Source organism: Thamnophis elegans, chromosome 2 (assembly GCF_009769535.1).
Source record: "Thamnophis elegans isolate rThaEle1 chromosome 2, rThaEle1.pri, whole genome shotgun sequence".
Lineage (NCBI taxonomy): Eukaryota > Metazoa > Chordata > Lepidosauria > Squamata > Colubridae > Thamnophis > Thamnophis elegans.
The window spans coordinates 112355648-112419618 of record NC_045542.1 but is presented as its reverse complement, the minus strand read 5'-3'; the positions used below and the strand labels follow the sequence as shown (position 1 = coordinate 112419618).

The following is a 63971-nucleotide window of genomic DNA, read 5'->3' as shown; positions in this document are numbered from 1 at the left end:
AAGTGCCCGCCAGAAACGCTTGGAGAGATCTCTGCAGGGGGGAAGAGAGTCCCTCCGCGCTCGCGCCGTCAGCATTGAAGCCCTGGCCACGAGACCTCGCGCCACTCATCCACCCACCCACCCTCCGGAAGCGAGGCCGCGCTCCACGGCCCGCTTTCCCGCCAGGCAGGCGCCGCCCATGCCAGAGCCTAACCGCGCTCTTTGGCCCCTCCCTCCGCCTTTTGGCAGGACTTTGGCTGAGCTGCTCCGCCTTCCCTCCGCCAGTCGCCGAGCCTCTCTCTCCAGCTGCCGTCTGTAAGCCGAGCTCGCTGCCCGCCGCGTTCCTGTTTCGCCATGGAGGATTACCATAAGCCCGATCAGCAGACGCTGCTGGCTCTGAAGGACACGGCTAATCGCCTTCGCATCAACTCCATCAAGGCCACCTCGGCGGCCGGCTCCGGGTGAGCCAGAGGGGGCTTGGGAGGGAGATGCAAGGCTGCAAAGCGCAGGGAGTGGGGCTAGGCGCACGGCGTCCCTTCAAGGAGGCCTGGCATCGCAGATGCTGGGAAGGGAGGAGAAGAATCTGGTACATCGGGGAAGCCATGCAGACGTCGGTTGCACTCCCGTATCGATCTTTCCTTCTCTTCCCACGTGCTGCGGAGGGGAGACTTGCCCAGCTCTTGCACAAGGGCGTGAAGAGTTGGGAGCACCGTTCAAATTACAGGAAGAGGCGGGCGGGAGAAAAGGTGGCAGTGAAGAAAGTCTATTTTACCTTTCGACCATGCTCCAGGTCCTCACCGGGGTACCACTCTGCCTAGCGATCATCCTGCTGTCAAACAGATGTTCAGAGCAGAGTGGCTCTATTTCCCCCTTCCTTCTTTCCTTTCCACCATTCCTATTCCTAGCACATCAAACAAATCCAGTTTCTGAAACCAGTAACACTAAGGTTTTGCTTCTGACAAAAGTGCCAGTGTGCACAATTGTCTTAAAACTTCTACAAAACCTTCCCTCCCCCCTCCCTTTACATCTAGATTACTGAGTGTTAAGGCCTGTTACCATGGGTTGAACTTTATAGAGTTAACCCAGAAATTGTTAAATCTTAATGTAAAAAACCCTACTCTATCAGTTCAGCTGTGCTTTTGACCTTAAAATGAATATCTCTGGATTGTAATATGAGAATACTGTCCTGGTTTTTTTTTAGTGGGATATTTCTCCCAATAAATTAATTACCTTGCAGCGGGGCCAAGTTACAGTGACCAGTTGTTACATATGTCATTACTTCTACTTTAAAAGCAAGTGAACAAAAGAAGATGATAATTTAGGAGATCTTGGATTGCACAAAAGCTTCAAGGCTGCCTGTGGGGTAAAATATATTTTGAAATATAGTGTTGAAATAGACTTTTAAGCGTTGCTTATGTTTCATAATAGCTGCAATGAAGAAATGTTGTTTGAGAACCTTATGCTGTCCGTTTCAACTGCCACTTGCTGCTGTAGATGATTTATTTGATAGTAAAAGCATATGAGGAAGTTAGGTATAAACCAAAGTTGCAGATAAAACTTCTCATTTATTATTTTGTTTGTGTTTGCTTTTGTAATAGAATGTCAGAAATGCAGAACCCACCCACCCCCCCAAAAAAAGAAAAAGGCATCTCACGCCTGGAAAAGTAGAAAGCATGAGAAAGAAGCTCACCCCCCCACACACACCCACTTTATCTTAATTAGGTATAAGTTGAAACAAACTGCTTGACACTTTGCGGATTCTGTTACGATGTCTTAAGCATTTTCATAAACTCCTGGTAACTCCTAACAGTGGTTAGCAAGTTCTGTATAAATATTACTGTTTTAAAATGAAAATCTTATTCAGCTTTAGAGTTTTTGTGTTTTGTTGTGTGATTATTTTCTATGTGGAAAAATGGGAAGTATATCTTACAAATAAGAATAAATAAGCAATTTAAGTTTTAATAAACTTGATAAAGAAATAGCTGCAAAGAGATGGATTGTTACCTCTTCATTCTTTCTGTCAGAAATATGCACGTTGTATTAAATAGTGTTGGATACTGGCCCGTTTCTTTTGTAGAACGGTATTACCTAACTTGTGAGAAGTAAGTTCAGTTAAAGTGGGAAAATGAAGAAATTGCTTCCTCGTGATGAAGCAAAACTATGGTACTCTTTTTGGGGAAGTTGTACTGCACTTCATACTGTTGATGTGTTGTTGCAGTAGCTGTATCAAAATAGTATCCATTTTATTTTCTACAGCTAGACTTCCACAATTGTTAATGGGCTATGACAGGCTTGCAGTTTTTGTGTGATACAGCTGGACTGAAGAGAAGAAGGCTTTTGAAAAAGTTAAAATTCCCTAGCTACACAGATATAGGAGTATCAGGAAATTCTGTGTGGCTAGCAGCGCCTACTTTAACTGGAAAAACAGTCATGGATAAGGCATTAGCAGAGCATCATAGGCAGTCTCAATTGTTGCTTCCTTTGTAGGTGTCTGAAATGATGCCCACTTGTTGCTTATCGTAGGTGTGCATCTTTAATCCAAGTTTGGGATGCATATTTATATAGTAAATACAAACTCAAAAGTTCCGGCTACCTGCTGTATGCTTTCAGTTTATTTTTCATTTCCTTTGGCTATTTTTGTCTTGGCATAATTTCTCCTGCCTCTGGTGGATTTTTGCTTAGTCTGCTGTCCTGTTAAACAGGAATTTTAGTATGCAGCTCTGTTTGATTTGGGTTTGTTGAAAGTGCTATTGTGTTAATGCAAACAGTTTGGGTGTCCTAGAGCTAACAGAATTTGATCCTTGAATGACTTGTTGTTTCGGAGAGTAAAAAGAACAATTAATTGATGGAGTATCTTAAAGGAATTTTTTTATAAGATAATTTTAAAAAAAACCTATCTTTCTAACATTTATGTTACATATATAAATTGAGCATACATAAATCAGTTTTCATAAGAACCTGTGATTTATTATATTTAAAAACTTAGATCATACTTTATAAACTAAATTCCAACGATAGGTGAAGTGTGAAACAAAATCCATTTATTCTGAGATTTTAAATACTTCAATTCATTTGGAAAATCTTATACAAAATGATAAAAATTGCAAGTCTTTTTTTTGTAACATCAGTTTTTTTGCAGTCAAATTATAAATTGATATTTCAATACATTGCACTTAATGAGATTTGCATTTCTAGTGATTAGAACTGTAAATGCAAACATTTACTAATGAGTAAATTAATTAGTTTTCAATATTTTTATTAATCCAGTTTTATGGTGCTATCATTTAAAGTGTTAACAATATTATAGGTCTTCTACAATGTAAATTAAAAATGTATTGATCGAAATATAAATGACCAGAGATATATTAGTTAAAACAGTGCAAACGTTAGCTCTACTATACAAAAGCCTGTGCCAGAATAAATATATTAATTTTAAGAGTTGATTCTGGTCTTGGGTAGTGTCTGTCACTGATTTTTTTTCCTGTAAATTGTTTTAATCTGTTTCTTTCCTTCTACTTGTTCACCAATAGGTTTGTTAAAATCTTTCCCCCAAAGCAGCAGTTCTTTAGAGAGATGGTTAAGTATAACATTTATAAGATTTAAGAAATGGGCATTAAGCAAGCATGTTAGGATTATTTATTAACTGCCATGTATAAATACACATACTAATTTGTGATGATTTCTGTCTTAAATTGAATTTCTATTGTGCAAATACTTACTAAGAGATGGACACTAACCTTTGTTTCTTTCATGTGTTTTAAAAGTGTGTTTGCATGTGTTTCAAAAATTAGTAGCATGTGTGATGTTAATAAGTGGATTAGTCTTAAGGTATAATATATAATTGATACAATGATCACAAACATATTTTTCAGAGTTTTATTAATATGTAACTTATATAAGATGAGTTACATTTTTATAATGTTAAAATGCTAACAAGTAAAACAAATTAAAATATATAATATAGTTATTCTATAAATAGGATATTTTACCAAGGTAGTACAGAGTAATAGTTTAAGTCCACCAAGCTTATCTGCAGTTACACTGAATCATTACAGAAATGTATTGGCTTATTATATATGGAAACAAATAAATCTGCAACCTGCAGCATATCTTTCCAGGCAAAATGTTTGGAGAGGTAGATTTTTACCTGGAGCAGAGAATTCTGAAGGTAATGGGATCCAAGCCATAAAAGACTTCATATTAAAAAAAAAAAATCTAGTTCGTGAATTGAACTTTGAAGCCAACTGGCAACTAATGCATCTTCTGCAAAATTGGTGTTCCGCTGTATTTATTCTGTTTCATCCCAGTCAGCATGTGGGCCACTGCATTTTTGTGCCAGCTGCAGTTTCCAAAATACCTTCAGGGGCTGCCCTGTGTAAATTGAATTGACATATTCCAAGTGAAAGATGATAAGGAAAGGCATTACTGTTAGCCAGTTCATGCAACAACTGGAGACATTTGTGGGGTTCACCTAAAACTATAAATGTAGAGCAATAAATAGGCAAATGGTAATATTGTTTAAAATGAAGATAGTGTGTAGTAAGTGAGAGAACATTTTCTTACTGGATGTATTTTTTGCAAGCTTATTTCTGCATGTTTTTCATGTAAAGAAACTTGAAAATTAAAAATTAAATAATACACACACACATTTTATATAGACCAGTAGTTAGGAATTGTTATGTTCTTGGTAAGAGAAGAGGATTACCCCAGTTTAAAAAATTAAGAAAACAGGATTTATTTATTTATTTATTTGATTTTTATCCTATTACTTCATAAGAAACACAATGCAGTGAACAGAAAATATACTCTTTCCTCCTTCTATTTTCCCACCAGAACAACTCTGTTTAACTAAAGTAGGTTCAACTATTTATTAGGTAGACTTCATTAACACAGTAATTGCTGATTTTGATAGTACTAAAAAAAGAATGGTCCTACTGTATCTCTTGTTAGTAAGAGTAATAATTAAATATCCATTTTAGATAAAATAAAACAAGAATCTGCATTTACTTAAGATAGCACCATTACATATATGATATGACATATTTTCCAGTAGAAGATTAGAAAAGGGGCATGCTGGTGTTTCAAGTATGGAATGTTACTTGACAAGAAACTGCCGTTGTAAAATTTCATGTGTTTTGACTTCCAGCCACCCCACATCATGTTGCAGTGCTGCCGAAATTATGTCTGTGCTGTTTTTTCACACTATGAGGTATAAAGCACAGGACCCCAGGCATCCCAGCAATGATCGATTTATTCTTTCCAAGGTAAGAGCTAGAACGTTTTAGACACTATTTCCCCATTTTTCTAAATTAATGAATTTAGAATGAAGGTTCCACTTCTTAACATTAGTGCGGGAGAATAAATTCTACTGCAGAATTGTTATATAATGGTATCAGGTAAAAGCAAAGGGAGCTCACTCCGTTACACAGCACTAGGGATTCGAACTGCCAAACTTTCTGATTGACAAGCTCAGTGTCTTAGTCACTGAGCCACCTCTTCCCCATGTATAATGGTATAAAAATGTGGCAGGGGGAATTCTGTACTGACTTGTAGATTTTTGGCAGCAAATTGTTATTGATCTGTTAGGTCGTTCATTTAAATCAAGAAAAATTAGCCATCATTTAATTCAGATGGGGTAAACTGAGTGATCTTTACATTTCTGTGGCAATTCACTGTGGCTGAATAAATTAGGAATAGTCTTAATCCTGTTGCAGAGAAATGAATAAACAAACCAGAAAGTTTTGTGGATTTTATATTAAGAGTTTTTAAAGATTTTGTATATAGATAAAACAAATTACTGTTATAACTGTTGTCTTCTCTTTAGCTTCTTTGGAGTCGGCCATCTTTGCAGTTTATTAAATTTAAAAGTTAATTTCTTTTGTTGCTCATTAACTCTAGGGGTTTTTTGTATATTGTTTTGCAGATTATTATAATCATTAATGTTGTTTCATGGTTGTGTGTTCTTCCTAAGATGTTTTGCAAATCCTAGACTTTTGTTTTTGCTTGTAGGGTCATGCAGCACCAATCTTGTACGCTGTTTGGGCGGAAGCAGGCTTCATTCAGGAACCAGAGTTGCTGAAACTGAGAAAAATTGATTCCATTTTAGAAGGACATCCTGTCCCCGTAAGTGTTTTAGGAACCATACTCACCTTTTAATCTGACGTTTCAGTGACTCTTACAGAATCTTCTATGCAACACATGTGGTGATTTTAGCTAATAAAAATTAACTCACAAATGCAAAAGTGGATTGGACAAATAAGGAAAATTAAGGAATTTTCAATGAATTAAAACAAGCAAAAAAGTTCTACTGCAAAACCTTGCTGTAATTGATTAATTAAGGAAAGAGAGTGCTTGTTATATACAAGCACATGTTAAAGTATATAAGTGGAAAGTTACATAATTGATGACATCATGAAACAAATGACATCATTTGCATCAATTTCATAGTAATGTCAATAGGCAAATGATGGACTTGCTACAATGCCAAATTTAGTCATTGTCAATCTCGATTACGTTTTGACCACTGAATTGTTTTGCAGTCCAGGTATGGATGTCCTATTGCATTATTCTTGATGCTTTTTATTGGGACAGGAATTTCTAAATGATCCAGTTGTAATATGAAACCACATCACTTAGCAATGGCAATCACAACAGTCCCAGTTGCCATTGACAATTGAATCGCATAGTCATTTAGGTGAGGCAACTTCTTGCCACCTTACCACAACCAAAGTCAGCAGAAAAGCTGGCACGATGTTGAAAGTGCCAAACTTGTGGGCAGGTAAATGGTTGTGTGGGGGAGATGTGGCAAGACTAAGGAGGTTGCCAAGAGGTGTGAATGAGGTATTGTGAGAGTTAGGAAGATTGTGTTGAGTGGCCAGTGTGGTTGGAGTGCAAAGGGGACAGGTGTGCAGATGGAGGAGACTTATTTCAGTGATTTGCAACCTTCCCTACCAGTATTGTGGCCCGACAGCAGAGCTGGCAGCAGATTTGGACAGTGAGGAGGTTGGGGAGGAACATGGGCCAGTCCTGGAGTCTGGAGAAGGCTCTAATGAGGGCTCTCTCTCAGAGGCAGGAATGAAGCTGTCTGACAGTTATCAGCTGCCTCCAGAGGCAGACATCAGTGAGGCAGACAAACAGCTGGAGCCTGTTCCCAGTTTGTGCATGCACAGAATTGCCAGACAAAGGGAACAGCTAAGGAACAAGGGCCAACCCAAGTAAGGCCACAAATGGGCAATAAATGGCCCCTCCCTTAGGGAATAAAAGAGGAGCAAAAGGGGAGTGGAGTTTGCAGGAGACAATTAGTTCAATTAATTGGTTTGTGACTCTCAGAGGTTCCTTGCCAAGTTTTGAAGATATCTACCTGGCAGCTCTCCAGATGAGGTTTGTGATTGTAAATTCACCCTTGAAAGATTTTGCTGGATGTGAATGAGAGGAATTCACAGTAACTTAATAAAAAAGATTTTTTTGTCAGGACAAGAAGTCTGCTTTGTGGTTTGGAGAAGGCGAGGTCAAAACAACCAGCTTCCCCTTTGACTTTCTGGAGAAGCTGGCAAAGATGGTTGCAAAAATGATCACATGATCACAGTGCACTGTGACCAATCATAGGTGCAAACAAAATGCCTAACACTCAGATCACAATCACAAGATCAAACTGCTGGTAGGACCATTGGACCTCCATGGACCTGCTGTTTCCTCTATTTGTTCAGTGTTATCATATCTTTGAAAAATCACTAAACAAATGGTTGCAAGTTGAGGATTTTCCTATATTCCTGCATCAATATAGAAGAACAAACACAAGGAGATATGCCCCAACTTTGTTCTGTTTTACCCAGCATCGTCTGCAAAATAGCATTGCGAAATTGCAGTACAACCTCTGTCCCTTATGAGTATGCATCCAAAACTGCAATACATACAGAAAAGAGTTAAAGCTTGTGTTGCTATTCCAACATTTCTATTTTCATCGGTCTTAACTCCTCTGATTACTCCTATTCCTCACCCAACTGTTGTAAAAGGGGGTGGGGGGGGGGAAGTTGCTTGACAAAATCATTACTACGATGTCCCAGGAATGCCTAATGATAATAAAATATTTCCTTCCTCTAATTCTTATTCTTGGTACAATCTTAATTCATGACAATATAGTAGTATGACCAGTGCAACTATCTTGTTTTGGTTATTTCTTAATAAATATATTATACTAATGTTGGCAGTTCCTAGAACTATACATATTCTTTGGGTGTTTATGACAAAGGATCAGAGTCTTAATATTTGTAAATTGGAGGTTCTGTTTGTTGGATTGTTGCCTTGTTTGTTCTAGAAACAAGCTTTCACTGATGTGGCTACTGGATCCCTTGGCCAAGGATTGGGTGCTGCCTGCGGTATGGCTTACACTGGGAAATACTTTGACAAAGCCAGGTAATTTTATTTCCAACTTGTCTAAATTGTATAAAATTGAATGAATGAAGTTCTACTTATGGTTGATAATGATGTTTCCATTCAAAGTCTACTTCCTCTTTTAGATTTATTTCTAAGATTGCAGATAATGGTAACAGTCTATGTAATAGAATGAGCCTTTTAGTTCTGCATGCAGCTGCTTTTCAGTTGAATGAACAAACATGAAAGTCTTCTATTAACACTTGTTATTTGAATTTGCAAACTATGATTAATATATACCAGTTCTTAACTAATATCTTGGAATAACTTTGCTCTTAATTTGATTATAGAACACAGAAATGCTAAAGTCAGCATATTGTCTTCCAGTTGAACGATAGTTTTTCCTGTCTCCATCCAGATATGTTTTATTTAGACAAAAGCAGTTCGTAATCTTTAGTTTGCATGATGGGACTTTCATTCAAAAGATGTTAAGGAAACATGACAATGTAGAACAAAAGTGGGTGTAAAGAAATAACAGAGTTATTGTATTATGCAATCCTTGAATTGCTCAAGGGAAGGAATGTTTGGCAATAAATCATTACTGGCATGAGGTTCTTCACATCTTATTTAAAAATGAATATCTAAAGTCATGTCTGCACTGGAAAATTAATACATCTTACAGAGGAAAAGATGTAATTTCAATCTGTACATTTAACTAGTTTGAAAGCATTTCTTTGAACAGAGATTGACTGCTCTTATATAATCCTGCTGGTGATATTTTTATGCTTTTCTGCTTAACCTTGTTTGTTTGCTATTTCTAAACAGTGCTGAAAATAGCTAGCATTTGATAAGACTTTAACTTAACTGAGTTTAGCTTGCAAATATTTTTTTTAATTTCTGTTGCCATTTTAGTACATTCATGTTACACAGACACACAGACCTGTATATAATTTGTACAGTATTTATGATGTTTGGGAAAAATGACAAATCTTGGCAAAAGCAACCAACCTTCTAAAAGTAATTGAAAAAATATGCATACACCCAAACATAATTTGTTTTAATTCATGAAATGCTAACACGTGAGAAGCTCATTTGAGGTTTCCAGCTATTTTACTTTCTATGTCTCCTGAATCTTTAACAGCTGTCTGGTAGATTAAAATTGATGGTGCCTTTCCCACAAGAGTGACAGGAGTTTTGGATTTCAACTAGTTTAGTATAGAAGTTTTGCCAGAAAAAGTTCAGTGTTCTTGAAATAGCAATATCCACATTAAGTAAAGCTGAATTAATATAACCTGTCTAACCTTTGCTGTACCTACCAGTAGTTGACACAATAAGTAGGAATGTACAGATTATCAGAGGATACTTGCTTTGCCACCTTATTGTGCAAATAATTCCCTTTTAAGTTATTTATAAAGCAGTATGATCTCCTTACTTCTAAAAGTGAAATAAAGCAATCATATGGAGGCTGTGGAGTAACGCTTTTCCACGCTATTAGTTAAAGTGCTCTTGAGCTGAGATGCTTCAGCATTGCTGTGGGAGTTTTTGTAGGGTCCACCAAAGCCACCAGCCTGATAGTGGCTTCCGTGGTCTTTCAGACTGGGCAGTTTGGCACATGATGACCAAAGCTATTCAGTCTGAAAATACTTTGGCTAGCCTAAAATCTGCCTTCTTCCAAAGGGCTGACCCACGTGGTTTGAGGATAATGAATTGCCTTGTCAAGTTGAATCTTCTAACAGCTTTGATCAAGAGAATCCTGTTACGTCCACAGCACAAAGTTCTTCATGAAAGTGAAGTTCAGTCACTACAAACAGGCCTAATAATCTTTATTATTTTGTGATAAAGATGGAGAGAAAATAATGTATGCTTCCTTTGAACACCATCTCCAGATGATTCATGCTAAGTAAACAAAACCCACTGCTATGTCAAAAGACAAACCTGGAGGGAGATATTTCTTCCCAACCCAAAATATTACAGGCTATTACCTTCAAAGCTTTTGAAAAACATGCCCTTTTTTCCTTTGAAGTTAGCCTGATAATTGCTTTATTGTACATGAATAATATTTATTAATACCACAAATGAATTAAACACTGCAGCTGGACAACATTTTGCACACGTTGTTGGACTTTAGAGTCATTCTATGCAGTACTTGTTTATGTTAGCCAACAGAATAATCAATACATTATATTAAAATAAAATATGTACTATTATAATAGCATAATAATATATTGTAGTCAATTGTATGGTTTCTAGTCTCCAGATTCTAGGCAGATTGCAATTATAAAAAAATGTTCTACCACTGCTAGGCACCTAAGTGGAATGTTCCATCCAATAATCCGTCAAAAAAAACAATGGCTCTTACAAACATCCTAATTTTTAATATGGTGGAAGCCATCCTGAACTGGAAGAGGCAAGCTGTTCCAAAGTAAGAGGAATGCTACTTAGATGTTTCTCTAAGGCTCCTACAGTGCTACCTCCTTTCTGCTATATATTGGCTGGGTGGATTGGTTCTGGAGAAGATAATTTCAACAAATAGGTTTAATAAAAGCTAATTAGACTTGAAAGTCTACTTGCAGCTAATAATGTATCCAAAGTATAGGTCAGTGATGGCGAACCTATGACACGCGTGTCAGTGCTGACACGCGTAGCCATTTGGGGTGACACGCACAGGATTTCATGCGATTCATCCTCGGCTCCTGCACGGCCGCCGAGGATGAAAGAATCTGTGCTGGAGGAATGTGGGGCGGGACGTGTGATCTCCCCCGCCCACACTCACTTACTGTATCGCCGCTGCCCCTTTCTGAGCGCAGGGGCTGCTGGTAAGGCGTGCGTGCCGTGTGCACACACGTCATCAGCGGGGCGAGGGAGGACCCGCAGGAGAGGAGCGCGGGAACAGTGCGCGCCTCTCTCCAGTCAGGCCGGCACAGAGAGTCTACTCCTGGGACTGTCGGTTACGACCGCACCACACTTATCTCAGTTCACGGCAGGGCTGTGGAGTCTGCTGCTTCCAGCTCCACGTCCTCATCAACATGCCGCTCCGGCCCGCCCCCGCTATGAATATTCATATTCTTCGCCCTCGCGTCACTAGGAATATTCATAGCAGGGGCGGGCTGGAGCGGCATGTTGATGAGGACGTGGAGCTGGAAGCAGCCGACTCCACAGCCCTGGTTCACGGCACCCCAAACAAGTTCAATAATATCAAGGGCAACATACGAAATCAACTGATGAACAAAGAAGTTACTAAGCAGGTATGTTAAATAATTTGTTTTTGGTTTATTAAATACAATTATATATTGCAATTATACATTTTTGTAGTTTAAACTATAAATTGCGCAAAATTATGTTTTTGTCGAAGTGACACACAACGCGAGTTATGCTCGATTTTTTGCCGATTTTTGACACACCACGCCAAAAAGGTTGCCCATCACTGGTATAGGTGTTACTCTAATAAACTGATTAGTTAGCGGTGGTCAGCAGGTAGGCCAACAACAGCATTTTGTGCCAAGCTCTAGTTCCCAGGTCACCTTTAAGGACAGATTTTTGGCAGCCCAAATTGCAGAGGTCTAATTCCTCCAGATGACAAGCACATGAATCACTTTTGTGACTATTTCCTGGTCCAGTAAAAGGCAACTGGCAAGTCAACCGAGGTGGCTGAAGATTTTCCTGATCATGGCCTCCACCTGCTGCCTTAGCAGGAGCTGAGTAAAAACTCCAGATAGTGCATCTGCTTATTCAGGAAATGTATATAACCCCAATCACAACAACAGATGGAATCCAGGTTTCTCTGCAAAGATAATTCTAACTTCAATCTAAAGCTTTCACTGATTCTGCATCTAGAACTTGGGCTGTGTCTGGGAAGCCAGAAAAGAGGATTGAAACCAAATTTCCTATAACTTTTACATTGTGATGGCCACCTGACTTCTAATATTTCCTGTGACTGTCACTACTGTAATCCTTCTCCTGCTCTCTAGCCCCCTCAATCCTTCTAGCTTCTCTCAACTTTCATCCCTGACATAGTTTCTAACTAGCATTCCCCAAGTGGTCACTCTGATGTCTAGGAAGAAGCTATGTGGACATCCTCTCACTATCTGTGCTCTCTACCTCCTCTTGCTTCTTCTGATTGCTGGACTTCCTGCCCTGGATTCTCTCTAGGGCAGGGATGTCTAACTTGCGGTTTCACCTTGTTGCCAGGTGATGTGTTGCGACTATTTTCTACTTCGCTAAAAGGGGGGTGGGCTTGGCCAGTGTGTGATGCATCCAGTGTGTTTTACATCCCACCTCTGGGGAGGGCCCACTATCTTCCCTGCCTCTGACCCAAGTTGTGATCTTCCTTCATTCTGATTTTTGGAATTGTACCCAAGCTGCCATAACTATTTACCATTAATGAGCTATTGAGTGGAATCTTGTGATTTCTTTTTGCTTTGCTTTTTATAGACAAGAGCTGTCTCAGAAGAGAGCAGTTTTAGCTGATAACCAAGAAGGGTAGTGCTTCTTCCCATAAAGGAGAGGGATTTTCATTTGAATGATAGTAAGAAGGAGGAAAAGATTAAACTATTCTTTGAATGGAAAGAATGCTCATGGGAAGCTGCTACTTGTTTAAATAAACTACAAGCAATTAGCATTGTATTTGTTTTGGAGGGAGTGAAATTAAAGGTGTCATTTCCTTGTTATATGTGGAAATGTACAAATGCAGTTTGCCATATTGAAATGAGGAAGTAAACTGTACTTGTTCTGCATGGAAGAGCTGCAGTTTCTCAATAGTTTTGCTGAGTCACAGTGATAGTGTTTTAAAAGACAGCCGAGCTTTAGAATCATTGTTAGAACCTCTGGTTTCCTAAGATTTTCTTCACTATTTGACCTTAACATATCATAACATTTCTTTAAATATCCATGGGTGTTTTTTTAAGATGGGGGGTTGTAACTGATTCATATTTCTGATTATTTCTTGATGTTATTAACTTGATTTTTTTCCGCAAATGCTCAGGATTGTTTAACTGCGGCACTGCAAGGGGATAAATAAAAGAAAGAAAATATTAATGTTAGATACTCTAGCAGGGCTTGAATTTAGTTCTCAATAATCTCTGGGCAGAATTGAATTCAAATAAATGACCTCATAGGGCAACTTTTTGAATCTTTCCTCATTAGGGATCCTTAATCTAACTGAGCATTTGCTATATAAATGCAATGTACTGTTTGCTTCCTTTGTTTGATTTATATCCTGCCTTTCATATTGCGATTCATGAAGAAAAGATCCTCCCATTTTCTCCTGCAACAACAACCCTGCAAAGTAGATTGAGCTGAAAGGAACTGGCCCAGTCCCCAGTGCGCATCTGCAGCTCAAAGTAGACTATTGTTCTCCCCTTTCCTAGTTCAACACCTATGTGCTGTCATAACTCCCACTACTGTGGATTTATTACATATTTATCCCACTTGTTTTATTTTCATAAATAACTCAGGGCAGTGAATATACATAATACTCCTCCTTCCTCCTATTTTCCCCTCAACAACAATCCTGTGAGGTAGATTGGGCTGAGAAGAGTGACCAGCTCAAATGCACTCAGTTCAGGGGTAGGTTCTTGCCGGCATTACTACCAGTTTGGCATCCGAAAAATTGTGTGCACAGAACAGAAAATCAAGATAGTGCCGCCGAGGATAAACCCAAATTGGGTACATGTCTGGCTGAGTTATTACCTACTCAGCCGAACTGGTAGGAACCCATCTCTGACTCAGCTGGTTTTTATGCCTATCAGGCAAATACTATAATTCACAGTCTCCTTGTTTCTAGACCAGCACTTTTAACAACTATATCAAACTAGCTCTATGCCTTGTATGTGCCTATATGCATTTGCATGAGAACAGCTTCTATTTAATGGCATTTCCTGGCTCTTTCCCTCTATGATACAGGCACTTTCCAAAACTGTCTTCTTATGACTGACCGAATCCTATAATTGTTAGTTTTACATATTTAGACAAACTATATGCAAGAATGTTTAAGTAGATTTCTGCTCAAAGGAGTTTGCTCAAGGCTGACTTTGTCACAAGAGCAGATTCCCCCAAAGCAGAGCTATGAGTTCCTGCCTGTCAAACTCCAGATGGCCACCAGATTACAGGAAGAATAATGTAGATTTTGCTTCCATCTAATGATTTCAGTCCAGATTTAGTAGCCCTGCCAAAATAAGACAGGAAAAGTGGAATAAAGTTTACATAGTTTGCCTCAGATAGATTAAGCACAATTTTTTTCCTATGCTATAAACTATGGATTTATGTTACAGATTTAAAACTAATTGTAAACTGGGTTAGTTCCATGATGCCCTTGCTTGATAAGATCAGAGATCCAGACTACTTTTTAAGTAATTAAACAAGTTTATTAAAAGTTTACATGCAATCAAAGCAAGTGTTCTTTAAGACAAACACAACTTTGTGATTTAACCAAACCACTGCATTTACTCCCTTTTTTTACTCCTGCATTTCTTTTTTGGTAAACTGGTATTTATCAGACTTCTAAGAAAGAATAGGTATTCAAGCTTCAGAATAGGACCTTGCATTATAGAAGTAACTCTTATGCAAACCAAGGTTGAGGTGGGATATCATCTGAGTCATTGCTGGATGACAGGCAGCAAGAACTAAGCAGGTCTTACCCCACAGCAGGAGAGGAATAACAGTGACAATATAACAAAGCTGGAAGGAACCTTGAAGGTCTTCTAGTCCAAGATCCTGCTCAAGCAGATGATCCTGGACCATTCCAGACAAGTGGCTGGCCAAATCTCTTCATAAAAACCCACAACTTCTAGAGGCAAGCTGTTGTACTGACCAAATTTTTTTTACTGTCGGGAAATTTCTCCTTGGTTCTAGATTAAGACTTCTAGCCTTCTACCCTGTTTCCATTTCCACTTTCAGTAATTTAGCAAGCTAAATATCATCACTCTGCCTTTTCTTTTATATACAGCTATCGAGTATATTGTATGCTTGGAGATGGAGAGTTATCTGAAGGCTCAGTTTGGGAAGCAATGGCCTTTGCTGGATTCTACAAACTGGATAATTTGACTGCTATTCTTGATATTAACCGGTTGGGACAAAGTGATCCTGCTCCATTGCAGCATAATGTAGAGACCTATCAGAAACGTTGTGAATCCTTTGGGTACGTGGCCTTATAATACTTTAATACCTTGTGATTGTATTAAATCTTTATTTGGGCTGATAATTAAATACAGATTAATAAATAATAGAGAATGATCTTGGAAATAAGATGAAATAAATGCTGATAAAATTCTTAAATATTTCATGGGTTATTGGCCTTTTGTTTGTTTGTTGTGGAATCTGAAAGATATGGTAAGGATGGTATTTTACTTGACTGTCTCAACTGTTGATAGTCATGTCTTCCAGTTGCGTTTTGCAAAATTGGCCCATTTAGAAAACAAAATTTATTTTGGTTAGCTGCGTCATGGTCACCATATAAGCTCCTCTGCTCCTGCTTTGTTTTTTTATCCTCTGGATATTTTATAAGTGAAGGAATTGGGGGGGAAATTGGCTTTTTCTTCTCTCATGTACAATGACTTTGTTAGCTTTGTTTGTTGATTGTTATGAAACAAGACAAGACAACACATTTTCATCCATGAATGCCAAGGTAGTCTAAGGCCTTTGATATGTCTCAAATGATTCTTTGGAATTTGTTTATTTTGAACATCTCACAACAATCCCATCAAAGAGAAATCCTTATATATGTTCCGTAGGCGTAAACAGGCGTATTTACATCTTTATACTTCACAGACCATGTGTATTGGTGTCATACTTCAAAGTGTTTCTTTGATTTGTTTGCCTTCTAGCTGGCACGCAATCATTGTTGATGGCCACAGTGTGGAGGAACTGTGCAAAGCCTTTGGTCAGACAAAACACCAGCCAACTGCAATTATTGCCAAGACCTTCAAAGGCAAAGGAATAACAGGTAAATTCCAAGCCGCAGGCTCCTCAGAACAGCTGCAACCACTATTTAAGGATTACATTTTTGTTTGATTTAATAAGAAGTTAATTATAAGTTAATTCCATAAATTCTTGTATGTTTAGAGCACTTTCCAAATCTTATGTTGTAATGCTTAACATTTTTTGTGGATTACAATTTTCCCCATAGGGCAGATAAGGGTCTTAAGCAATATATTTAGGCTCAAGGTAAATGTGAGATTTAAATCAGGAATTTTTTTTTTTTTTTTACTTAAGTTTGTTTTAAATCAATCTGAGTTGTTTCTCTCCAATGAAAAGGATTCAGTCAACCAAACAAGAAGGAAAGAGGCAGTTTCCTTCTATAATTCCTACAAGTATTCCTAAACTATGATGTTTTGTCTACAGTATATGTATACAGGTAGACCTCACTTTACAATGCTTTGAATTAACGGTGACCTTCAAAGAAGTCAATTATGACTTAAATTTGAACTTATGACCATCATTCCACCAGCATGGTCGTGTGATTGTAATTTGGATGCTTGGCAGCCAGTTTGCATTTATCACTGGTTGTAGTGACCTGCAGTCACATGATCACAATTAGTTACTTTTTTGCAGTTTCTGGGGAAAAAAGATGGTAAAAAACTGTCCTTAATTAAACTGAATTTGCACTTAGAATCGGGTGGCTCAGCTTACAACCATAGTGACTTGACTTATCTGTAGTAAAAATTCTCATCAAATTGGGTCTAGTCACTGATTTGACTAATGACTGCAACAACTTAGAATGGAAATTCTGATCCCCATTGTGATCATAGGTTAACTCTAATAGCCAAATTTGATTGATGATCCTATTGTACAATTTTAAAACTAAATATTAACACTGACATGAATCATCTTTTGGAATGGGTTATTTTAATGAAGCTAATGTGCCAGAGGTTTTTTGTTTTGGTTCTGGAGGTTTTTTATTCAAATCTTTATTGCAGCTGCATATTGTAAGTACAGTAAAAACTTATAGGTCTCACAAGGGCTGGTAACTGAACACTCAGCATTTTTATTTTCCATTGAACCTTACCTGTACATCAATGCCTTTTAATGTAGCTATCATGCTGCAATATGAAATCACCACAAAGCTTGAATATCAAACTTTCTCACCCATTTCTTGGAGTAAACAAAAGTAGAGTAAATACTTTTAAGTGGTTTTGGACAATATTTTCACTAGAAATCCTAAAATATGCTGCAAAATGATAAGAATTTTACTGTTACTGTATTATTTACTATTTTTTAATTTAAAAGATGAATAAAATTGCAATTTAGAATCAATCCAAGGATGAGGAAAAGAGAACAATTAACTAGTATATGAAAAGGTTGACTTCCATATTCCCATGCACCAGGAGAATGATTGAATATATCTATCTATCTTAGGGAATCGCTTAACTTTCACAATTTGTACCATAAGAAAAAGACAGGAAGCAAGTAAGAGACCAGGGTTGATGGGGGCTGCCTGCTCATATCTTACTTGTGAGTTTCCTTGATGAAACTGGTGGTCTTTTGATGTTCTTCAATAGTCTTAGGCCCTTCAAAAATAGGCAAATAAAGCTCTAGGTGTTTGTCATTTTTCAGGAACAAATGTTGCCACTTTTTGAGGCTTCTGAAGGAGAAAAGAATCCAGTATTTAGATCTTTTTATAGTGAGGACTCAGTATGCCTGATGCTCTTTCCTGAAGCAACAAAATGTTTCATACTTGCACATGAATTTGGTTGAAGAGTTTGAAGAATTCTTGCCTTCCTGTTCCGTTCCTTACTCACCAAATATCTAAAACAGGGCCCCCCAAACTTGGCAACTTTAAGACTTGTGAACTTCAACTCCCAGAAGCTCTGCTGGCTGGAGAATTCTGGGAGATGAAGTCCACAAGTCTTAAAGTTGCCAAGTTTGAAGACCTCTGATCTAAAATGTCATTCATTCTGTTAAGATTACGGATACGCTGACTAAATTAATTAATATAGCCCACCCATGTTCATGGAGTCAAGACTTGCAGGAAATAAAAATGATGGGCTGAGCTGCAGAAACTCATTACATAAAGAATATACTTTGAGGTATAAGAAAAATGAGAAATTGTATTTGGGCCAGGAGAATGAATGGTTTATCTGGCAGCAAAGCAATTCAATTACAAGAATGGCTATAGCAGAAAATGGCTCAAAATACGAATAACAATTCTACAGGGGTTGAAGATAAGGAAAACTGGCACGGCAAACCTCTTCCGAAAGACATGGCTGAGCAAATAATTGAGGAGATCCTTGGCAAAATCCAGAACAAGAAAAAGCTTTCTCCAATGCTTCCACAAGACGATGCACCAGCTGTTAATATTAAAAATGTCAAGATGCCATCTCCACCAAACTACAAGATAGGAAATAAGGTACTTTTTTCAAATATTATTAATAACAGGGAAAGCAAAAAGGGCTTTCTTTTCCAATGACTGCTTGGTTTATGGAGATAGATTATGAGATTAAATGGTGTTCATTCAGTAGTTTATAATATTGTAAAATATTCTGGAGTTGTTTCAGAAGCCAATCCCCAGGAGTTGCCATTGTAATTGATTTTATTTATAGTAGCATTATCTATCCAAAACAGTGAGGGCTACTCTGATGAGGCCAAGTAAGATTTTTTTTAAACAAAGATTCTTCCTTATAATTACTCTCTAGTTAAATGCCAGTCCAGAATTCAAGAGGAGGGCCATTGCAAGATAACCCAAATGGAAACCTCATAGATTTCAGAAATAATGAGTTGCATAGTATGCTTAGGATAATTAAGCATGGTCTTCTCTGGACAATACTTCTGTAAAAGCTTCTGAAAAATGTCCAAATCATCCATGAATAAATTTAATGAGGACTTCATGCAAGAAGTTGCCTAAATAGCATCTCAAATGTTAATCAAAGTGGACATGTGTAAAGATTGGAAAGGCCGTATCCTAATAAAATTCAAATACTGGCACTAGTTTGTCAGTTTTGGATCTCAGGTGTCTTATTGTGGTTGATAAAATAATACGTGCCCCAATATCTATCACAATAAGACACCTGAGATCCAAAACTGACAAACTAGTGCCAGTATTTGAATTTAACTCCTTGTTAGTGTTAAATTGAGGGCCCCAGTGTGATGTGTCCAAGAGTTGTCTGGCTCCTCACATAGGCAGTCTTTGAAAATCAGCATGAAGGTGGCTGCAATCCATTGCTTTGTTTGGAAACGTGCCAGCTGTCCACAAAAGGATAAAAGTTAGCAATAATAGAGAATCTCTGCAGGAGAGAGTTTACTGGATGGGCAGCTGCAACGTTGGTATAAATTGGTACTTTATAATTGAGTGTGTCTCCTTTCAGTATTATATCAGTGACATGGATCAGCCACTTAAGGCAGATTAGTCCTGCCTCAATTTTTTATCAGTGCTTTCATTAAATAGTGTTCTGCCTAAAAGCATAATAACATGCCTCATTGAGCCATGTATCTAATTAGAGGCATAGAAATAATTTTATGGGAATGATATCAAAAGAATGTGAAATTTTCACAAAAAAAATGTAGATATTGCCTAGATGTGCCAGAATATATTTGGGGTCATCAAATGCTAAATATTTGAAAGGTTTGCTAAGATTAGTGCCTCAGAAACCTGTCAGACCTTTCTAATTCTGTAACATTAAAAAAAATACTGTGGTCTTCCTAAACTGCTCAGGGAATAATGATTATTTGGATTTTTTTTTTATTGCTAAAATATTTTATTTCCAAGAATTATGGAGTATTTTTAAATGGTGCATCTTGGTTCACTTCACAGTTTGCAACCCGCAAAGCTTATGGTGTGGCTCTTGCAAAACTAGGACAAGCCTGTAACCGGGTAGTTGCTTTGGATGGAGACACCAAGAATTCTACTTTCTCTGAGCTGTTCAAAAAGGAACATCCCAGCCGTTTCATTGAGTGTTACATTGCTGAACAAAACATGGTATGTTCTTGTCGTGCATACAGATTGCGACATGTGCAAAATAAATTGATTTGTTATTGCTGACCACCATCATTACTACTATATCCTTGTCATGATATGGGGTGGGGCGGGGGATTGTTTTTACTTTTATATTAGGTTTTAATTGTTTGTAAGCTACCTAGAGTCATTGAAAGTGAGTGGGCAGCCATATAAATTCTTTTAAAAAATGATCCCCTTTCAGAAATATCTGGAATTGCGAGGTGCAGTATAGCAAAAAGTAATGAATTTGTTTTAAAATCCTAATAGATGGGTCACATATTTCCTAATACTACAATTCTCACATTCTCCCTGTCATATCTTCTGTTTCCTTTCCATCCTTTTTTAACAGCCTATTTCCCTTCCCTCAAGCCGTGAAATGTCACTATGCTCATACCAAGATTGCATGGACCTTGAGCTGGGGTTTGTTGTTTATTTCAACCAAGTCTGAGCATCTTACAATCTTATGTAAACAAGATTAAAATAGGAAAAAACAGCTTTGGTTTATACACAATAAGCATGGAGATGGGCATGAAGTTTCCCTTCTGTAATGCCCAATAGTGATAAGAAAGAAATGAAACATGGAAAGAGAAAGTCATAGCTAAGCTTGGTTCTGCAAGTTACAGCTGCTGGATAGGAACAGCTAGCAACAGTCTTTGAGCAGATATTTTAATTTAATCTAATCTAAGCCCCCTTTTCCTCCAGAAGCTCAAGGCAACGTACAGAGAACTCTCTCCTTCATTTTTTCCTCACAGCAACAGTTCTGAGATATCAATCAAAGCAGGAACACCTCTTTTGTCATCCAGAATAATGAAATATTTCTTTCTATTAATTCATTGTATAGGTCACTGAATATTGTGCTAAAGATTGATGAATTTCTCAAAGCCAAAAGATTCATCATTTCCTTCTGCTCCTCTGTTGCACACCAATTTCATTATTCAAAAGTGCTTGTAGTTAAATTGTTTCGATTACATTTACCATACTTAAGCAAGGCTTCAGGTTTTCTTAGGCCATAGAACCTGTTAGTTCTGATATAGAGGCAAAGCACTGATGGTAGAAAATTGGCAATAAAACAGAAAGTAAACTATTAATTATAAATGCAAAATTAGCATTTTCACCGTAGTAGAATTGAATCTTAAATTTCATAATTACTTAGGAGGTTAATGCTTTAATCAAACAAATCAGTGCTCCCTGACAGGGATGTGATTGCTTTTCCTTTGTAAAAAAAAAATTCATTATTTGGAGCAGTTGATGTTCTTAGAAGTGGAATTTCTCATAGCCAATTTATTTTATTTGGCCTATTTCTGCATTAGTTTTTGGTTGTTGCATATAGAGAGAACGTTCTCTCACATAATTCAGTTTGAAACCACTTGTTTATATCTCAGTGAAAAAAATTTTATTAGCAGAAAATCCCACCATAATATTAAATCCAGGTCTAATGTTATTTCTATTCCTACATTCTTTTTTCTTCTTTCCCTTTCTTTTTATATTGCATAGTGGTTGGTTGTTAGTTTTTTCAATAAGGTACTTCAAAGAAGTGATGAAATGAATCATAATAAACAAAAGTGTGTTTTACTATATTTTTTCCGAAGCCTCCCCCCACCCCACCCTCAGTTACAAGTGTAAACCCAGAATAGAATAGTAAGTCCCGTTTAGGGGAAGGTATGACAATATTGATAAGTTTTTGAGATTTTTTTAAAAAAGGTGGAAATGATGGGATCTGACAAAGAATCCGTAGGAATGGAATCACTGTAGAAAAAGCCCTCTCTTGTATTAATTAGTTTAACAATCGTGAAAAGCAATATGCAATGACTCTTCTCTCTTCTTAATTTTAATCTTTAAAATGTTTAATTGGTGCAGTAGGTATGGAGTCTCAGGATCAAGTGCCCACTCATCCATAAAGCACCTTATCCTGTGCCACAGCCTAATCTATCTAATGGGCTTCCTGATTTGCCATAAGAATGAAATAGCTAAGGAGAAACAGCCTGTAGACTAGTCCATGTTTGTTAAGGGAACAGCTGGACATCAACCTAAGTGTTTGAAGCATTTCTCAAAAGATGTCAATAGCCAGGATGAATTTAGTTCTTTTCCTTCCCTATTTTGCAGGTGAGCGTTGCAGTTGGCTGCGCCTCCCGTGACAGAAACATTGCCTTTGCTAGCGCCTTTGCCACATTTTTCACCAGGGCTTATGATCAGATACGTATGGCAGCCATTTCTGAGAGCAACATTAATCTTTGTGGATCTCACTGTGGTGTATCCATTGGTAAGTATCATACTTCCCCCCACCCCACCAAACTGTTTGTAGTCCTTCAAGGCGTTGCGACTTATTGCACATTTATATATGAATTACTTAAAAGTGAATACCCTTGAGGGCATCTTGATAAACATGCCAAATCCAGTGTGGTGGAATCTGACACTGAGTTGCAGGAGGAAGGGACACTTCCCCAACTTGAGTCCTTGGTATGCAAGAAGAGGTCCAGGAAGTTTCTTCACAGGATACTATATCTAATAGTTGTGTAGTGTGTGCTTTAGTCATGGTAATTGCGAAAAGCTGCCTTATATAAAAAATGAATGCCCCAGTCAGTATGATGCCAACACCCCAAACAAGGATCCATCTCCATTGTCCAAAGGCCAACTCTGCTTATCAGAAGGTTTGTGATTTATAACTGTTATTCTTTTGTGGTGGGTCCCAAGCAGACTATGCATTTTGTAGAATCTGTTTCTACAGAATATCTACATCAAGCTCTGTGAGAGACTCTGGCTTTTACATTAGCCATCCAGAGTAACTATCTGCATGCTTGGCTCTTTCTTTCTTTCTTTCTTTCTTTCTTTCTTTCTTTCTTTCTTTCTTTCTTTCTTTCTTTCTTTCTTTCTTTCTTTCTTTCTTTCTTTCTTCTCACCCCCTTTAATGTAGGGACAATGCCCCCAACGTAGCAGCACACTGAGTGCTTCCACTCCTTCTGCTGCATCTTAAGATTATATATGTATCTGAAGGGCTTCTACTCTTTGGAAGAAAGACTTGCGAAATTGGTGCCTTGCTTAACACTTTGACTGAAGTCCCCCTTTTAAATGACATCTTTTAGACCTGCTTCCCCATAAGCCATCCATGCGTGAATTATGAACAGTATGTTGGAGTTTGTAATTGTACTGAAAAATCTTCCTGCTAAGGCTGGTACTATTGCTTAGTTTCTGACAGTTTTACCATTTTTTTTAATATGTGGGAAAGATTAACTGTATCCAACAAATATGAAACAGCAAAGTGAAATTTTAAAAAACATCTTTTCCTCTTATGTTGTTTGGATAATATCATTTTCTTATAACTGACAAAGTCAGTCAACCAACCAGTTTCAGCCTCATCTCCAAATAATTTTGAATGGCACAGATCCTTCTTAGCTTATGCAAAGTATTGAGTACTGTAATGGTTTCAACATTATCAACGAGTTATATTTTTCTGCGTAGAAAACCATATTTACTTCAGAAATATAATCTCAAACTTCAAAGCTAAGAAAAACCTCTGTCTGCCATTTTTAATCGCTGCAGATGCAGCAGAATTATGTTTTCTGCAATAGACGACAATGACTTTCCATTCACTGAACCATTCATTTTTCATATCAATTTTTACTGGATATAGAAGGTGGAACTTGCTTGTTTTAAACTCCTATGGCACCTTAAAGAAGCAAGTAATGCTACTTAGTAGTTTAATCAAGTGGAAACTGGAAAAATATATTGCCAAGATTTATTCTTAATTTCTTCAGCAGCAACCAAATTGTAGAGTAATTTGTAAAAATGGTCTTCCTGGAGGAAGTTGCATATGAAGAGACTGTGTCATCTCTTGCTTTGTATATAACAGTGCATTCCTGTTGGTTTTAATTTTTGAGAGCCAGTTCTGACTAAAATATAGGCTACGTCAGTTTTGCTTTGATTTTTCTTTTCCCATTAAATGATCTCAGTGGGATGCTATGATACATTTCTATGATAGATTTCTAAATTCTCCATTCCAATTATGTTTATTTTATTCTGTGCTTGTGTGCATGGTGTTTACGTAGACACAACTTATTTCCTTTTTTTCACTACTGTGCTTGCTTTATTACTGCTACCTTATCCTTCATTTTTCTTTTTAACCCAGGTTTTCTTTCAATTTAGTTTACCTCTATCTTCTTTCTTTGCTATTTAGAGGGGTCCAAGTTTAAGGACAAGATGGAAGGTGGTCCGTGAGTGTGTTACATTTATTTTAGATAATTTCTGTTTGTTTGTTGTAAGACGTACACAGAAATGGTGTTTGTTCAATTTTATGGTTACATTTTCTTCAAAATTTCTCTTTCCAGGTGAAGATGGGCCTTCACAGATGGGACTGGAGGATCTATCCATGTTCCGAACCATTCCTAATTCAACTGTATTTTATCCTAGTGATGCTGTGGCCACTGAAAAGGCAGTAGAATTGGCTGCCAATAGAAAGGTCAGGAACTCATACTTTCTTTTCTTTAAGGAAGATGTGAGCAACCTTTTGTTAAATCTCACTCCCAGCCAGCATTGCCAAAACTGGGGATGCTGGGACTTGTAGTCAGCAACTTTTGGAGGGCCCTGGTTTCCCTACCCTTTCCAAAACCTTCCTCAAAATTCTTTTAGCAGTATGGAAAATGTATTGAGTTTACATTCTAATTGGATTGAAAAGAAAGCTAACTCTTACAGAATATCAGCTGAACATCTTGAAAGCTAAAAGGTGCCAATCACTGGGAATCAATCAAAATTTAATAGGGAAACATTTGCTACTATTGTTTTCATTTCCAGGAAACAACCCTATTCACAAATTTGAGCCTGTGTATACTAACCACAGAGTAGATCTAATAAAAATTTATGCAGTTTCTCTGTATAAGTTTAACTTTATATTTCCTCCTCTTTATAATGCATCCTTTGTTCCTTTGGAAGCAATCCATTTCCTCTTCTTGATTCATTGTAGTTAATCTGGAAGTTTTCTGTTAAATAGAGAAATTACTTTATGATATGTCATACTTAGCACAAGACGACTTAAAAATGTATTCAAAAATTTGGGTGGTTCCATGTTTTGGCATCAAGAGCAAATGATCAATCGAAAAAGTCCTACTTATTTTAGTATGTAAAAAGAGAAGTTGGTGAAAGGATGGAGGAAGTAGGCAAAAAGCTTATTCTATCCAATCTCAATTATGGTCATAAGTTGAGGACTACCTGTACATGAGTCTTTTCTGAAAGTGAATTTTCCTATGGATTCAGATAAGAGTATTACAACTAAGAAGTCAACTTAATGAAAAATCATGATTGTATCCCCATTTTTAATTAGCTTGTATTTTTAATTTTGAGGTTTAAATTCGAAGCTTGCAATTGTCTTTAAAGTCCACACTGTGTTCCTTTTAAAAACAGGGCATATGTTTCATAAGAACTAGTCGCCCAGAAAATGCTGTAATTTACGACAGTGGGGAAGACTTTCAAGTTGGACATGCCAAGGTGAGTGATTTCAAAAGTCACCAAAATAAGTGAATGACATGAATTTCATCATTGTGTCTTCCATTGCAGCACTAACAATCTCTGAAACAAATTACCTAAACATACAAGATATCTGATTTCAGTTTAAATGTTGTTCTTGCCAGGTGGTGTTGAAGAGTAAGGAAGACAAGGTTACTGTCATTGGGGCAGGAGTGACTCTGCATGAAGCAATAGCTGCAGCTGAACAACTTAAAAAAGGTGATTATAGAGAACTATCTTGGGAAATTTTGAATTTTCAGGCATCATATTAAAAAAGCTAATAAGAGTTGAAATTTTAAAAAGGGCAAGCGACAATGGATAGACACAGAATACTTTTTAATATGGTGGTTATTCTAATAAGTGTTAGAAAAAAAGAGTAGAAAGGACAGACAGAGACAGATAGATGATAGATCTATCAACACTGAAGAGTTATAAAATATGACTGCTATATGGACTGCAATGCAAGAGGGTAGCAAGGAGTTAAACCTTTTATGACTTTGCTCCTATCTAGTTGTTAGCCTGCATTTTTGCAGCCAGATATGATTGTCAACGTTCCAAATATCATCCAAAATTAAATCAGAGTCCAAGGCAGAACTTTCCTCAAACTTCTAATTTATTAAGAGAGACATGTTGGCACATCTGTAGAAAACCCGAATCTAAAAGCTTCCTGAGTTTTCCACCCAGTTGAAAGTTCATGATCTTGCCGCCCACACTCACAAGTCCATTACATGGTCTAATCTTCCACTGCCATGCTGGCATCTCCACCCATCTAGTTCCGGTCAGGTGCAGAAGTGCAGAGACAAAGAATGACCTCGGGCTTCTAGAAAAGAATGTTTTATTTTGAGAACAACACATTCTACAATTCTACTCCTTACTATTCCCCCTCCCAATTACCCCACTAATGAAACAGCATAGTAAAATAAGAGAGATTGTGGCAGGCCAAAGATCCTAAAAGGAATATGACTGCAGGCCTGGCAATGATATCTCTAAAGCAAAAAGGGAAACAGGAAGTTGTCCTAGTATGGTGCAATTATTAGTGTTTGGAATCTGGATAACGACTTCAGATCCAGGTTCCTCCTTATATCTATTTATAGACCTTGTATAGCATTAAAAGTCTCCAAGTTTTAACTATTAATAGCAGATTGGATTTGTGTAATGTTATTCTTTCTCTTCTATTTTTGAAAGTTTATTTTACAGCATACTATGATTGAACTAATATTATATATTTCCGTTTAACTTCAATTTGTAAATGGTAAAAAAAAACTGTTTCAGTTGTGGGCCATTGTGCTTAGCATGGTGGCAGACTGTATTAATGCTTCATGTACCACTTCATTTGTGACTAAAAACATGAAAAAGTATAAAAGTATACAAACTGTAAAAACACATGATCTGCAGTCACAGTTAGATCAGAATTGTTGAACCTATATGATGTCATACTGGGAAGTTTGAACGAGTCAGTCCTCATTATTTCATTTATATTTAAGGACAATACTCTCAATCTTCACCAGTAAAAAAAAAAAATTGAAACCTGTACCAGGTACCATTATACCCAGTGGTGGGATTCACTTACCTTCCCTACTGGTTCGCAAATGTGAGCGTGCGCGCTAGCTTCACTCGCATGCACCTCATCTACACGTGCGCACCGCCTTCTGTGCATGCACAGTGCATGCACATTATGTCAGGGCAGGTGGGCGGAGCTTCCCGCAGCTGCCGCTACCGGTTCATCCGAACCGGAGAGAACTGGCTAAATACCACCTCTGATTATATCTTTCTTGCAGACAGCTTGTTTAAGAGCAGGACATTGGGCTCATGGTAGAAAAAGAGTGCAAAAATGTAAACATTTTAACATTTGCCAACATTGAAAAATCTATGTCACTATCCAAATTAAATGAGGTGGGAAACTACAGTATTAGGAAAACAAAAAAAAAGTTTTAAAAACCAAGTCAATACAGGAATCCATAATACATGACACTAATAAAGTTGGTGTGTTGCCATCTGCCAAATGCTATGTGGAAAAGCTTTGTTTTTACTACCTGTGGAAGATCATTAGGATTGGTACCGATCTGACTTCAGGAAGAAGCTGTTCTATAAGATGGAGGCTCCAATAGAAAACTTCAACTCCCTTGCCAAGCACAGTGCTTGAAATGGCCGATTAAATTGGGACTTTCTCATCTCTGATTTTAAATGTCGTATAATCCCTGGACAAAGTGGTAACATGAAAGTTGGAGAGATGTGAGAATTGGGAGATATGAATAATCCTCTTTCCAAAGGTTGAAGAAACACAGATCTGATTTGTATATTTGAAAGATAATAGAAATATAAATACATTTTAGATTATTTTGGGTATTAAGTACTTCCCTCAGATCTCATAATTAATGTGCTAAATACATTTGTGGTTGAATGCATTTTTGAGAAACAAAATAAGTTTTCTGATTTGCGGTTTGTGAAGCATATATACTACATGACTATTTTTATTCCTCATTTACAGAAAAAATATTCATCAGAGTAATCGACCCATTCACTATAAAACCTCTGGATTCAGAAACTATACTTAAAAATGCAAGAGAAACAAAAGGCAGAATTATCACAGTGGAGGACCATTACCCTGAAGGTATATTAAAAATATTTGTAAAAAATATTAATAAATATTAATATTGAAAAGGAGCATCTTCACTATTTGAATGCATTGTATAATGAATGACCAGTTCTTCTTCTACCACTCTGCATCAAGGCTGCCTAAGACAGAAGGGGCTCTTTTTCCTCAAAGGAAAGACCGCCGAATATAGGTAGTTCCCGACTTATGACGATAGTTGAACCGAAAACTTCTGCTGCTAACTGAAACATTTATAAAGTGGGTTTTGCCACAGTTGTTAAGCAAATCACCCGCAGTTGTTAAGTTAGTAACATGGTTGTTAAGTAAATCTGGCTTCCCCATTGACTTTGCTTGTTGGAAAGTCACAAAAAGTGGATCACGAGACCCTGAATCACTGCAACCGTCATAAATGTGAGTCAGTTGCCAAGTGTTTGAATTTTGATCTAGCGATCAGGCTGCAACACTTACAAATGTGAAAACTGGTCACGAGTCACTTTTTTTTTCAGTGCCACTGTAACTTTGTACACTAAACAAACTGTAGTAAGACGAGGATTACCTGTACTTGTCTGCGTGAATGGCTCTTGCTTCAAGCTCAGATCCACTGCCCAACCGTTCTCTTGAGATTCAAACCATCCTCTTGTTTTAAAAAATGTTTAAAGGAAAGGCCTCTTAGGAAAGCCACAATTACCAGTAACTATTTATTTGCTTGGACTTTGCGAGTCCCTTGGACTGCAAGGCAATCAAACCGGTCAGTCCTAGAGGAGATCAACCCTGACTGCTCTTTAGAAGGCCAAATCCTGAATATGAAACTCAAATACTTTGGCCACCTAATGAGAAGGAAGGACTCCCTGGAGAAGAGCCTGATGCTGGGAAAGATTGAGGGCAAAAGAAGAAGGGGACGACAGAGAATGAGGTGGCTGGATGGAGTCACTGAAGCAGTTGGTGTGAGCTTAAATGGACTCTGGGGGATGGTAGAGTACAGGAAGGCCTGGAGGAACGTTATCCATGGGGTCGCGATGGGTCAGACACGACTTCGCAACTAACAACAAAAAAATTATTTGCTTACTAAATGTGTGCGCTTCACTTACCATCTTCTTTACATCTTACTTCTTTAGGTGGCATTGGAGAAGCTGTATCTGCTGCTCTGATTGGTGAACCAGGGATTGTGGTCCGTCGCTTGGCTGTCTCTAACGTGCCAAGAAGCGGGAAGCCGAATGAACTGCTCAAGTTGTTTGGCATCGATAAGGATGCCATCATTCAGGCAGTAAAGGCGGTGGTCTCCAAATCAAGGAATGCTGAGTAATTTCAAACTGTAACACGCTGCTTTTATCATGATTATTGGGCAGAATTTTTTTTTTTATAAAGAGCACTGTAACATTTGAGTACATGTTGAAAACCGTATGCAAGCAGTTCTAATAAAAGTAAACGTTTCCGGGGGAAAAAGTTGTCTGATTGCCTCATCAAAAAATACTTTGTATTAAAGGTAAAGGTTACCCTCGCACATATGTGCTAGTTGTTCCCGACTCTAGGAGGTGGTGCTCATCTCCGTTTCAAAGCCAAAGAGCCAGCTCTATTCAAAGATGTCTCCATGGTCTTGTGGTCGGCATGACTAAATGCCAAAGGCACACAAAACACTGTTACCTTCCCACCAAATGTGGTTCCTATTTTTCTACTTGCATTTTTACCTGCTTTCAAATTGCTAGGTTGGCAGAAGCTGGGACAAGTAATGGGAGCTCACTCCGTTATGCAGCACTAGGGATTCGAACTGGCGACCTTTCTGATCGACAGGCTCAGCTTCTTAGCCACTGAGCCACCACTTCCCACTTTGTATTAGAAAGCTGGAATTGTTTGGAAACCTGCATGTCTAGCATAAAATATGAAACATGGTCTTCTATCTTCATCCTCCTAGAACACGGGTGTCCAACTCACAGCATCACATTGCTGTCGTGTGACATTTTGTGACATTTCTCCTCTTCGCAGAGCTGGCCTGTGGGCGTGGCCTGTGCATGACACATCCGGCCTCAGGCCACCAGTTTGACATCCCTGTCCTAGAATATCAAATTGTCATACTTTAATGGTATTGTCCAATACACTGAAATGCTTTATAAATCTCCTCACATTCAAAGATGGTGATCCTTGGAAATTCTATTTAATGAGTTTCATAAAAAAAGAACTAAAAAGATGATTTTTCTGGCTGGTCACTGTTTTTAAACTATTGCTCTTTCCAGCCTTATGGTGAAGATGGACTGTTCCCCCATCTACCCATATGAATTATTTCTTGCAATTGGTGGCAAGTTCATCTCTTGGTCTTGCCTGCTTGACAGCAGGAGTGTCTAAATTGTGAACATGTGGACATAGTTCCTAGCTGACTCATTAATCAGTTCAAATAAGCAGAAGCCATAGATCAGAAGCCAGAGTCCAGCTTTGCAATCTATTATTAGCCTATCCAGCAGCCACTGAGGTGGAGAACAAGGACTCCCGAGAGAATGGAAGATAAAACAAAAGTTTGCAATTATTTTCATGGCATGTCATTGTTCTTTGAGAAGTTCAGGGAATCTTGAATTTTTCCCCCCACATGGTCTTTTGTTCAGAGCCTGGTATTTTTAGGTTCAAGCATGATTCTACCTGTACTTATGTACGATAGTCCTTGACTTATATGATGTCATTTGTCTAGCTACCATTCAAAGTTACAAGGGAAATGAGAAAAATGACTTACAACCAGTCCTTGCACTTAACAATCATTACAACATCTCTATTATCGTGATCAAAATTTGCCCCTTGACAACTGATACGTATTTACTATGGTTGCAGTGTTCTGGGGTCGTCTTTGTAGACAGCAAAGTCAATGGGGGAAGCTGGGTTCACTTAACAACCACATGATTCATTTAACAACTGCAGTGATTCACATAACAACATGCAAAAATGTCATAAAATGGGGCACAACTTAACTGCCTCGCTAAGTCTAATAATAACAATGACACAATTGTTATAATTTGAGGATTAGCTATATGAGCAGCTGAAGGGCCTCCTTAAGTTTGTATTTTATTGCCCCAAATAATGTTTACAAGTATTCACATGTGACTATAGTGAATTACAATGCGGTTTGATAAGCTGCAGGATTTTGTTGCTTATATCTAGGACCACTTCCCCCCACCCCATATACAGAAAATGAAAGTAAGTAACATGGCATAGCACTCCATCTTCAGATACAAATCAAAGCTCAGACTCTGAATTATCTGAATTATCAAACAATAATCAAAATTATCAATACTTATTAAATGATAAGTATAAGAGATTGTGCTTTTCCACTATGCCCACTGTAGAAATCCCACCCTCACCTGCCGCTATAGTTGATGCAGCAGCTAAGGTCCATCAAAAGGTCCCTTGGGAGACAACTGTTTGGATCCTGGAGGGGCATAATAAAACATCACCACAACAGTCACAGTCATAGAAGTCTAGCAATGGGGTATGGCCACTAGTGGCTGGCTAGATTCCTGGAAGGCAGTGGTATGAGACACTAGGTCCGTGATGGTGAACCTATGGCATGCATGCTGCAGGTGGCACACAGAACCATTTCTGAAGGCACATGAAGCGTTTCCCTGTCAGCTCCAGTGAACATGCGCGTGCTAGCCAGCGGATTTTCGGCCTTGATTTTTGGCCGTTTTTCGCTTTTCCCTGAAGCTGGGTTCGGGGCTGCAAATTGAGCTCCGGCTCGTTTCGCATCCTGCCCCCGTTGAACGCTGTGCCTTCCAGCCATCCCCGGGGCTGCCGTTGCAGGTGGCGCAGTCGGCCAGCAGACCGAAGCCCAGGCGCTGCCCCTTGCAGACGTCCCGCGGAGTCGGGGGCTGGCTGCCGTTCCCCACCGCCTGACCTCGGTGGTCCTTCTCGCCTCATAGGAAGAGCCTGCAGCGGCGCTGGAACCAAGCCACGAATTGAGAGCCCAAGAGGCTGCCTATCAGGCCGGCCATCCTCCGGGTGGGACACAAAAGCCAGGCGCAGCGGGACGCTCCGCCGGCAGAGCCGCCAACCCGCCACTGCTCTGCAGAGGAATCGGAGAGAAGGGCCAGGCTTGGGACAGGTGCAGCCGCGGGATGCCTCTATGTTGGACATAGCGCCAAGGTGGCCAAAAGCCGCTTTCTTTCTTTTTGCCTCACCGGCCATAAACCTCACCGCACATCACTGTGTGGGAGCTACAATACACTTCCTCCTCAATGGGTGGGAGGCCGGGGGGGCGGAGCCTGTTGCCGAGGAGGGCTCAACCGAGCTCCTCTCAGAGATCTGGTCTGTATATCTAAATAAGATCATAGATATCACCCCTTTTTGGCTAAGAAAGGGGCAGGGAGTAGCTCTGTGTGCTAGGGTCTATTCGCAATCCACAGCCTTTCTCTTTTTTTTTGGCTGTGGACAGAGATTAGACCCAGCGTGAGCGGAGCTTTTATCTCCAGCCAGTTCTTCTCAGCTGCCTTTTTTGCAGCCCCAGCCCGGCGCGCCCCCCCCCCCCCCCCAGGACAAAGCAAAGTTGTTTGAAGCTAGGATTAATACGGGCGGGTCCCACTCCTGTGAGATTTATGCTTTTATTACTATCTTAAATACCAGCACCATTTGTCTTAGAGCCTTCTTTGTTTAAACAGACTTCAAAATGGCGATTTCTCTCCGTTGGTGACTGATAGGGGATGTACTTAGCTGGTTTTACCTTCCTGCAGACCGCTCCTTAACAAAATAATTTTTTTTTTTTTTTGGAAACAGAGGGGAGCGAAAGCGCTGTTTATTTGTTTATTTATAATGGCACCCAGGTCAAAATCGAAGCGTCTCTCTGCAAATGTGCCTAAAGAATCTAAAGAATCTATACTGGAATCGCAGCCCTTGTCTCCTACGCCCTCTACTGGAGAATTTTTAACACAGGAATTTTTCTTTCAAATGCTTAATGATTTTAAACAAGACATTAAGGAATTTGTATTGGAGCTATATGATGATTTAAAGTCTAAAATTGACCAAATGAAGGCGAATACGTTTGCAGCCGTGTCTGCCCTGTCAGATTATTCTGCTGAAATAGAGAATAAATTGGAAAGCTTGGAGGAGGCTAATTTTAATTTGACTACTAATATTCAAATATTACAACAAAAAATTAGAGACACTCAAGAACAGCTCGTGATGATAAATTTTAATAAGAAGGCATTCGCAATAAGAGTCAGAGGATTCCGCGAAAAGGAGCGAGAGAATCTGAAACAGACCTTTGTTGAAGCCTTCAGCCATGCGGTGGGAAGCCCGGGACTTAACTTTGATTGGCAGATTCGGAAAATCTATCGCCAGAACTCGTTGGTAGCGGAACAGCGACAGCTCCCGAGGGACATAATTATATATTTTTCCACAAAAGAATCCAGAAACGCGATTATGCAAAAGTTTCATAATAACAGTCTGCGAGTTGATGACCAGGACTTGATTGTCTTCAAAGAAATACCTTTCCAGATGTTGAGAGCAAGAAGAGACTATGCATTTTTAACAAAAGAGCTTAGAAATCAACAGATTCAATATAGATGGGAGGCCCCAGCCGGCATTACGGTCACATTTGAGAATCAAAGACTTCGTCTTAACTCTGTTTCGGAGGCTCGAGATTTCTATTACAAGACTTTGAAGGTGGGACTTCCTGATTCACTTGGGAAAGAGGAGAGACAAGCTGAAGGAGAAGGCAAGCAACAGACCACATGGCTGCAAGATGGAGGGGGTAGCTTTTCCTCCCTCGGAGAAGCAGAAAAGCGGAGATCGAGGATTTAGACATTTTAAAATATTTGCCAAAGTTGTGGACTGAATGGGGGTTTGCGACCTCTCTCCGGTAGAAAAAGCGGAACTTATTGGTGGGGTGATACTGATTGTATATATGTAAAATGAATGCGGAATGATCTATGTTGTGTAAATTCTGTTAGAAGGGATTACTTTAAAACAGAAGATAAACTGATTCTTGTTGAAAGTATTATTTGAATATGTGGAATGATCCATGCTATTTAATTTTTATTAGAAGGGAAAGCTTGGTGAAATTATTTTGAGTTAGATTTTAAATTAATGTCTGCATAAATTTGATAGTGGTAAATATCAGAGAAGCAAGGGATGAGGGTAAAATGCATGCGGAATGATTTACGTATATTGGTGGGGTGATATTGAATGTATATATGTAAAAGGATGCAAAATGATTTATGTTGTTTAAATTCTGTTAGAAGGGAAAGCTGGACGAGATTATTTTTTTAAAACAGAAGGTTAACTGATTCTTGTTGAAAGTATTATTTGAATATGTGGAATGATCCATGCTATTTAATTCTTATTAGAAGGGAAAGTTTGTTGAAATTATTTTGAGCTAGATCTTAAACTAATGTCTGCATAAATTTGATAGTGGTAAATATCAGACAAGCAAGGGATGAGGGTAAAATGCATGCGGAATGATTTACGTTGTTTAAATCCTATTAGAAGGGAAAGCCGGTCGGGATCATCTTAAGATAGAATGTAAACTGATTTTTGTGTAAAGTAATACTTGATCCACGCTGCTTAAATTTTACTAAGAAGGGAAGGTTTGGTTAGATTATTTTGAATTACTGTTTGAAAATATGGTTAAGAAAGATTATTTACGCTGTTTAAATCCTATTAGAAGGGAAAGTTTGATTATTTTTCTGTAAAGTAATATTTGAATATGTGGAATGATCCACGCTGCTTAAATTTTACTGGTAGGGATTACTTTTGAGTTAGACTGTATATTGATGCCTATACAAATTTGTATAAATGTTTATCTGAATACAAGGTTAAGGAAGAGGAACGGGAGAGTCTACAGGAGGTTGGGGTAAATAACAAAGAAGCAAGAGACGAGAATAAAATATAGATAGAATGACTTACACTATTTAAGCATAGATAAAGATGGGGGGCTGAGCTTAACACAAAGAGTTCTTTTTCTTTTTCTTTTTTTTCCTTTTTCTTTTTTCTTTTTTCTTTTCTTTCTTTTTTCTTGTTTTTCTTTCCTTTAATATATTACTTTTATTTTTAATCCATACGAACACAAGATACTTTAGATAGAAGGCAGTGCCAGGTGTGGGCCCTGGGAAGTCGGGAGGATTAGGGATGGGGATTTATGGGGGGTGGGGGGGTGGGTGTTAACATAGTCTCAATAAGAACAAGAATGCACTTATATACGGTTGTTGTTTTTTTCCTTTTTTTTTTCTCTTTTCTTTCTTTATATTTTTTTTCCTTGGTTTATTTTACTTTTTATCAGATTAAACAACACTTGAATAAAGGCATACACCAAGGAGGGAGGTAGAGGGAAAGAAGAGGGAGGAGTAAGGAAGGAGTAAGGGGAATGTAAGGAGGGCGTGTGGGGAGTAAGGGGAGAAGGAAGGTTTGAGGGGAAAGGGAAGTAGGAGGGGAGTGTTAGAGGGAGGAAAGGAAAGTTGGAGGGGGTAGATGGGGTGTATGGAGGATGGAAGTGCCAGGTGGGGTTGTGAATGATGAGTTGTGTTTTCTTTTTTATTTTGTTTTATTTATTTTTTTTATCTTTCTTTTTTTTTCTTATAGCAAATACCCTGTATATAAGTGATTGTAAAATGGAATGTGAACATGAATAAAATATATTTAAAAAAAAATACACTTCCTCCTTAGAATGAGTAAACAGAAAAGTATTGATTTATATATAATTAGCATATGTATTTTACTCATATTCTCTCCATTTGTAGAGCCTCAGTTGCAGGGCTGTGCAAGGCTATGTCACAAACCATATTAGTGTACACAAAACACCCTTTCTTAAGGCATTAAAGGAGTCATTTCCTCTGCAGAGCTTGTCCAGCTGCTTCAAGAGTTTTCCACCAGACAAACACTGCCTCTTGTCAGGGAAATGAAGTGGTTGTGCATACACACAGAGAGACAGGCGGCCTGTGAGAGGCACCAGCAGCCTCACATGTGTTACAAAAGACACAGGTGCTTTAATGTTTGTGAAGGTGTTTGTGAATTGCAAAGCATCTCTTTCAAATGCTCAAAGAGCCCTCTTTAATTGTTCTGATGAAACTCATAATAAAAGTGTTCTGTGAAGTGTTACTGCATTCATTCACTCACTCTCTCTCTCTCTCACACACACACACACACAAACACACAGCTGAATTGGATTTATAATCCTCTTGGTATGAGAGGAGACAACTTCAAAAGCTTCAGAAAATGTTTATCTCAAGAATTATCTTAAAGTGAAAACTGCACTCCCTAGTCTAGTTGGATTTACAGTTATGGAGGAGGCTAGATAAACAGAAGGGGACTTCAAGAGAACTTCAAAACTTCTATACACATCCAAAAGTGAAAATTGTGGTGATAAGTAAAACTTTTCTTTCCTGTGATTTAATTGTAATTTATGCATAATTTATAACTTTTACATGGGTTAAACAACAACAAGATCTAGAAGTTAGACACAGATTGTAAAGCATTTTCATAGCATGAACTGTGGTTAAAGGAATCTGCAACGATTATACTGACGCTTATGAAGAGTGAGCAGAATGTCCTGTTATTGAAATACTTCAGAGCACTGTATAATTGTTGCAAGGGTTACAGAAGCCACGAGAGGGAGCCAAAGACAATATTATATTTCCAAGATTAGCATTTGAAAAATTGTTCTTTTTTTTTGGTTTAAAAAGAGGGAGGAGTCTGTGATTTCTCAGCAAATGTATACATAGAAGATTATAACTTATATGGAGAACAAGTTTTGCAGATATCGGCCTGCCAGTCTGTGACCATAAATCTTCCCTTGAAAGACTTTGCTAGGTGTGAATGAGCAGAATTCACAGTAAATTAATAAAAAGGGGCTTTTGTCAGGACAAGGAGTTTGCTTCATGCTCTTGGGAAGCCTAGGTCAGAACAGATATCTTTTCAACACGGTCATACAGGTGGTGCTCAAGTTACGACCACGATTGAGCCCCAAATTTATGTTGTTAAGGGAAACACGTTAAGGGAGTTTTGCCCCATTTTACTACTTTTCTTTCCACAGTTGTCAAGTGAATCATTGCATTTGTTAAGTTAGCAACATGGTCGTTCAGTGAAATGTGGATTCCCTGTTGACTTTGCTGACAGAAGGTCGCAAAAGCTGATCATGCGACCCCAGGACACTGCAACCCCCTTAAATAGGAACCGAATTTTGGTCATGTGACCATGGGATGCTACAATGGTCGTAGGTGTGAAAACAGTCGTAAGTCACTTTGTAACTTTGTTGTAACTGTTGTAACTTTGAATGGTCACTAAATGAAGTGTAAGTTGAGAACTATATCTGTAATTTGAATGGTTGCTAAACAGGGGAGTTCTTAAGAAAGGACTACCTGTACTAAGGATAATGCTAATGAAGAGTTGTTATCATTATTAGATAATCTAATCTCTTATCTGCTACCACTCTCTGGAAGGATCACCTTGTTCCAAGCCGCATCAAAGAAAGAGAATAGATACTGGATTTCTGACAGAGATGCACCAGGGGTGGGTTGCTCCCTCCATTACTGCCGGTTCTGTGCAATTGTGTGTGTGTGTGCTCACACTGGATGTGCACTGCCCTTGTGCACATTTGCACAAGAGTAGGTCTGCACATGTGGAAAATGTGGAAAAAAGAAAAAAATTCAACTTGTGCAATTACAATTGTTCTGCGCATGCACAGAATTGAAAACCAAGATGGCAGCCCCGTAGGAGAACCAGTTTGAGGGGGTGGCAGGCATTGGTCACTGCTGGTTCCAGCGACTCAGGCTGCCAAACCACTACGGTTCATCCGAACCTCTGATCTGCACTACAATAAATCCCTCTCTGGTGACATAGACACAAAGTCACAAACTAGGCAGAAAATTCAAGGACAAGTCTTGGGGATAGATAAGAAACTTTATTGCAGTACCAGCATCTCTAATAATGATAAAAACAGCTTCTAAAGAGTCTGGAAGTCTAGCTATATTATATGCATGTGCCATGGTTTAAATCCTGAGTTGATTTCTCCAACCCATTCTTTGTAAAGGACTGCTTGAAGGCCATTTCCTTTCAGACAGTTGTGGAGCTGTCGATGGCGTCTGTGCTGTGTTTGGATGGCCCAAGCTCTTCATCCCATCTTATCAGCTCCAGTCCTAGGATCTCAATTCTTTAGCCCAGACATTTATATTGTTTGCACATTGTTACAGTTGTCACTGCAGTCATGAAACCAAACATGATTTTTGCAGTGCTCTTGAGATTTCTGGCTTAGTTAAGCTTTTTGAAACCTACATAATAAAAACAAAGAAAAAGGCATCACAAAGATGAATTTTTAACTAAATATTAATATATGTTTCCAGAAATGCAGCAAAGATGAACTTTTAGAGATGCATTTAATAATCATTTCACTTAGTGGGACACGGTGGCTCAGTGGCTAAGTAACTGAGCTTGTCAATCAGAAGGTCAGCAGTTCAGAAGTTTGAATCCCTAGCACTGCGTAACAGAGTGAGCTCCTGTTACTTGTCCCAGCTTCTGCCAACCTAGCCGTTCGAAAGTACATAAAAAATGTAAGTAGAAAAATAGGGACCTCTTTGGTGGGAAGGTAATAGCATTATGTGTGCTTTCGGCATTTAGACATGCTGGCCACATGACCATGGAGACGTCTTCGGACAACGCTGGCTCTTTGGCTTAGAAACGGAGATGAACACCACCACCTAGTGTCAGGAACGACTAGCATGCAAGTGTGGAGAAACCTCTACCTTTTTAATTATTTCATTTAGGTGAGGTTTGTGCTGCTCTAAACTGAGATTTGCGCAGCCAGAGATTATGGAATAAACCTTGTTGGATCCAGTTCTGGTCACAATGATATAAAAAGAGCTGAGGCCTTGAAAAGAGTGCAGAGAAGAGCCACAAAGCTAGTAAAGGGTGTGGAAGGATTATGGGGGACATGATAACAGTCTCCCATTCTTGAGGGACTTTCACAGAGGAAAAGGGGTCGATCTATTTTCCAAAGTGCGAGAGGGTAGGGCAAGAAGTAAGGGGTGTAAGATAGTTAAAAAGTGATCCAACTTAGAACTAAGGAGAAATTTCCTAATGGTGAGAACAATCAACCAATGGAACAACTTGCCTTCAGAAATTGTGGGTGCTTCATCGTTGGAGGTTTTCAAGAAGAGACTGGAAAACCATTTCTCTGGAATAGGTATAGGGTTTCCTGTGTGAGCAGGGGGTTGGACTAGGAACAGTGGTCCCCAATCTTTCTGGCTCCATGGACCGACTGCGGTGATGATGGTGGTGGCGAGCAAGGGGGAAGGGATGGTTTCGTGCTCATCTAACACTTGCGCAGCCCGGTTCCCAACAGTCTGTGGACCAGGGGTTAGGGACCCCATGGACTAGAAGACCTCCCAGGTCCCTTCCAACCCTATTAATCTATGTTCTATGATTTGCACAAGCAGCTAAGTATAAATCAAATTATAAACCAGCTTATAATAGCAATAGCAATAGCATTTAGACTTATATACCACTTCACTGTACTTTTACAACCCTCTCTAAGCGGTTTACAGAGTCAATATATTGCCCCCAACATTCTGGGTCCTTATTTTACCAATCTCAGAAGGATGGAAAGCTGAGTCAACCTTGAGCCTGGTGAGATCCACATTGTCAAGTTGCAGCAGCCAGCAGTCAGCAGAAGTAGCCTGCAGCACTGCACTCTAACCACTGCACCACTCTTGGTTCATCAAGAGTAGCCTTCATTACAAATGAGCTAAATCCAATCCAAACAAGTCATATTTGGCTTAGATTCCTGACAGTGGAGACCTTTTTCTCAAACATGACCTTGAACGTTGCACAGGGTTTCAAAAAGGGGGGGGGGGAAACAAGAATTACCAGGCATTCTGAGTCTTTGAACAAGGGGGATGAAAGCTTCCAGGATACTTCGAATGCGTTGCCCTAGTAGAAAAGAAACAAGAAATCCGCTGTCAGAAAAGCAACCAAGTAGGTAATTAATATAGTTGACCATTAGTTTGAATTATTGAAGAATTGCTTATTTCCATCATAGTGACCTTAAATTATGAATATAAGGCAGCTTGATTTACTAGTGCACTAATCAATACAGATGAAACACTCACAAAGGCCAAAATATATTCCTGTTGTTTCTAGGACAGCAAAGGTCATCAAGCCAATTCCAGTGGAAATTGTCCAGTCTACAGAAAGAAAAAATGAGATTATGAATGAGATTATATTTTGCTCTTTCTTTCTCCATGTAAAATCAATACATTGTAATGTTCACTTACTGTTATATTTATAATAGCAGACTAATAACATTCCAACAGCAAAACAAATAATGACAAAATGGAAGAATTCATCTGGAAAAAAAAAGAAAATATTTAAGGCTCTAATTTAACGGCTGTAATTTCATATATTTCCATGAAAATAAAGATCTAATATTGGAAATTGTATGCAAACATATAGTGTGTGTATTTGTGTGTGTATACATATGCATACACATACATACATACATACATACATACATACATATACATACACACACACACACATACACACACACAATCATACACACATCTGGATATATATGCATAATATGAATATTTTTATAACTTAAACAGCAGTTCAGTAGGTTAACTAACTTCCCCTAGAGTCAGTAAGGAAAATACTTCCCCATGTACATTAATCAGAAAACACAGGATATGAATGTTCTTTTGTTAATTTAGATATGACAGTCTAGGATAGAAATCTAAACATCTGGGTTTAAGCCTTGTCTCACAGAGAGAAGAATTTGTGATTTAAGTTTGTGATCAGTTATATTCTTACCATCTTTCCGAATCCTTGGAACCCACCATCTTGAGTGACAGACACCATTGTCACACACTGTGAGAAATGAAATTTGAATTAAAATGTATGGTTTGGCAACCCCCCCCCCAAGCCCCTTTAACTCAATTAAGGCATTGAAGCTGACAACTATCTGTTTACCATCAAGCATTGGATAGGGACAATGTACTACCCTTTACATTAAAGATCCTGCTTTTATCCAATGGGCTCAATTCCTTGGACATTCTAATATGAAGAGAAGAACTATTGTTAGGAACTGTTTTAGAATTTTAGACACTGGTGACCTGAGAGCAGCAATTCAATCTTTCTACTGATCTCTATCAATTACCGTACTGTACAGACTCTTTCACTTCCTATAAATCAGGGGGATGCATAGTGCTTCCCTGACTAACTGGATAAACAGCATTAAGAACAAACTTCTATATTTCCTATCCCAGCACAGGGGAGGTAAATCAGAGAATTTATCCCATCAACTGTTCCTTCAAAAGAGCCAGTATTTGAGATCCATACAATATTTTTGTTTTTTTCAAAAATGATGTCCCTTCTGATGAGAAACTACCAGCCAAGGGTGCTTAGTTTTTCAAATCTTAGACAAATAACTAACATATGACACAAATGAAACGTACATATTGTGCAGAAGAAAACATAGAATTTTAAACGATTATATTTACCAATTGCAGGTGTTCCTTCTGTCCCTGATTTTTCTGGTAAATAACAAGTTTGCATTTTAAAAAGGCATTTCTTTGTTTAAAAAGGATTTCATTTACGCATAATAGCATGCTTGTTACAATAGAACTGAGGAGCGGGAAATGATAGTACTCCCAGCTGCCTTGAGATATTTGAAGTAAGACCATATGCATTTTTGTTTGCATAAGTAAGATATAAAGAATGATTTTGAGAAATTGCTAACTGCCTGCAACAGATCAAGGATTTCTATTATTGTTAGAGATCATATTGGAGTTTGTGATATTCAATGATGTTCTATTTACTGTTTTCTTTAATAAAACATTATTTAATATTCACTGTAATGAAGGAATTCTAAATATCATTAGGCCAGCCAGAATTCTTGTGCTGGATTGTCCTAAAGTTTCTTTAGCTCTGAGACACAAACTTTCTTAAGCTCAGAATCTTTACTTTTAAATGTATGACTACTTAATCTAGGCCTTTCCTTAAAAAAAAACTGTTTAGAAACCACAAGCCTGATTTGTTTAGAATATGTATGTGCCAAGAACATGTGGGTTATATACAGTAGAAAGTTTTTTTTTCAACTACAAAGATTTGAAAATTGTGAGGCTATCACTTTTGTATCACTTTTCACTTTCATATCACTTTTCTTGTTTATCACCCTAGTGTGATTATAATTCATTGACTAAAACCATTATTATTATTTTTTAAAGATGCAAAACACAAAATAAAACCTTTGTTGCAGTGGCCACTAACAGATTAACACCAGACCAATAATAAAGCAGAAAACAATACACAAATCAAGACATTACCAAGGAGAAAACCACATATCAACCAACACTGGAAGAGCAAGCTACTGTACAGAAACAGAAAGCAAACCCCACCTTCATTAACACTGATGAGGTTATCTAATCTGATAATGAAATATCTGCAACCAAACAACTAACCTCACAACACAACGGCAGATGACAGACTTGAAAACAATATTAAAAAGCTTAACTTAAACAAAATTAATGAACTTAATTTAATTAATAATTGTAGTCCAGTACTTCTAGAAGGTTGGGGCAAACTTGCACTGAGGATCTTTCCCTGCAGGAGATTCAGTGCTGAACCCTCCTGACTGCTCTTCCAGTTTGTTTTGCTACTTGCTTAAACCAAGGCGGCCAAGATAATTCATTTCCAAATGCCTCCATTTGTTCTCTTGGTCTCTCAACATGACAACTAGGCAGGGGTTGGCTTCAAAAATTTCAGCAACGGGTTCTCTCCCCAATTGCTAGGTGGGTATGGCCATGGTGGGTGTGGCCTAGTGAGCCACTGCATCTCGGGAGGGGGGGCGTTTTCACCACCCCCAGGTTCCAGAAGCTTTCCTCAAGCCTCTGGGAGAGTGAAAACTGCTTTGCCCAATCTCCGGAGGCCAGAAACAGGCTTTCCAGAACTTCTGGAAGGCCTGTTTTTCCCCTCCCTGAGCCGCTGTGTGGACCCTGCACTTACTTACCTCACCTCAAAAATGGGCCGCGTGGAGACTCTTTGGAGGGGTGGGGTGGGAGGGAAGGAGTGTGCGGGGCCAGCCAGGGGTGGGATTTGGAGGTTCTCTGAACCAGCCATAATGTTAGCTACAGGTTCTCCTGAACCTGGATGAATTTGTAGCAGCCCACACCTGCAACTAGGTCAGGAGGAGACAAGAGATGCATGAAAATTGGCAATGCCAAAGTAGTGGAGAGGAGGAAAAAGGATTGGGCTTTAGTTTTTGCCCCCTTCCATTCAATTGTGTCTGATTTTCAGGATTCCTGCAGTTTTCTTGGCAAGGTTTTTCAGAAGTGTTGTCATTGCCTCCTTCATAGGGCTGAGCAAAAGTGACTGGCCCAAGGTCACTCAGCTGGCTCTGTGCCCAAGGTGGGACTAGAACTCATGGCCTGATGCTTTAATCACCACACCACTGATTATCTACTTAGAAGCCCTCAGATTCTACAACAAAAAGCAGAGCTTCTGATGTGCACCTCATACCTGTTTCAGAGTATGGAATAATTTCACTGGACAGATCTAAAATGACAAAGATATACAAAATTAACAAATCAATACATGGTTGTTCAGAATGGTTCTAACTCATGCTGGTATTAAAACATGGAGATTTTTCAAATAAAGAAAAACAAAGAGAAATAGCAGAAAGATTTTCATATAAATGAAGCTATGATATTCCAATCCTCCTTCATTATTTTTGTTTTACTCTTCAATTTTCATGAATCTTCAAAAGGCGAGTCCTCATGATGACAAAGAAAAAAAAATCTGTTTTCAGAGAAATGCCGCCCATTTGTAAAATTGTTTGCTAGGAAAAGACTGATTTGAAAACAAAGGAAAAGGATTTCTTGAGGGCAGCAGCCAGGGGTTAAATGCTACCAGTTCCAGCTGGTTCGCTGGAACCGGTAGTAACAAATGTTTCTGGTTCATCGAATCAGTAGTAAAAAATGCTTTTAAAAAGTAAAAAAAAATGTTGCCATGATCGTGTGGCACAGCTGATGAACCTTTTTAAAACTTTTTTTAAAGCATTTTTTACTACCTATTCATCCAAGTGGTAGTAAAAAAAATGCTTTAAAAAGTTTTTAAAAAAAGGTTCCGACTATCAGCTGTTTGACAATCAGCTGTGCTGGGGGATGGCGGAACTTTTTTCTTTTTTTCTTTTACTTTTTAAAAGCATTTTTACTACCTATTAGTCCTAACCGTGACTCTGTGAGGTTCCTGCTTGCAGGAACCATTTTGTATGAAGTCCAGCTGCTTTTGCATTGTATGTGTTAGTTAGTTGTGCAGCTTTTCTGTCGTTGGTGTGTGAAGTGTGAAAGTGGGTTTTGGAGCTCACTCAGTCACAGGACCATGCCCACCAAGCCACGCCCACCTGGTCACATGCCCACCAAGCCATGCCCACCAAGCCACACCTACAGAACCAGTAGCGAAAACTTTTAGATTTCACCACTGGCAGCAACCGTCTGGACTTGCAAAAAAGATTTATCCCTCAGTAGGGATACTGAGGGCCAGATTCTGGGGAAGGAAAGAGGGAATAGAGGTCTGGGACGGTTCCACCACAAAACCGCATTCGACTAAAGGGCGCTCGACGAAACCGCATAGCTGACGTCATCACAGGGCGACAACAGCGCGGAGACAGAAGCACGCTGTAAACGCTAAACCTAAAATTAACCCCTAAACCTAAACCTAACCCCCCCTAAACCTAATCCTAAACCTAACCCTTAACCTAACCCTAAACCTAACCCTTAAGCTAACACTAAACCTAATCCTAACCCTTAACCTAACCCTAAACCTAACCCTAACCCTTAACGTAACCCTAAACCTAACCCTAACCCTTAACCTAACCCTAAACCTAACCCTAAACCTAACCCTTACCTTAACTTGAATCGGCTTGCTTTCAAAGCGCTATTTAAAGCGCCCTTCTTTCTCCGCGCTCGCTGTTGTCGCCCTGTTGATGACGTCAGCGACGCGGTTTAATCGGGCGCACTTTAGTTGAGCGCGGTTTTGTCGTGCCACAGTCTGGGACATGCAGAAAGGGATGGAAATTCTGGGAATTGATGAGGTTATGTGGCTGTTAGACTTCTCTGCCATTTTCAGAAATTGTGTGTGTGTGTGTGAGAGAGAGAGAGATAGAGAGAGAGAACATGTATGTATATATCTGTAGACCTTGACTTACAACTATTAATTTAGTAACAGTTCAGTTACAACAGCACTGAAAAGTGACATACAACTATTTTTCACACTCATAACTGTTCTAATATCCCCATGGCCACATGATCAGGCATTGGCAACTGGCATGTACTTATGACAGTCGCACTGTCCTATGGTGGTCATGTAATCACCATGTGTAATTTCCCCAGCTGGCTTCCGACAAGCAAAGTCAAGGGTAGAAGCCAGATTTGTTTAACAATTGCATGATTCACTTAACACCTGCAGTGCTTTACTTAACAACGGTTAAGGGAAACGGTTGTAAAATAAGCACAACTCAATGAACATGTCTCATGTAGCACTGGAGATTCTGGCCTCAACTGTGGTCGTAAGTCAAGGATTACCTCTATGTTCACACACACAAATTCTCTCTGCATAAATGATGGGCACCTAGTTTTCGACAAGCAACTGCCTGAAAAGGAACAGACTGTTTTTTTTGTGGTTAATCACAGCAGGAAACCAGCAGCCACAATTTATTGCTCAAAAGGGGAGAATCCACTTTGCTTTTGCCATTTTCCCAGGTTTGTTGCTCCGGACTTTTGATGTGGAGTGGAAGGAATTTAAGCTTAGACTTAAATTTTAACTTAGGCTTAAACTTAAACTCCAAATGATACTACTGAAAAATTGCTGTGTTCTAACCGCAAGGAGATGTTTGTTGATTTGATACGATGAGGAAGGAAGTTTGTGTCACTTTTCTCTGAACTGGAAGAACCCTGTCCTCTGGGAAAGGCAGAAAGAGAGTTGAACATGAGTTTGAATGAGTCTATTCCGTTGTATCTCCCCCCCCCTCTAAAACATGCTCTGCAATGTGTGAGCTAAGATGCCGATTAACTCTCTGAGGCCTCGCTCCTGGTAAGATAAACATATGGAGAAGTTAAATTTTATCGCTGGAGGTTTTTAAGAGGAGACTGGACAGACATTTTTCTGGAACAGTATAAGGCCATAATGGCGAACCTATGGCATATGTGCCACAGGTGGCGCACAGAGCCCTCTCTGCGGGCACACAAGTGATTGCCCCAGCTGAGCTCCACTGCACATGTGCATGCCTCCCATCAGCCAGCTGGTTTTTGGGTCTCTGGTGTGCATGGGGGAGTTGTGTGCACATGTACGGGGAGTGGGGGGAGTAAAGGGCGGGTCACACATGCATGCATGGGGGGCACACATGGGGGGTTGTGCATACGTTGGATTATGGGTTTACGCGCATGCCTTTGGCATGGAGTGACAAAAAGGCTAGCCATAACTGGTATCCTGCCTGAGGTCTCCTGCTTGAGCAAGGGGTTGGGCTAGAAGATCTCTAAGGTCCCTTCCAATACGGTTATTCTGTACTTTACCTTGTTGTGGACTCTCTGTTAACTCCCCCAAAGAACTTGCATCCTCATTTTCTTCTTGTATTTCTGCTTTTTTATTCTGTTTTGGTTTCCTGACTTTGAAATGATGAAAAGAAAAAATATATATATTTAAGAATTTACTTATCATAAAGCAAGATGTGTAGTTTTACTTACCTGCAACAGCTGCTAGCAACAGGCTTAACCAAATGTTAACATTGGTCTGATTTCTTGCTAAGGTTGACTATTTTTTTTCAGGATTTTACACTTTGAATGACATAGGATATCCTTAAGCAATGGGTGCACAACCTTCTTCAGACTATAGATGAAGAAGGGCAATTTTATAATGTTATTAAGGAAATGCAATTCATGTGAATCGGGGGGATGTTCCCGCTTCTGTTACTACTGGTTTGCTCAGGGATGCGCTTCGCACACTTGCTCTTGATGCACACTACGCACGCATGCGCAGTAATAAAAAAAATTGCTTGTGCAGATGCACAGAAGCAAAAAACAAGATGGTGGCATCTATGGCGCCTTGTTCAGGGGTGTGGCATCTTGTTCAGGGGTGTGGCCGGCCAAGTTACTACCTACTCAGCCAAACCAGTCCGAAGCGGTAGGAACCCACCTCTGATGTGAATGTACTTTACCATTTTCTTCCTTTGTTACATTGAAATTATACTTTTGGAAGGGTTCTGGGTATTGCACTCAAGGCTTTGGGCCTTAGGCTGTACTCCCTCCTCCCCCAAAAAAATTGATTACATAAATCAAAAGCCAGTCTGTAATTTTTAGAATCTACAAGAATGGACATCAATGTAATAAAACTACAGGAAACACAGCCATTGGTTTCACACATTTACTGTGCAAAATCCATGCATGATTGAACTCGCTTATACTTAGATTGTACCTGCAGATTTGTAATACTGCTGACATCCCTAAATACAAAAGACATTTTTCATGTCACTATTTCATTCATTTAAAAGTTGACCTGTCCAGAGAATGATTTACATCCAAATAATTTACACCCAAATCAGGAATATCTAAATCTAGAATTCCAGTGGGCTGTCCAGCTATTATCACAGCAACCTGACTCAAACTATGGTTTAAAATAGCCTTCCCTTCCAAATGCTTCTGCAAGATAATGCAAGAAACTAAGTGGGTGTGTGGTTTTTGGAAGTGTTCATTTTAGCAAAACTCGGTATATAAAGTCTGCCTACTATCTGGCCTGCTTATCTTTGTATGAATATTTAAGGAATGTGTGTAATTGCACCGGTTAATAGTTAATTCAAAAACAAACAGTTCTATTTGTTCCCAAACCAGTTTCTAATAATTCTGTACTCGTGTTACCTTTCTGTTTTGGTTTTTGAGATGAAGCTACAGAATCTGAAGTATCCATTGTAGTGCTATAAAAAGAGAAAGAGAGTTTACAAAATAACTTAAGTCCTTCCATTCTTTTTCATTCCCATTAACAGCAACACAGGACAATAATCTTGCATTTGATTTTTTTTTAAGGCCAAGAATTCTCTTCTGTTCTTTAGTGCTACATGAAGCTATTCTGAAATATTGATTAGGGATTTGGATTACATGTCCTCTTATGTTAAGGATTTAAGACTATTTTGACTTCTTTTTTCCTATACTGAAAGTCCTTGACTTATAACAGTTTATTTAATGACCATTCAAAGTTACAATGGCACTGAGCGAGTTATGAACATTTTTCACACTTACGATCATTACAATAGCCCCATAGTCCCGTGGCCAAAATTCAGATGCTTGACAATTGACTCATATTTATGATGGTTGCAATGCCCCAGGCTCATGTGATCCCCTTTTGAGACCTTCGGACAAGCAAAGTCAATGGGGGAGCCAGGTTCACTTAACAACCGTATTACTAATTTAACAACTGCAGTGATTCACTTCATAACTGTGGCACGAAAAGTCATAAAGTCACTTAAATATTTCACTTAGCAACAAAAACGTTGGGCTCAATTGTGGTTGTAAGTTGAGGACTACCTGTATAATTGCTTTTGTAAGGAGAAAGTCAATGAGCTATCAAATGAAGACTACAGTCCTACTTATCTGGGAACAAGATCCAATTCAATCAGGGAAGTTTATACTGAGTACAAATGTAATAGAATTGTTTGAGCAGGTCTGAACTGAAAATGCTTTTAGATATCCTTCGGACAGTGCCACAAAGGAACTCGGTTCATGATATTATCCATAACTAATGCATTAGATTTTTGTTTTCAAATGATCTGTTTTCATCCTACCAAGTGACAGGAAATATTTATTGTGCAAAATAAGTTGTGCGTGAATCTATTTAATTATAGAGGTTCAGTGTTTTCAAGTGAAAAACTGTGATCATGAAGCAAAAATGTCTGAAAGAAAATCTGCAATAGTGAATAACCAAATTAACCACTAATGTTATTGTGTAAATTCTCTTACGCTATGGGAAAAATCTGTTGGCTTTGCTGTTTAAAGGCAAACTCTTAAACGCTACATATGAAAGACATATAAAGAGCTAGTGAATAATCCTTGTTGGAGCTATAAGATGTGGGTGTGTATCTTTCTGTGTCAGAGTATCAATCATAGAGCAAATATGGGGTGGGGTGGGTGGGGTGCAGCAAGTCACAACCAAGTTATAGATGTTGGGAGAGATGTTGTTCCAGGACACCTGATACCTAACTATGAGTCCCAATGCATGATCTCTGACACAGGCCACATGGAGGTGACTATGGATTGAGATTGAAAAGAAAACAATTGTTACATTTTCACCTTCCTGTCAAGAGAAATGGTGGCCTTTAAAAAAAAAAAGTTTTCAGTTATAGTTAGCTTGGATCTACCCGTTTCTTTTCTGTTCTTTGAAGGCAGTGGTTCCGGATTAAGAAAAAAACAAATTTTCAGAGCCAGGTCTTACTTAATAGTGTCAATGTTCACCTTTGACCAGAGGATTTTAGGCAGGGGTGAAATTCAGCCGGTTCTGGAGAACCGTTAGCGGAAATTTTGAGTAGTTTGGAGAACTGGCAAATACCACCTCTGGATGGCCCCAGAGTGGGGTGGGAATGGAGATTTTGCAATATCCTTCCCCCAGGAGTGGAAAGGGAATGGGGATTTTGCAGTATCCTTCTCCTGCCACACCCACCAAGCCACGCCCACAGACCGATAGTAAAAAATAAATAAATAAATTTCATCCCTGATTTTAGGTCTGGATCTTAGACACCTTTCCAGGGTGCAGAAAGATGCTAATTCCTAAGGAAAGAACCAGAACAGGGCGTTTTTTGCTCATTTCCACCCCCCTCCCCAGCCATCAGGAGCATTCTATAAGCCTCCTAAAGGCTATGCATGCCCTTTTTTTGACAAAAAATGGGCCCGTTTTCATGAAAAATGGGCCGTTTTGGGGAGGTCTGCAGAGTGCAAAAACGTTTTTTAAAAATTGCATCTTATACTCTGAAAAATACGGTATAGTCTGAAGTGAAAAAGTTCTGTCTCAGAGGCTATTTTGCCATAAGTGTCTTAAGGTGTCTTGTAGCAATCATTAATGATGCAATCTGAAATCTTCCCCTGTTTTTCTTATTTAGGGTCAGTTTAATTCTAGAAGATTCTTTATACTTCTTCTGGGGAAATACCTGCTGAAGATACCAATAGTGGAATCTGGATTGCAGTGCATGCACTGTACCAATGAGCATCAGTTCTTCCAAAGAAGCTATCTACCAGTGGTGCGTTCCGGATCTCGTTGCAACTGGTATGCTGCAATGGGGCCCAGCATCCACCACATGAATGCACGCAGCACACACGAAGCATGCACATGAGTACTTACCACCCGTGACGCTCCAGCTGCTCAGTGGAGCATTGTGCAGGCGCTGTACGCTCCATGCATGTGTGCGAAAGCCCCGATTGGCTCAAATAGCAGTAAGGAGAGCGGGCAGGTGGGCCCTCCGGAGCACCGTACCGGAATGGTACATGGTGCTCCCAGCAGGCACCGGTACGCCCCTACTGGGGCGTACTGGTCGTATCCCACCACTGCTATCTACCAACAATAACACTGTCTCCAATGCACTAAAATAAGGATTGCCTTAAGCTGAAGATGGTTCTGGATGACCTGTCTATACAGGCATTGTTCCTGGCATTGTTACTTTATGCCTTAGTCTTTTTTTTCAACTTTTCAGCCCATAATCTTTCTTTTTTGTTTCAACTCCTACCCTCAAAATGACGCTATAGAGCACTGCACACCAAGACAACTAGACACAAGAACATTTTTTTCCCAAATGTCATCACTCTGCTAAACAAATAATTCCTTCACCACTGAGGGAAACCATTCACTAAGGCCACATTACTATTAGTATTAGTCTTCTCATAGTTCCTATCACTCATCTCCTCCCACTTATGACTACAGGACTGTAACTGTGTTGCTTGTATCCTTACGATTTATATTGATATTGTTTCCTCATTGCTTATTTGTACCCTATAACTATCATTAGGTGTTGTACCTTGTGATTCTTGATGAATGTATCTTGTCCTTTTATGTACACTGAGAACATATGCACCAAAGACAAATTTCTTGTGTGTCCAATCACACTTGGCCAATAAAGAATTCTATTGAATTCTATTCTATTTTTCCCCCTCCCTTCCTCAGGGGATGTATTTGAGGATAAAATTGAAACGTTTGAAGTGTTGTGCCCAACGCACTTGTTTAGGTGACAGCTTACACAGGGTCTTCAACGCTTCTAAATTTTTATGATCAGTCCATACTTCAAAAGGATGTTTCGCGCCCTCTAGGAAGTGCCGCCAGGTCATCAAAGCCCATCTGACAGCAAAAGCTTTCTTTTCCCATATGGCCCATCTCCTTTCAGTCTCTGTAATCTTACGTGAGATGTAAGTGCACGGTTGCAATTTACCGTCGACGTTTGTTCATTTATTAATTGCATGAAAAATGCTGGCGCCCCCTGCAGTCCAAACGGAAGTACTCTGAATTGGAAGTATCCCAAAGGGCAGTTGAAAGCAGTTTTCCACTCATCTCCCTCTTTGATTCTGACTCTATAGTAGGCCTCCCTTAGGTCCAACTTCATGAAAATCTTCCCCTTTCCCCAAGTGGGCCAACATATCCTTTATAAGTGGCTGGGGGTATACATTTTCCACACTAAGGTTTTTGTAATTAACGCATAAATGAAAGCAGCCATCTTTCTTTTCTCTGAACAATACAGGTGCGGCCACTCGTGGCCTAGCAGGTTGTATGAAACCCCTTTTTAAGTTTTTGTCAATGAACTTTCGTAATTCCTCCATTTCATGTGGGGTAATCAAGTATATCTGGGGCTTAGGGAGTTTCTCCCCTGGGATGATTTCAATGCTGCAATCAGCGGAGTGGTGGTGGGGGTAGTTTGTTGGAGGCCCTTTCACTGAAAACCTCTTTGAGGTCTCAATATTCTTTGGGGATTTTCTCTTCTCCTTTAATCTTTTCCTGCACTGCAGCAGCTAGATTCGTTTCAGCATTGGCTATGTGGGATGTCCTCCCCTTCCCCTCAGGGCGTTTAGCGGAATGAATGCGCAACCACCCTTTCCTCCAGTTCACTTAAGGATTCCATTTCCATTCCAGGTGCCACGATGAAACTCAAGGTTACTTGGTGATCCCCCCTCCACATTTCTATTGGTTCAGTTACAAAATGGGCAGGGGCACTTCCGATGAGAAAACTTCCCCATACTCTTGCATGTAATGCCAAACTTGCAGTAAAAAAAGCCCCAGTTCTTTGGGATCTCCTCTGTAGTTCACTCCAAGTGGAGGAATCTGAGGCATTTGGTGCCTTCGGGGTTTTCCCCCCCTTCTTGGGGGAGCTCATACTGCTGCTGCTGTGGCTGGCCCCCCTCCGTCTTGCTCAGCTCCGGTAGCTGTTTCCAGGGACGTTTCAGGGCCAACCATGTCTTCTGCTCCCCCCTTCGCCTGCTCAGCTAATCTACTCTCCCTTTCAATGAGACTTCCACGGACACGCCGTCGTTCCCAAGCCTCCTGAAGAAGGTGTAAAGCCTAGGTCATCATGAGATCCTCTCTTTCAGCTGCCTGCCAGTCATCCTCTGGTTTTTGGCGGGTTGTGACCCTTGCAATTCTCTTCTCCTGCTTGTTGCAGGGGTTAGACATTTGGTTGCTCCCCCCATGGAAGCTTTTAACTCCGGAAAGGGTGCGAAGTGAGATCTTATTGCTTATTGTCAGGTATGCCTCCTTTAATATCCAAGAAAGAAAAACCTCAATTCCATTTTAATAGAGATTAAGTACTTTTACTAGATATGAAGTGAAAGTAGCAAAAAAGGAAAGCAAGATCTGAGCCAGAAAGGCGGGAACATATACATATCAAACGTTTACCCAGCACCCTCCCCCCCAATTCCCCAACCAATGTCCAATATGCAACTCCCTAAGATGTCATGTGGGGTGCATCTTCAAACAGCCTCATCAAGTTGGTATGCGAAACAGTTGGCCTTGACCAAATCCAAACACCAGCCACCAGCATGCACAGAAGATGGTGAGGACAAGACTCTTCCAGTGCAATGTAATTCCCTTCCCCACTACCATGTCCCCCGCCCTGTTCCTATGGCAGCCAATAGCATGCAAGTGTAACAAAGCAGCCATAAGCAAGCAAGCAAGCAAAACAGAGGCTGACAGCAAGCCTGAATACCCAGATCAATACATTCATCTGTTTCATATAATATTATTCACTATATCTGGCTGAAGCGAAATATTGCCTTGCAAAGGTCTCTAGTACAACTAGCATGTGGCAAATCAGGAATCACTTTTTAAAAATAATTAATCTGTCCACACTTTAAAAGTGATAACTCTTTAAAAAATGATTAATCACCTTTTAAATAATAAATCTCGCCACCTTTTAAAAATGATAACTCTTTTTAAAATGTTTAATCTATCTTTAGGATAAGTGACGTAATAATTCCTGCTGTTGATTTACTGACCCTTTTCTTAAGACATTGATGCAACATAATAAATTGACTTAAATTTGTTGATAACTGCTAAATTTGTCTTGCAATCCACCAGGAAAGAGAGATTCCTACAGTATATTTCTGGACCAGTGATATTTAAAAATGTGGGAAAACTTTGTCTGAAAAATTGACACAACTAGCATTAAAAACTAAGTATCAAAGTGGGCCACTAATTTTATGAAATATTAACAAACTTTTTGTAATGCATTACAATTGATCAAATACTCTTCCAAGTAAAAATATTGAATAAAGATTTTTTAAATTTTTTGTAGTTTCCTTGAGAGAAGATGTACATACAATCCAAATTTTGGGTTGTCTGTTTTTATGTTCCTTGTCCAATATTTATAATTTTCTCTTTGAAATTCTATTTTTTTTAAGGGGCAGGCCCCCTTCCGGGTCATGGGCCCGACAAGCGTGCATGTGCGCTCCCTTTTCAGTGCCGAAAATGTTCACCATCAGTGCCCTAGACTGCTCACTCAGCTGCCCGTTTACTCCTTGGCAGCTAATTGAGAGAGCTGAATGCTATTGCCAGCCCCTTATAGGTAACAAGTTGCTTAATTTGATTACTTACATATCAGGATCCGAAGGCTACAAAATGCTTTATCAGCTAGTGATCTATTTAATTTCCAGGGCACAGAGGTATTCTCACTATGAGTTCTAGTCCTATCTTAGACAAAGCTATCTAGGTGACTTTGGACCAGACATTCTCATTCCACCCTGGGAATAAGGTCAAGGGCAAATCACTTCCATACAACCTTGCAAAGAAAACTGCAAAGACTTGTCTACAGTGACTGAAAGGCACACCCACACACGCCCACACACACACAAAAAAACCCCAATAAATTTTTCCTGCTTTTTTCCTCTTATTGTGTCAGTTTAATTTAATTGATTTGGCTTTAACCCAGTTTGGTTGACCAGAAAATATATAATAAGGAAACAGAAATGAGATAAATCATAGGTTTTATGGGAGATGCTATGTCAGAATAGGGATCAAACTAGCTGATATCTGATGCAAAGGGTGCTAGAATGCTGCCTTCACTTTTGCTTTGAAATGGTTACTACCTCCTAAAGATTTGAGTCTCATCTACCTTGCAGCTTTATGCCCCTTTGGCTTTGATTGGCTGTGTTTGTAATTTAATAAACAACAGTTTGTTTAATCATGGGTCACAGTAAGAGATTCTTTACTTAAATATGATATACTGAATAACACTCAAGTTAGCTAGATTTAGATACAGTAAATATGCTACACCACATTAAGCCATGATTTATATGTTACAATGGCTGGGTTCACACACAACACACTAAACCAAAAGCAAATAAATGTGGCACATGAATCTGGCCACTGCCTTTAATTTTTTGCTGGAAGCTTTGAAAATTTATTTCCTTCCAGAACCACAAGTCCTATTGATTCAAAACAATTTTAAATAGCTTTAAAACCTGATAAAAACATGGAACATGGAGACTTTCCAGCTATGCTGTTCCTCCTTACATAGACTGTGAAAAATCAGCACAACAGATTTCTATTATAACTTAGTTTCCTTTCCCTGAGACCAAAGCAGATGAATTTGGAACTTTTCTTAATTTAACAGGAGTCACATAACAGAAGAAGACATTAGCTACATCACCTTTGCTGAAGACAATGGTAGATACAGTAGCATAGTATTTAACGAGGAAAACCAAAAGTTTTAATCAGGTTAGATAGATCTCAAAAGAAGTCACTTACCAATAAAAAACTTAGGCTTGCATCAGGGGACCATTCAAATATCCAGAGCCAAATAAAAGTTTGTTTAAAATAGTAACACAGAAGACTAATAAACTCCCAGACGAAACATCCCTTAAGCAAATCTTTCTGGTCTGATTGGTTATACTCCTCTTCCTGCTATAGTCTATTTGACCGGATTTAGTTATTACTCATAGGTTTTTTTACGAATTGCAAAAGCTGTATGCTAATAGGCTCATGTTAATTTTATTTAAATTTAACTGTTGCATAATAATCTGGTGTTACAGTCATGCAATGTGATTCTTTCCTGCTTATGTTAAATGCTGCCCCAGAAGAGAATAATGTGTTACTGAATAGCTGAAATTCTGAAATTTTCTTATTAAGAACCTCAATCTTTCTGATTCTTCTAATGTCCAAAATTTAAGATACCAAGAATATGTTTGCCATCTGCTTAAAATTATGCTTAGACCAAATAACTATAGAACAGGGGAGGGGAACTATGTCCCTTATGGACTTCAACTCCACAAGTCATAAAAGGCCATAGTTTCCCACCTCTGCTATAGAACATTTAAAAGTGTATTTATTTGAGAGTACAGATACCATGTTGGTGAATAGGTGGATGACCACCCCAAATTTAGAGCTTTAAACTCCCCTATAATAATCCTTTGGAGTTCCTATTTCATAACAGGCATTATTCCTCAACATTCTTATGAACATCTAGTGCTACGAAATAAAAATTGCATTCTATTCTAGTTAACTCATTACCCCATACATGTCTTCATCAGGATGACACACATAATTACTTGTAATGCTTTGGCATTCACAGAATGCAGTTCTTTGCAACTTTAAAGCAAGAAGCCATACCTGCATTTACGTATACGTATGTTAGATATGCCTTGGGCAGAGCAGCCTTTCAACAGAGCAGAAAGTATTATAGATAGCAGACATTCACATTTTAAGGCATCTTCCTATCTTTCCTCTATGCAGGTTATAAGAAAGTGGCTTCTTTCTAAACACTCATATAATAGTTTGGTTTATACTCTACTTGCAAGTAAGAAATCTGGGGTTCCTTATCTAATATTTTAATAGGAGAAGATTCTTACCTGGTTGTGGGAGGTGCAATGCTAGTATGACAATGTCAGCAGAACCAACCAGGCAGAAGGCAAGAGGGCATCATTCCACAGAGAGCAGTCATGTGACCCAAGTCTCGAGAATTGTGTGAGCTTTCTGTCTGTTCACAGATTTGTCGCAAGTAATAATTATTTTACTATGATTGCAAGGTCTTCAGTATTCCATATAGTTTGGCTGTCCAGACTATTTCCATTGGCCAGTTGTAGAATTGGCTTTTTTGCTTTTTCTATCTTGCCAACTTTGGTATGCTGCTTCAATCCATTTAAGATTTCATTTTGCTTTATAAGCAGAGTGTTTGTAGCGTCACAATTCAAGAACTAAGCTAATTACATAATGACTCCTGCTGAGTCTACGGACTCTTGACTCTCGTGATTCTTGCCATCATTGAAAAGGTAACGTTTTCCCCTGGCCAATTGTTTTGGACTCTAGAAGGTGGTGCTTATCTCCACTTCTTACCCGGGAGAGCTAGCGTTGTCTGAAGACATTTCTGTGGTCATGTTGCCAGCATGATTATGCCAAGGTGCACGAAACTTTCCCCCCCATCTACTTGCACTTGCATGTTTTTGAACTGTTAGGTGGGCAGAAGTTGAAGCAAGTATTGGGAGCTCACCCCCTTCCTGCACTTGAGTTTTGAACTCAGGCTGTTGGTTTTCTCCGACCTTAATTATAACTAGCAATTGTCTTTGAGAACAATTTGATTAATCTCTTGGATCCTATAGAGAAGATGACAAAATGTGGGCTGGACTGTGTTCTTCATTAGATGGACACAGCACTTGTTAAACTATTACTATTAGCCCTCTCATCGTTTCTATCACCCATCTCCTCCCACTTATGACTACAGGACTGTAACTGCGTTGCTTGTATCCTTACGATTTATATTGATATTGATTGTTTCCTGATTGCTTATTTGTACCCTATGACTATCATTCAGTGCTGTACCTTATGATTCTTGATGAATGTATTTTGTCTTTTTAGGTACACTGAGAGCATATGCACCAAAGACAAATCCCTTGTGTGTCCAATCACACTTGGCCAATAAAGAATTCTATTCTATTCTATTCTATTCTATTCTATTCTATTCCATTCCATTCCATTCCACACACATCAGCTCTGTATTGAGCTGGGGAAAGCATTATATGGTAAATTATACTGAAAGGTTATTATCAGCAATAATAAAAAGATCCAGTAAACCTGATGGATAACAAGCTGATTGTGAACCAACAGTGTGATATTGTTACAAAAAAAAGAGCATATACAATTCTAGGATGTATTAACTGAAATTCAGTATCAAGATCAAGAGAAAATATTCTCTCTAGTCTATCTGGTTCATATCATTTTATTGAATATTTCATTGCATCCAGTGGACAATACATTTGAAGAAGCATTTTGACAGACCAGAGCACGTCCAAAGGAAAGCATGACAAGAACTTGAAAAGAAAAACTTATAAGGGATATTTGGAGATATTGGGCATATTCAGTCTGGGGAAGAAAAAAAACTATGCCTAAATAGGATCACTTTCTTCAATTATCCAAAAGATTGTCTTGTAGAAGGCAGAATTGTGCACTGTTGTTGTATAAAGAACAATGGATAGAAACGACAAGGCAGTAGTTAGATTTCAGTTGGAAAATTTTCCTCACTGTCAGAGCTGTTCAACAAGGGAATGGACTGCCTCTGGAGGTGGCGGATTCTTCTTTGCTGAAGGTTTTTCAGCAGAGGTGGGATAGCCAGCCTATTAAATATTCCATTTAGCTCGCTACAGGCAGTCACTCAAACCAAACCCATCATATTCTTGCCTGTGATCTTTGACGATGTGCTTCCAATCAATCTATTTCGATAGAGACTCTCACATCAGGGAGTCACTCATCACTTGCTGAACCTCCAATTATTAAAGAGGCAGGAAGAGGGTTTCTGTGCTGTTACAGAATAAGCCTACTGTTCTACAAGACGCCCATATCTAGCAGCAGATAGCTATTTTACTTAATGGTTGGATTTATAGATATGCAGAGCAAAGCCATAGTTTGATTACTTTGGATTTGCCTCAGTATGGGATGAGAAATCTGCCATTGCATGCCGTAAACCATGTTTTAAGATGAATCAAGTAAATACCATGGTGGTTCATTCAGTAAATCATTCGTTTATCAAATAAGCTATAAACAAATCAAGGTTTAGCATGATATGCGATGCCTGATTTTCTTCAGAACACTACATTCACCAGAAAAAAATAGTGTCGAGAGTAGAGAGTAATGAAGGTGAGCTTGACAAACATATGCATGAACTGCTCCCAAGTCAAAGGATTGTTTTAGATCTAACTTTTGGAGAGACTGGTGCCTTGTAATTCAAAATTGCCCTAAAGAAATTGGATTATTTGAACCCACAGCAGGTTTCAGGCCTCTATGTCCATGATGGTGAACCTATGGCACATGTGCCACAGGTGGCATGCAGAGCCCTCTCAACGGGCACGCCAACAATCGCCCCAGCCCAGCTCCACTGCGCATGCATGTGTGCCTCCTGCCACCCAGCTGGTCTTTGGATCTCTGCCGCGCATGTGGGGGGGCACATGTGTGGGAAGCACCCACATTGCAATTGGGGGGCACACCCAATTTTTAGTCTGGGAGGCCTCCTGCACCAACCTGGAAGCCAAAAATGGGTGAGGGGAGCCGGGCGCATGCATTGCATTTTGGGGTTTCGTGTACGTGCTTTGGGCACTCGGCACCAAAAAGCTATCACTGCTCTATGTAGTAAAGAAACTGCATTGGTTACACTTGTGGCTCGTCTATATCAACAACAGAATGAAGACAATGTAATCTTCTTGGTTCTTCTTGATCTCTCAACAATTTTCTGTACAATCAATTGTGGTGTCCTTCTGGACATCTCTCTAATCATCTTAGACAATGACGTTGCTCTGCAGTAATTTTTCTTTTTTCTGAAGTGGAAATTAGGGGAAGGTGGTTCCCTCCAGAGACTTCTACTCTTTCCTTCCCCTACTTCTCTTTAATTAAAAAGGCTGGGGAGAGGAGTCATCCATTGGCCCAAGGTCCTGTATCATGAGCAGATGCTGTGGCTACTCAGCTACTATGTTTCTGAAAATACAACCTATTCCAAAAATAAGCCCTAACTTGATTTTTACACATACACCTAACACAAGCCCTACCTCAAAAATAAGCCCTAATTAAGACCCCACCCACTCTGTCCCACCATCTGGTTGCACGATGTGGAACAAGACTGAAAAATCAAGTTAGGGTTGGGTGGGGGTTACGCGCCATGCCTCTGGCTGTGAGTGGCCGCAGAAGTCAAGCAGTGGCATGACAGGTGTTAGGACGTGGGAGGCCTGTCTGTGATGGTCCTAAGGTAAGCAGGTGAGACTTCCCTTGAAAATAAGACCTGGTGTTTATTTTGGGGCCCAAAAGAAAATAAAAATGGGTCTTATTTTGGGGAAAACATAATATATATATATCTCAGTTCCAGATCAAACTGATTGAAAAATGCCCAATATCTGGACTCTTTCAGGTACTAGATGTGGAGGAACAGATTCAGACATAATCCTTCCAAGATGGAGTGGTTTTGGATTTTTGGGCTTAATAATTCCAAAGAAATACCATTTGTGAGCCTGAATGGAGTTGTATCTCCACATTTAGAGGTGATTCACAATCTGGTGTTTATCCTGAACTCACTGGTCTTGTTTAATGAGTGGGAGGTAGCTATTACCAGGAGTACATTCACACAGTTACAGCTTGTGCATTAAATACACCCATTACTGCCTTGGGAAGCTCTGTTCACAGTCATTCCTGTCTTAATCATCTCCTTTTTGGATTATTTAATGCATTTTATATGGGACTATCCTTGAATAAAACAAATGAACAATATAGCTTGATTTAGACCCAAGTGCCTTCTTATATTGTGTTGGTAGTAATTGGCAGAGACTGGCTCAGGACAGAAGTTTCTTCAACCATGAATCCTTTCCATTTCTGATTTTAACATGGCAATTTATGGTATTGGTAATTTGCCTACAGATCTAATTTTAAACATGAGATGAATTGACCACTGGTGATACCTATGTGAGCTATTCAGAAGGACATAAGGATGTCATGAAAATGCACACTTTGTCCCCAGGCTTAATGAATGTAAACTACCTGTCTCACATCCTGTTTTCTCAATATCAATGATGCTTCAATATTTGCTTGGGTTCTAGATTTCAAATGATGATGATTTCTCAAAATCATGTCATTATAATCGTAATTATCCATTTTAATTATCTTATTTATTGCATACCAAGGAAACAAATTGGGACACATGGAAAGGCTCAAAATACATAACCACAAGATTATTCTGCCGTGAGCAGAAAATCTTACTCAATGATTACTCACCACACAACCTAGTATGTAGAGCTGGTTGTTACAATATATGCATGGACAATATAGTGTGTAATGCCAAGCTAGAATAGACATCTACTGGAATAGTCTACACACTGGGGGGTGGGTTTTTCTGTACATTACTGTAAATTATTGCTCATATTTTAATAGTATCTTTTAGGTATCTTCATTATTCAAACACAGTTGGGAAATAGATCTTTATTCACTCATTAAAAGTTTTCTATGTTGGTTTTTAATCAGTGGTGGGTTTCAAAAAAATTTGGAACCTGCTCTGTGGGTGTGGCCTCCTTTGTGGGAGTGGCTTGCCGGCCATGTGACCTGGTGGGAGTGGCTTGCCGGCCATGTGTTTTCTTTCTCTCTCTCTCTCTCTTTCATTCCTTTCGTCTCTCTGTCCCTTTTTTCTTTTTTTCTTTCATCTCTCTCTCTCACTCTTTTTCTTTCTTTTTTTCTCTTTTTCTTTATTTATTTCTTCCTTTCTTTTTCTTTCTCTTTCTCTCTCTCTGTGAGTCTGTCGCTGTCTGTGTGTGTGTCTGTGTGTGGCTCTTTGTCCCCCCTCTCTCTCCCTCCCTCCCTTCCTCTGTGTCTCTCTATGTGATTCTCTCTCTGTGTCTGTCTGTCTGTCTGTCTCTCTCTCTCTCTCTCTCTCTCTCTCTGTGAATCTCTCTCCACCCTCCCTCTGTGTCTTTGTCTGTCTCTCATTCCCTCTATCTCTCTGTGCCTCTGTCTGTCTGTCTGTCTCTATCCACACACACATAGACACAGAAACAGACATACACACACATACTGCTCTGGGATGAGGGACGGAATCTTCGCCAGGGGCCAGAAAAGCTTCATCCACCAGAGGCAGCAGGATCAAAGCCCCTCTCCCAACTGGCCCTTCCTCCCTCTGAGGGCAAGGGACCCGGCTGTCCTGCTGCCTCTGGCTTCCTTCCGAGAGTCTCCACACTCCAGGGCTGTAATTGTGCAGGCTGTGCTTGCGTGCTTATGTTTTCCATGGGGGTGACGGATGGGCTCCGAAATCTCTCCATGCCTTGGAAAACATAGGCGTGCGGGGGCAGCGGGGCAGCCGGGACAAGGGAGTGCAACCCGTGCGGCTTGTTCAAACAGCAAAAGAAGGGACAGGAGAGGAGTTCGGCTGTTTGAAAAGCCCTGCTTGGAACTCCTCTCCTGTTCCTTCTTTTGCTGTCTGTACATGCAGTGCGGGTCACACTCCCTTGTCTTTTATAGCCACCTCGTTTCCAACTGGGGTGGGGATCTATAGAGAGGGACGGAAAAAATCAATTTCTTCCCCCTCCCACAATTGGAAAGGAGCTGGCTGTGAAAGAAAAGGGAGTACAACCCGCATGGCTTGTTCAAACAACAAAATAAAGGGACAGGAGAGGAGTTCGGCTGTTTGAAAAGCCCTGCTTGGAACTCCTCTCCTGTTCCTTCTTTTGCTGTTTCTACATGCCGAGCGGGTCGCGCCGCCTTGTCTTTCATAGCCACCTCATTTCCAATTGGGAAGGAGATCCATGGAGAGGGACAAAAAAGATTAATTTCTTCCCCCCCCCCCATTGGAAATGAGGTGGCTTGAAAGACAAGGGAGCACGACCCGGCTATGAAAGACAAGGCAACGCCACCAAAAGACCTTCCCGGAGTTGCTGTTCTGAGCCGGGTATACAGGGGTGGGGGTGGGTCAGGGGTTCCGGAACTTATTTCTGGGTCCGTTGACCAACCGGTTCGCGAGGACCGGTGAGGACCGGCAGCAACCCACCCCTATTTTTCATGAAAAAAAACCAAAAAAGGATAGAAGAGGTTCAGATATAAAGACACTTGGAGTCAGGCAGCTGTTATTATTGTGCCACAACATTTGATGTGCCCCACACATAAGAAAAGAGTAAGACTTTGATTGCACTTTTATGGCTGCCTCTTGGCTTTTAGACCAAGCTGCATAGAAGTGGATTGCTAATTTTTTCACTACCGGTTCGGATGTGTGGGCACAACGCTTCTGTGCATGCGCAGAAGCATCCAGGCGGGTGAACGGAGCCTCCCGCCACCGCTACTACTGGTTCGGTCGATCCAGGGCGAACCTACAACAACCCACCTCTGAACCTGCAGATACCCGTTTCGAAAGCAAAATATAGTGAAGGAAGTAAATAAATAAATATTTTTTAAATGGAAGAGAGGGAGGAAGGGAGAGGGAGGGAGAGGGAGAAAGGAAGGAAGGAGTAACAGTTTTTGTGATCTTGAGTTTTTGGATTTATAGCTTTATCAGATTTGGTGGTCTGCAGTAATTTCTCAAAAATGTTAGGAAAAAAGACAATCCAGTAGCTAATCCACAGAAGAAGTTTCAAAGTCTAGATATGAAAGAAAGAGCCAGCCTTCATAAAGCTAATAACCATGCTCCAGATGGTCAAATAGAACCAATATTTGTTTGGGTCACATTCTAATCAATCATCTGATCTATTTATTAGAATCCTAGTTTTCCATCGGCAAGGATATTTAAGATAAATAACCAAAAATTAAACTAATGTAAAACAAAAATACCATTCAGACATGTAAAATGCACATCAGTCTGTTCAAACATTGAAAAGATGGTACTTTGCAGAGCATATTAGCAAAAGCAAAACATCTCTTTTGGAAGGTGCAACAATTCTTTGCTTCCCATGGCTCTCACAGCTGCTTTGCAAACTGTCTCATTTATCTTCAGAGGTGTGTTATATTTGTACAACAGGAGAAGCCATAAACCAAACAAACCATATAGTGAGTTAGGGTGACATACAAATTCTGCCCATATATTTGTTGTGGTTAGTTGTGAAGTCATATCCAACTCATCGCGATCCCATAGACAATGTTCCTCCAGGCCTTCTTGCCCTCTACCATCCTCTGGAGCCCATTTAAGCTGATGCCTACTGCTTC

At 39.3% G+C, this 63971-nt stretch overlaps 2 protein-coding genes across 4 annotated transcripts; one reads left to right on the top strand and one right to left on the bottom strand.

Annotated features, from left to right (window-relative positions):
- The first annotated feature begins 215 nt into the window (after positions 1-215).
- Positions 216-29804, top strand: TKT (transketolase). 2 transcript variants are annotated; one of them, XM_032209960.1, is made up of 14 exons: positions 217-440; positions 5126-5243; positions 5989-6102; positions 8294-8391; positions 15293-15484; positions 16170-16288; positions 18498-18691; positions 20093-20257; positions 22379-22535; positions 24598-24728; positions 25667-25750; positions 25894-25987; positions 28257-28379; positions 29477-29804. In XM_032209960.1, exons 1-14 carry the CDS (start codon positions 334-336, stop codon positions 29662-29664), a joined length of 1884 nt encoding a protein of 627 aa, XP_032065851.1. In that variant the 5' UTR covers positions 217-333; the 3' UTR covers positions 29665-29804. The 2 variants fall into 2 exon arrangements, with proteins under 2 accessions (XP_032065852.1, XP_032065851.1); XM_032209961.1 differs by lacking the exon at positions 29477-29804 and having other exon boundaries at positions 216-440; positions 25894-25986; positions 28255-28350.
- Positions 29805-38206: 8402 nt separating this feature from the next.
- Positions 38207-55731, bottom strand: TMEM40 (transmembrane protein 40). 2 transcript variants are annotated; one of them, XM_032211403.1, is made up of 10 exons: positions 55575-55731; positions 48227-48282; positions 46889-46981; positions 43839-43874; positions 41822-41854; positions 41133-41189; positions 40595-40666; positions 40430-40504; positions 40188-40250; positions 38207-38593 (listed from the first exon to the last, which is right to left on the bottom strand). In XM_032211403.1, the coding sequence occupies exons 2-10, from the start codon at positions 48273-48275 to the stop codon at positions 38574-38576; spliced, it is 498 nt and encodes a 165-aa protein (XP_032067294.1). In that variant the 5' UTR covers positions 48276-48282; positions 55575-55731; the 3' UTR covers positions 38207-38573. The 2 variants fall into 2 exon arrangements, with proteins under 2 accessions (XP_032067294.1, XP_032067295.1); XM_032211404.1 differs by lacking the exon at positions 41822-41854.
- Between the last annotated feature and the right edge of the window lie 8240 nt (positions 55732-63971).

What these genes read in the sequence shown, in the direction of transcription:
- TKT (XM_032209960.1), top strand. Translation starts at nt 334, where the DNA reads ATGGAGGATTACCATAAGCCCGATCAGCAGACGCTGCTGGCTCTGAAG. An exon ending in AAACGTTGTGAATCCTTTGG is followed by an intron (nt 15,485 to 16,169) that starts GTACGTGGCCTT and finishes TTTGCCTTCTAG; the next exon opens with CTGGCACGCAATCATTGTTG. An exon ending in TCACTGTGGTGTATCCATTG is followed by an intron (nt 22,536 to 24,597) that starts GTAAGTATCATA and finishes TTCTCTTTCCAG; the next exon opens with GTGAAGATGGGCCTTCACAG.
- TMEM40 (XM_032211403.1), bottom strand. Translation starts at nt 48,275, where the DNA reads ATGGATACTTCAGATTCTGTAGCTTCATCTCAAAAACCAAAACAGAAA. An exon ending in TATTCCATACTCTGAAACAG is followed by an intron (nt 41,855 to 43,838) that starts GTATGAGGTGCA and finishes GTTATTTACCAG; the next exon opens with AAAAATCAGGGACAGAAGGA. An exon ending in AGGAATATATTTTGGCCTTT is followed by an intron (nt 40,251 to 40,429) that starts GTGAGTGTTTCA and finishes CTTTTCTACTAG; the next exon opens with GGCAACGCATTCGAAGTATC.